At 44.8% G+C, this 72,089-nt stretch overlaps 3 long non-coding RNA genes across 3 annotated transcripts; 1 reads left to right on the forward strand and 2 right to left on the reverse strand.

The window, feature by feature from the left end:
* Positions 1-25,786: 25,786 nt before the first annotated feature.
* On the reverse strand, positions 25,787-26,583 carry LOC138498603 (uncharacterized). Its single transcript, XR_011278777.1, has 3 exons — positions 26,433-26,583; positions 26,220-26,305; positions 25,787-26,087 (listed from the first exon to the last, which is right to left on the reverse strand). It is a non-coding gene; the product is annotated as an uncharacterized lncRNA (long non-coding RNA).
* Positions 26,584-31,381: 4,798 nt separating this feature from the next.
* Positions 31,382-32,178, reverse strand: LOC138498604 (uncharacterized). The gene is made up of 3 exons (XR_011278778.1): positions 32,028-32,178; positions 31,815-31,900; positions 31,382-31,678 (listed from the first exon to the last, which is right to left on the reverse strand). It is a non-coding gene; the product is annotated as an uncharacterized lncRNA (long non-coding RNA).
* Positions 32,179-37,363: 5,185 nt separating this feature from the next.
* Positions 37,364-38,132, forward strand: LOC138498605 (uncharacterized). Its single transcript, XR_011278779.1, has 3 exons — positions 37,364-37,514; positions 37,642-37,727; positions 37,856-38,132. It is a non-coding gene; the product is annotated as an uncharacterized lncRNA (long non-coding RNA).
* The last annotated feature ends 33,957 nt before the right edge of the window (positions 38,133-72,089 follow it).

The following is a 72,089-nucleotide window of genomic DNA, read 5'->3' on the forward strand; positions in this document are numbered from 1 at the left end:
GTTAAAGGACCTCTAACTCAAAAGGAACGTGAAAGAAGACGGCAGATGCAATTATGTCTTTATTGTGGGTCCTCTGGACACTTTCTACGAGATTGCCCGGCAAAGCCGCCCAAGAAGGTGGTAGGAGCCGCTGATAAAATCCATGAAAACTCTGTATCAGGAAACGACCACGCCCGACAAGCATAGGGGTCCGCTTGCCGAGCTTGAAAACTAACTCTCAGACCTCGCATTTCATTGTGCCAATGGTCCTCGTAGATCCGGAACAGCCTAAGCGGTTGCATGCAATAAAGGCATACATCGATAGTGGGGCTATAGGAAACTATGTGGATCGTGAATTGGTCTCCAGGATTAACCTCCCTCTGCGTCCTAAAACCAGCAAAGATGTCATCACCACAGTTGATGGAACCGAAATTGCCTCTGGACCGGTAACACATTCCACAGCTGAGGTGACACTTGTAGGTCCGGACGGCCATCGGGAGGCAGGTGTGTTTGATGTAATCAAGGCTCCACAGTTTCAGGTTATTCTCGGAATCCCTTGGTTAGAGACACATAATCCTCGAATTGATTGGCGAGCGAAGAGAATAACCTTCCCGGATTGTGCACAAACCTGCTACCCAGAAAATCTGAAGATCAGTCTAGCATCAGTAACCTCTGTCTCCATGCAACTACCTCCAGAATACCAAGACTTTCAGGACGTCTTCCAAAAGGAACAGGCCAACACGTTACCTCCTCACAGATCGTACGATTGCCAAATCGATCTGGTGCCCGGTGCACAACTCCCTTGTAGCAGAATTTATGCCCTTACTGAACCGGAGAATCTGCATTTGAGACAATATTTAGATCAATACCTAGCCAATGGTTTCATTCGCCCGTCAAAGTCTCCGGCATCCTCGGCTTTGTTCTTCGTGCCAAAAAAAGAAGGCGACCTTAGAACTTGTATCGATTACAGCGCATTGAACCAGATAACTGTTAAAAATCGTTACCCTCTGCCTTTGATCCCTGAACTCCTTGACCAGGTGAAGGACACTTGCGTATACACCAAGTTAGATCTCCGGGGGGCTTATCATCTGGTATGAGTAAAAGAAGGCGACGAATGGAAAACGGCCTTCCGTACAAAATATGGACTATTCGAATACCAGGTGATGCCTTTCGGGTTGTGCAACGCGCCTGCTGCCTTCCAATTCTTCATTAACGATGTTCTTCGGGAACTCATCGATGTCTGTGTTGTTGTGTATATCGATGACATTCTGGTGTACTCCTCTTCGGAATCAGATCACAGAAAACATGTCAGGGCCGTCCTAGAGAAATTGCGCCAGCACAAACTGTTTTCAAAGCTGGAAAAATGCATTTTCCATACCACCGAGGTTGAGTTTCTTGGATTCATCCTGACACCTAAAGGGGTCCGAATGGACTCACGGAAAGTGGATGCCATCCTCAAATGGCCATCACCTAGTTCGGTGAAAGGTGTCCAAAGCATGCTTGGTTTTGCCAATTTTTATCGCAGGTTTATCCGGGAATTTTCACGTGTGGTGCAACCCATCACTGCACTCTTGCGGAAAAATAAACGTTTTGAATGGACCAAGGAAGCTGAACAGGCCTTTCAGGATTTGAAAGCTAAATTTACGTCCGCACCTATTTTGAAACACCCGCGTCCCGATCTCCCATATATAGTCGAAACCGACGCGTCCAGCTTAGCCATGGGAGCTGTCCTGTCTCAGAGAGACCCCGAAACCAACCAACTGCACCCCGTAGCATTTTGGTCCAGAAAGTTCTCGCCGCCGGAGATAAATTATGCAATCACCGATAAGGAATTATTAGCCATTAAGTCCACCTTTAAGGCTTGGCGGCATTATCTTCTTGGTGCCAGGCATACCATCACCGTGATCACTGATCACCGAAATTTACAATATTTAAAAACTGCCAAGGCTCAGTCTTCACGACAGCTCCGATGGGCTTTGTTCTTTGCTGAGTTCGATTTTGTAATCACTTACCGTCCCGGCTGTAAGAATGGCAAAGCGGACGCGCTATCTCGAATTGGAATGGGAGAAATGGACACAAACTCAGAACCTGTGCCGATAATTCCCGAACAAAGAATTTTGGGGATAACCACTTTACAAACCCTTGAAGACATTCAAGCACGGGTAAAACAATTCCTGGACTCTTCAGCCTTGCAGGATTGGATCAAAAGGGGGTCTTACTTTTCAGTCAACGATGGCTTACCTTACTTCCAAGGACGCTTATTTTTGCCAGAAAAGTAATTGCAAGAACTGGTTATTTCCCGTCATCATGATACTCTGATGGAAGGACATCCTGGCATTGCCAAAACAGAGGAAAAAATTAAACGACAATTCTGGTGGCCTTCCTGGCGAAAGGATATTAAATCTTTCGTGATGTCCTGTGGAGTTTGCGCCCAAAACAAAGGTCAAAAAACAAAACCTGCCGGTCTTCTTCAACCCTTAGACATTCCGCCAGCACCTTGGCACACTTTGTCACTAGATTTTATCACGGACCTGCCCTCTTGTAATGGATACAATACTATTCTGGTTGTGGTGGATTTATTTTCCAAGATGGCCCATTTTATTCCGTTGAAAGGATTACCTTCAGCTTTTGTTCTTGCCAAGGAATTCCTCGAAAATATCATCCGTTTGCATGGATTCCCGTCCATACTAGTCTCCGATCGGGGAAGCCAGTTTATTTCTCATTTTTGGAAAAAGTGTTGTCAACTGGCACAAATCGACGTAAGACTCTCAACCAGCCACCACCCACAGACCGATGGTCAGACGGAGAGAACGAACCAGACCCTTGAACAATATCTACGATGTATGGTGCACCAATCGGAGGGTAATTGGAAGGATATTTTATGGGTGGCTGAATATGCATACAATAACTCGATACACTCTGGAACTGGTCAGAGCCCCTTTTATACCCTATATGGACATCACCCTCGTACTTCAGACTTGGACTCACCTTTGAGCCTTGAAATGCCCGCAGTGGACCATTTGCATTCTACGATTACTCAAGCCTTCAAGGATGCAACTGCACACTTACAACATGCGAAAGGGAAATACAAAAAGAATGCGGATCTGCATCGAAGAGAGGCGCCTCCATACCAAATAGGGGATCAAGTATGGTTGGCTACCAAACACTTATCGCTCAAGGGACCTCGGACTTTTAATCCAAGGTATTTAGGCCCTTACTCGATCAAAGCTATAATTAACCCAGTGGCTGTCAAGCTAGATCTACCAGCTAACATGCGGATTCACCCCGTTTTTCATGTGTCACTTTTGAAACCAGTGCAACCAGGAACCAGATTAATAAAGCCACCAGAACCAATCCAGATAGATGGGGAGCCTGAATTCGAGGTGAAGAACATTTTGGATTCTAAGATCTCAAAATCAAAACTTTTCTATCTAATTGATTGGAAGGGGTACGGGCCTCAGGAAAGGTCTTGGCAACCCAGCGACCACGTACATGCACCTCGGCTAGTAAAAAGGTTCCATCGGAATTTCCCAAACAAACCGAAACCTCCAGAGGGAACGACCTTGGGAGGGGCCTTGGGGGGGGAGTGCTGTCATGATGCCTACCCCCGGAGCACCAGGCCAGGCCCAGCACCCCCGGGAGCAGGCATCATGCCCCCGGGTAAAAGCCCAGCGGCCCCTTATAGGGGCTCTTTGGACTCTGTCCTGGCGCCTTTGGCGCCAGGCTCATGTTGGACATCAGTCCTGGCGCCATAGGCGCCAGGCTCATAAAGGAAAGTGTTTGGTGCACCTACCTGATGCAGACCATGCTGCATACTCACCTGATGCAGACCATGCTGCATGAAGACCCAAGCCAAATGAGGCTTAGGAGGGACTATTTTACTGAAGGGACTATTTTGTTGCTTGGGTGGGGCTGTGGAAGAATACTTACCTAGGACTTCTTCCAAGGCTATTTAAGCCACGCCCGGACAGCCACACGTGCTTCGCGTTGTTCTGCATCCCAGCAGCTGAACGCTCACCGTGTCTGCTCCTGCACCTGGACTCCAGCCACGCCCGCCTCGAACCTGGAACGACTGTAAGGAAAGAAGAGAAGAGAAAGGTGAAAACCAAGAACGTATTCAAACTTCTTACCTGCATCCGGAATCTTCACGCCAGCATTCTTGAAGAAAGACTTCCATTTAAAAGCATCGCGTTGCTCGCTGCAGCGCCGCGCTTCACTCACCTGTCCTCGAGACATCTCCCGGCTCCATCGCGGCTGTCAGCACCGGTCGCCACATCTCTGCCCCTAGGGGAGAGAAGAAGAGACAAAAGGTGAGCAGAGGGAACATAGGAGAAAAGCCGAATTTTCAGCCATAATACTTACCGGCTTTTCTTGGTGAACCATTCGACATTTCGGGTCGGCGCCGCTTCGTTGGCAGGTACCGCACCCCGGCCCCTATGGGGAAAGGACAAAAGACATTACTGGGGAATTATAAAGACATTTAGAGGGGTCGCCCTCATCACTAACTCACCTGATTTTACCATCGGCAATTTAACCCATCAACGCATCGCCTTCGTTCTGCACCTGAAATAAAGGACAGATCACAGGTTAGGAAGACAACATAAAAAGAGGCTCACACTTGAACTTTTGAATCTTCATACTTACGGCGTATCGCTCAGAAAAGTCAAGTGGATTTTGCCAGCGCCATTCTGAAAACCAGTGAAGTAACTGGACGAACGCGCGCCCCTGCACCAGAAGCAGGATGGAGAGTTCATCCTTCCAAACCATAAGGTGAGCTTAAACCGGGGGTTTTGGAGGAAGTCAGAGAAGAACGAAGGGGGAAAGGGGGGAGCAAGCACACTATTCTGCAGACAGTTAATCCCCTTTCTCATCTGCAGAAGGATAATCCTACGGGCCAGACAAGCAAGATTTGGGGGTCCTGTTCAATCGGTGGTCCGAGTTCTGCGCATCACGCTTGAAGAGGCCACAGCAACCCAGACTAGACCAGCGCCTCCGTGGGAGCCAGGTGAGCGTTACAGAACGTGAAGCCTTCCTACAAATTCCCACCCAGGCGCTATGGAAACTTCTGAGACTGACCAGTTGGCCCAACTACTGGGGGAATTACGGGCTGAAGTACATGCCGCTCGTCAAGAGACTAATGCTCTCAGGAGGGAAGTGATTGTAACAAAGGAAAGAGCTGATGACCTGGCTAGACAGCTTTTGCAAGGTCAAGCTGGACAAACTCCTTTACCCGGTTCCGGAGGGAACCCCGCTCCTGTGGTTTACAGTAACCCTGTGCAGATTAATCTACCTGGAAACATGCCTCTGGCCCCACCCGAACGCTTTGCTGGGGACCCCAAACGATTCGCTGTATTCATGAATCAGTGTCGTTTGCATTTCTTATGCAGACCTGGGGCCTTCCCTAATGACCAGACCAAGGTAGCCTTTGTATTGTCATATATCAGCGGCAGTGCTGCCGATTGGTCAGAAGAATCACGTTATTTTATCGAGGTTTACGCGGAGAACTTAAAGATGTCCTGGCCCAAGTTGTAAATCCGCCCCAAGAATGCTCAGAATACATAGACTTAGTGGTCCAATTGGATCACAGACTGCAAAACAGAAAAGCAGATTGGTCCAAGTTTGAGACCCGGGTGTTGGTCAAGACCCACGCTAACCTCAAGGGGGCTGAAGCCTCTGAGCCAATGCAAATCGGAGGGGTTAAAGGACCTCTAACTCAAAAGGAACGTGAAAGAAGACGGCAGATGCAATTATGTCTTTATTGTGGGTCCTCTGGACACTTTCTACGAGATTGCCCGGCAAAGCCGCCCAAGAAGGTGGTAGGAGCCGCTGATAAAATCCATGAAAACTCTGTATCGGGAAACGACCACGCCCGACAAGCATAGGGGTCCGCTTGCCGAGCTTGAAAACTAACTCTCAGACCTCGCATTTCATTGTGCCAATGGTCCTCGTAGATCCGGAACAGCCTAAGCGGTTGCATGCAATAAAGGCATACATCGATAGTGGGGCTATAGGAAACTATGTGGATCGTGAATTGGTCTCCAGGATTAACCTCCCTCTGCGTCCTAAAACCAGCAAAGATGTCATCACCACAGTTGATGGAACCGAAATTGCCTCTGGACCGGTAACACATTCCACAGCTGAGGTGACACTTGTAGGTCCGGACGGCCATCGGGAGGCAGTTGTGTTTGATGTAATCAAGGCTCCACAGTTTCAGGTTATTCTCGGAATCCCTTGGTTAGAGACACAAAATCCTCGAATTGATTGGCGAGCGAAGAGAATAACCTTCCCGGATTGTGCACAAACCTGCTACCCATAAAATCTGAAGATCAGTCTAGCATCAGTAACCTCTGTCTCCATGCAACTACCTCCAGAATACCAAGACTTTCAGGACGTCTTCCAAAAGGAACAGGCCAACACGTTACCTCCTCACAGATCGTACGATTGCCAAATCGATCTGGTGCCCGGTGCACAACTCCCTTGTAGCAGAATTTATGCCCTTACTGAACCGGAGAATCTGCATTTGAGACAATATTTAGATCAATACCTAGCCAATGGTTTCATTCGCCCGTCAAAGTCTCCGGCATCCTCGGCTTTGTTCTTCGTGCCAAAAAAAGAAGGCGACCTTAGAACTTGTATCGATTACAGCGCATTGAACCAGATAACTGTTAAAAATCGTTACCCTCTGCCTTTGATCCCTGAACTCCTTGACCAGGTGAAGGACACTTGCGTATACACCAAGTTAGATCTCCGGGGGGCTTATCATCTGGTATGAGTAAAAGAAGGCGACGAATGGAAAACGGCCTTCCGTACAAAATATGGACTATTCGAATACCAGGTGATGCCTTTCGGGTTGTGCAACGCGCCTGCTGCCTTCCAATTCTTCATTAACGATGTTCTTCGGGAACTCATCGATGTCTGTGTTGTTGTGTATATCGATGACATTCTGGTGTACTCCTCTTCGGAATCAGATCACAGAAAACATGTCAGGGCCGTCCTAGAGAAATTGCGCCAGCACAAACTGTTTTCAAAGCTGGAAAAATGCATTTTCCATACCACCGAGGTTGAGTTTCTTGGATTCATCCTGACACCTAAAGGGGTCCGAATGGACTCACGGAAAGTGGATGCCATCCTCAAATGGCCATCACCTAGTTCGGTGAAAGGTGTCCAAAGCATGCTTGGTTTTGCCAATTTTTATCGCAGGTTTATCCGGGAATTTTCACGTGTGGTGCAACCCATCACTGCACTCTTGCGGAAAAATAAACGTTTTGAATGGACCAAGGAAGCTGAACAGGCCTTTCAGGATTTGAAAGCTAAATTTACGTCCGCACCTATTTTGAAACACCCGCGTCCCGATCTCCCATATATAGTCGAAACCGACGCGTCCAGCTTAGCCATGGGAGCTGTCCTGTCTCAGAGAGACCCCGAAACCAACCAACTGCACCCCGTAGCATTTTGGTCCAGAAAGTTCTCGCCGCCGGAGATAAATTATGCAATCACCGATAAGGAATTATTAGCCATTAAGTCCGCCTTTAAGGCTTGGCGGCATTATCTTCTTGGTGCCAGGCATACCATCACCGTGATCACTGATCACCGAAATTTACAATATTTAAAAACTGCCAAGGCTCAGTCTTCACGACAGCTCCGATGGGCTTTGTTCTTTGCTGAGTTCGATTTTGTAATCACTTACCGTCCCGGCTGTAAGAATGGCAAAGCGGACGCGCTATCTCGAATTGGAATGGGAGAAATGGACACAAACTCAGAACCTGTGCCGATAATTCCCGAACAAAGAATTTTGGGGATAACCACTTTACAAACCCTTGAAGACATTCAAGCACGGGTAAAACAATTCCTGGACTCTTCAGCCTTGCAGGATTGGATCAAAAGGGGGTCTTACTTTTCAGTCAACGATGGCTTACCTTACTTCCAAGGACGCTTATTTTTGCCAGAAAAGTAATTGCAAGAACTGGTTATTTCCCGTCATCATGATACTCTGATGGAAGGTCATCCTGGCATTGCCAAAACAGAGGAAAAAATTAAACGACAATTCTGGTGGCCTTCCTGGCGAAAGGATATTAAATCTTTCGTGATGTCCTGTGGAGTTTGCGCCCAAAACAAAGGTCAAAAAACAAAACCTGCCGGTCTTCTTCAACCCTTAGACATTCCGCCAGCACCTTGGCACACTTTGTCACTAGATTTTATCACGGACCTGCCCTCTTGTAATGGATACAATACTATTCTGGTTGTGGTGGATTTATTTTCCAAGATGGCCCATTTTATTCCGTTGAAAGGATTACCTTCAGCTTTTGTTCTTGCCAAGGAATTCCTCGAAAATATCATCCGTTTGCATGGATTCCCGTCCATACTAGTCTCCGATCGGGGAAGCCAGTTTATTTCTCATTTTTGGAAAAAGTGTTGTCAACTGGCACAAATCGACGTAAGACTCTCAACCAGCCACCACCCACAGACCGATGGTCAGACGGAGAGAACGAACCAGACCCTTGAACAATATCTACGATGTATGGTGCACCAATCGGAGGGTAATTGGAAGGATATTTTATGGGTGGCTGAATATGCATACAATAACTCGATACACTCTGGAACTGGTCAGAGCCCCTTTTATACCCTATATGGACATCACCCTCGTACTTCAGACTTGAACTCACCTTTGAGCCTTGAAATGCCCGCAGTGGACCATTTGCATTCTACGATTACTCAAGCCTTCAAGGATGCAACTGCACACTTACAACATGCGAAAGGGAAATACAAAAAGAATGCGGATCTGCATCGAAGAGAGGCGCCTCCATACCAAATAGGGGATCAAGTATGGTTGGCTACCAAACACTTATCGCTCAAGGGACCTCAGACTTTTAATCCAAGGTATTTAGGCCCTTACTCGATCAAAGCTATAATTAACCCAGTGGCTGTCAAGCTAGATCTACCAGCTAACATGCGGATTCACCCCGTTTTTCATGTGTCACTTTTGAAACCAGTGCAACCAGGCACCAGATTAATAAAGCCACCAGAACCAATCCAGATAGATGGGGAGCCTGAATTCGAGGTGAAGAACATTTTGGATTCTAAGATCTCAAAATCAAAACTTTTCTATCTAATTGATTGGAAGGGGTACGGGCCTCAGGAAAGGTCTTAGCAACCCAGCGACCACGTACATGCACCTCGGCTAGTAAAAAGGTTCCATCGGAATTTCCCAAACAAACCGAAACCTCCAGAGGGAACGACCTTGGGAGGGGCCTTGGGGGGGGAGTGCTGTCATGATGCCTACCCCCGGAGCACCAGGCCAGGCCCAGCACCCCCGGGAGCAGGCATCATGCCCCCGGGTAAAAGCCCAGCGGCCCCTTATAGGGGCTCTTTGGACTCTGTCCTGGCGCCTTTGGCGCCAGGCTCATGTTGGACATCAGTCCTGGCGCCATAGGCGCCAGGCTCATAAAGGAAAGTGTTTGGTGCACTTACCTAATGCAGACCATGCTGCATACTCACCTGATGCAGACCATGCTGCATGAAGACCCAAGCCAAATGAGGCTTAGGAGGGACTATTTTACTGAAGGGACTATTTTGTTACTTGGGTGGGGCTGTGGAAGAATACTTACCTAGGACTTCTTCCAAGGCTATTTAAGCCACGCCCGGACAGCCACACGTGCTTCGCGTTGTTCTGCATCCCAGCAGCTGAACGCTCACCGTGTCTGCTCCTGCACCTGGACTCCAGCCACGCCCGCCTCGAACCTGGAACGACTGTAAGGAAAGAAGAGAAGAGAAAGGTGAAAACCAAGAACGTATTCAAACTTCTTACCTGCATCCGGAATCTTCACGCCAGCATTCTTGAAGAAAGACTTCCATTTAAAAGCATCGCGTTGCTCGCTGCAGCGCCGCGCTTCACTCACCTGTCCTCGAGACATCTCCCGGCTCCATCGCGGCTGTCAGCACCGGTCGCCACATCTCTGCACCTAGGGGAGAGAAGAAGAGACAAAAGGTGAGCAGAGGGAACACAGGAGGAAAGACGAATTTTCAGCCATAATACTTACCGGCTTTTCTTGGTGAACCATTCCACATTTTGGGTCGGCGCCGCTTCGTTGGCAGGTACCGCACCCCGGCCCCTATGGGGAAAGGACAAAAGACATTACTGGGGAATTATAAAGACATTTAGAGGGGTCGCCCTCATCACTAACTCACCTGATTTTACCATCGGCAATTTAACCCCTCAACGCATCGCCTTCGTTCTGCACCTGAAATAAAGGACAGATCACAGGTTAGGAAGACAACATAAAAAGAGGCTCACACTTGAACTATTGAATCTTCATACTTACTGCGTATCGCTCAAAAAAGTCAAGTGGATTTTGCCAGCGCCATTCTGAAAACCAGTGAAGTAACTGGACGAACGCGCGCCCCTGCACCAGAAGCAGGATGGAGAGTTCATCCTTCCAAACCATAAGGTGAGCTTAAATCGGGGGTTTTGGAGGAAGTCAGAGAAGAACAAAGGGGGAAAGGGGGGAGCAAGCACACTATTCTGCAGACAGTTAATCCCCTTTCTCATCTGCAGAAGGATATTCCTACGGGCCAGACAAGCAAGATTTGGGGGTCCTGTTCAATCGGTGGTCCGAGTTCTGCACATCACGCTTGAAGAGGCCACAGCAACCCAGATTAGATCAGCGCCTCCGTGGGAGCCAGGTGAGCGTTACACTAACCCGGGCGGAAAGAGGGCCACACTAGAGTCGGGTTGGTGCATACAGGGTAGCGTCCATTAGTCCAATGCACAACTCTCCAAAGAAAACCAGTTGGTGGAATCAGGTGGATATAGTTCCAATTATAGGAATTCAAATGCCCTTTTTTTAGGTAGTCACAGTTTGGATTTGCGAGGTATACTACTCTCACAGTTAGCCTTAAATAACCCAGTCTAAACCATGAAGTAGGAGTATGTTCAGAGTAATGCGGCAATATTCAGGTTGGGTAATATGTAATTACTTGTTCTAAGCTGCACAAGAATGGAAGTAGATATTACAGAAAAAGAGAATTTCCACCTGAGTAGCAAAGAACCTGGAATGATAGCCAGGTGCCGCCTGGATAAGCTGCTGATGGCTCCGACAGAAGCTGGTGTTGGGAGTCGGACGCCACGTGGAAAAACAGCTGATGCCTCCGACAGAAGCTGGTGCTGGGAGTCGGACGCTGCGTGGAAAACAGCTGATGGCTCCGACAGAAACTGGCGCTGGGAGTCGGAGTCGGCTGCCGTGTGAAGAAAGCAGCTGGTACTGTGTGTACTGGAGCGGGAAGTCGGACACCGTCTGGGAACAGCTAACAGCCCCTGTTGCAGAGGAATGAGGAGACAAGAGGTTGCCTGCTGGGGAACTGGCGGCTCCGAAAGGTCGCAGCTGGTAGGACACCGCGATGGGAGGCGGTATCAGGAGCTGCTCAGAAAACTGGAGTGGGATTAGCTTTAAGCTGAAAGGAGCTGGAAAACTGAAGTCGAGGAAACACAACTTCAACTCCGGAATGAAAAACGATCAGAAGCGCTGAATGACCGGAAATGTCGTGTTATATACGCATCACATGACTAATGCGTAACACGTCCACAAGAGCTCATTAGGTACACATCACGTGATAGAAGCCGTGTGTGTTACAAACATAAACAAGGCAGGTACGCTTGTGCTAAAAAGAATGTTAACATTTGCAGGTGATACTTTTATTCAATAGTGGCGCTTACCAGGCAGCCTTCCAAACAGTCTCCAGTGCGTGTAGAATGGCCTGTCAGTTCTGAAGGCCATGTGGGTTGGTAGTGCCGGGCATTTGGAATTTAAAGCAGACGTGCCCGTTGTAGAAGGGCTGACAGGCATGACAGGGAGATAGATTTGATCAACCAACTAAGCTAGTTATTGCAATCATGTTACGCGACAAGGAGTATTTTTCGCCACACAGTTCAAAATCAGTCAACGCAAATCAATAGAGCAATGAGCAACGTGTAAGGCTGGATAAACTATCGCTAGTGCACATTCTAACTTCATACATATCCAGTAGTGTGCATTAACACTGGACACTATCAGTGCATATTATATTTTAAACATATTCAACATTGTGCATTAACAAAAATAACTAACGTATAAAACAGATTGACAGATTTCAGCATGTATACTTACACTGGTATTTTTCTATATATAAAAAATGTGATCGAAAAAACCGGATCGGAACATGTAACCTTAGTAAAAGAACGTTTTGTGCTCAATCTGAGATCGGTACTAGCCCAAAATATGGCAGCCGTAACAAACAGAGTAGTAGGGCTGTGTTGCCAGGCGACTACACAAACAAACAAAATAGACTCCCCTCTGGTGTCAGAGCTGAACGAGGATAGAAACGTATGCATCAGGAAACTGGAGGTAAGAACCTTTCTGGTTATCCGCAGTTAGGAATAACTATAATTTCAAGGAAAGCAGACACACACTCAACCACGTGCAGTCTGACAACTTCTGAGAACCTCTGCGGTACAATGCGGACCTAACGGATTCTATATGTTTAATTTCTTTCAAAGTAGAAACTTGTACACAAACTGAAACCAAACCACGTCTATCTCGCGCTCATTACGTTTTTCATAATTCGGACAGCCCCAATGCCATGAGACCTATCAAAACCAAAATTACATTTGATTAAAAATGTTTAGTTTTATTTTTTTCTTAACACACGAGCGCGCCTATAAATTGAAACCGAACCTTATTGACTACGCGCTGATTACGATTTTTCCAATTTCAGACAGCCCCATTGCTACCAGACCTATTAAAACACAATACATCTCAAATATCGGTACTCGCCCCAACTTAGACTTCATTCTATTACTTGGAACCTTCTTTGGTCAAATCCAGTACTGCGGTTCATGTAATGCCTATAAATAAGTAAAATAGTTCCTAAGAGTCAGGCGCCACTGCATATTATGAAACCCAGAACCGATATGGGTCGGATACTTACAGGTCAGGATCACAGATAACAAAATAACAAACAACACATAACTTCTCCTTGAAATAGGTTGGGATTTAACCCATGACTGGATGACAAGCTGACAAGAGAACCCAATACACAACCAAGACAGGGTAAGCATCAATTGAACCCACTTTAACACATCGGATGCAACATTTGAAGATGTTACATGTAGATCTATCAATAAGAGCAGTAATTAACATGTTTTCTCTTTATTATTTTTCTATTTTTTTGATTACCCACAAACCTCCTACCCCTTACCCCTCCCTCAATGGCCACTCTACTCTACTCTATTTCTCTGGGTTGTGCACAATTATATTTTTTTCACACAAATATATATGCAATGATTGTTATAATTGCCACATGATTTTTTTCTTCACATTCCATTCTCATGTTTAACTAAAAATGACAATGTTTCATGATCCATTTGTTACGTGACTGAACATATGGATGTTTCACCAATTCCTTTTGTTACTATCACTTGATGTATGTATATAGCCCTGATTTGAAAAAGACGAAGTGCCGTCGAAACACGTGTCATCACAGAGGGCAATTGTTACCGTTAACATTAAAACACTGATTACCGAGAATGGGGTCATTTGTCTTCCTTTTCGGTCTTTGGGCGCATGAACATACTTCAGTGTAACTGTAAACAAAGTACTTTCAAAGGGGCATTTTCCCTTTTAGCTTTCATCAACTATTAGCTTTACCCAGAAAGTTTCATTAAAAGTAACATTCAATGTGTGTAGTTTCACTTTGTTTCAAGGTTTCATTCAGTTCGGTATTCAATATGCATAAATCAGCTTTGTTTCTGCACGCGACTTGCCGGTAGATTTAATCAACTGTACAATGGACTGTTACTTTGTTTCTGCTTGCGTACATTCTGTTCACGTACAGTTTTTCCAATGATGATAGATTTAATAATGCTTTTATTCTATGTTCCACTGCTACTGTTGCATTAGAGAGAAGCGTTTGCGTGTACAGTAATCCAGTGTTTCTAGGATTGCTGAAACTCACCGGCTTTAATTAAGTGTTCTGCTGACACGCTGAACCTTAAATCTGACTTCCACTGCTTCTGGCTTCACAACAGGGATTCAGTCTGCCCCTCAGATACTCTGAAGGTTTACTACACTTCGGGGTTAAGGAGCACTCTTCAGAGTCTCTAGGAAAACAGTTCTTCGCGGCACCGCTTTCCACTGCGCAACCTCTGTCCATATGCAGCCTCCTGCTGCTCTGTCACTCTAATGATGGGCCTCTCTGCCCCTATGACACCTCAGTGTTCCTTTAGCACACGCAGCCAACAAGCCTTCTCTGAAGTCCTCAATAAAGTTAACATGGTCCGCCATGGTATTGCCTTCAAGTGCACGACCTCTGCAGTTAAGAGCATAAACCCGTAAAACAAACTCAAGACACAAATTCACTTGCACGGGATCGCTGTCTCGGCATCTCCTCCTTATTCTAACAGTGTGCTGCAGTATTCCATCTTCCTGCTATGCTTCTTCACTGGTATCCCCTTATACACCTGCAACGCCTTGACAGGTTGCAGGTGTGGATTCTCAATTCGGGTTGCTTGACTATAATTAAAGGGACATGTCTGACCTTCATATTACTCTGCCGGCATCTTCCTCGTCCCAATACTAGAGTGGTGAAATATGTTTTTAGTGTTCATTACTCTTAGTCGCCTCTTCCTCGTCTGAATACTGTTAGAGGTCAAATGTGGGGAAATGAGTGGAGAGATTTAACAGTAGCCTATAAAGCCCGGGGGAGGGTTAGGTTGGTTGTCAATAGGGAAAGCGGGATACCATGTCTCGCCTGTGGGCCCTCCACTCAGGTGATCCTCCCTCGCTTCTTCACCCCCAGGGTCAGGATCCAAAAGCGATGGTCTTTCCCTGGCCACCTGAGTAGAGGATCCAGGGGCAGTAGGAGTGAGGATACAATCAGGTTTATGTATGGATGTTCCCTTTTTGAACTCCTTTATGGACAAGAACCTCGAGATGTACTGGATATGTTGAGGGAGACTAGGGAAGAGAGAGGGGCAGCCGTTATTCCACTCTCCCAGACTGCCAGTAGGTTATGAAAGTTGTCAGATCTCTGGTACAGACCCATATGATTAAGGCACAAAAGTAACAAAAGACCTCTTATGCTAAAAAGGGTTATCTCAGATCCTTTTTGAAAAGGTCAAAAGGGCTTATCTTGTTACCAACTTCAGAAAATAACCTTGTGTCCAAATGGCATGGACCGTAGGAAATAATAGAACAAACAGGCCTGTGTAATTATAAGATCTCACAACCTGATCATCACCTTAAAACACAAATCTATCATGATAACTTTTTATAGGAATGGAAAGAACATCCCACAGAGTCTCCTGACATAATATTATCTTGTCTTTTACCTGAGGAAACATAAAGTAAGGCCCTAATTTCATCTGACCTCAATAATAATCAGAAACAGTACATATATGAACTTATAAGACAATATACAGATGTATTCCGGGAAACACCTGGAAAAGTGAAGGATGTTTATCATCATATCCGCACTCCCATAGATAAAGTTGTACATCTAAAACTGTACCGGTTACCTGAGGCCAGGAAAGAAGTCATAATTCGGGAAGTTAAAACCATGCTAGAGGCTAACATCATGTAACCTTTTATTAGCCCTTGGTCTTCCCCTATTGTATTGGTGGCTAAACTGGATGGACGTTGGAGATTCTGTATAGATTTCTGTAAATTGAATGCCATTTCTGCTTTTGATGCTTACCCCATGCATCATATTGATGATCTGATAGACTGGCTGGGTAATGCTGCATATTTGTCAACCCTCCATCTCAATGTGTGCAGGATTCAACATAATCCGCTGCAGGACCACTTCGATTTCACTGTTCAATAATTCTTCCCCCCTCAGGGGGGCGTCAAACAGAGACCTTCAAGTGAGCACCCACGTGGCACCGGACCACTTTGTATCTGGTACCTATTTCGGTTTCAAAAGTTAAATCAAATACGAGTCAACTTTCCTCATACAATGTTGCCGCTTGCAACCTTCAGTGTAACACAGTTTGGTCTGCTATCATTCTATCCAACTCACCGGCTGTGCTGAATTCATTGGCGTTGCTTTGTTGTCAGAGCCAAGGACAGTAACACAGCTGCAATCGCTTTTCCCCGCCTTGGCTATCAACGGGGGAGGGCCTGTGTACCTTCGACACGCACTGCACTGCTTTTCATCTGCAATTCCCGATCTTATGTTTTTTTTCCTCGAGGCCTCTTGAAAGTCACTGTTCTTCCCCGAAAAGGTCAAGGGTAGTTCCCTCCTTGCAGCCCTCTGTGGTCTTGGTGCCTTTCTCCTCGGTTTAAACTGCCATCTCGGAATTGCTGCTTCCTCATGCTCAGAGTGTGCTTTCATGCTCTGCCTTTTATCCATGTGGGGAAGTGTGATGGTAGTCAGGTGTCTGTAATAAGCAGCAATTGCCTGACTCTGCCTGACCCTTGTGTTGGGACATGTCAGTTATGCAGCTCTGGTGTTATTCCGTTGTCGCTCACGATGACCTGTCTGTGAGAAAGTGTGTCGGAAAAGGGAGGGGGGTTGAGCTTCTAGGTATCCTACCTGGTAGGATGGGGAAAAGGTGTTACAGGGAAGGGGATTCCCACATCACATCTTTGGTGTCCCACATCCACTCCTTGAAGACCCCTCATCCAGGTGACCCTCCTGCACTGGTCCACCGCCAGGAAATGTTTCCAATAGCGATGGACGTATCCTGGCCATATGGATGACAGATCCCCAGGTCCTAGTGGGTGAGACACTTTCAGATTTCTCACAGCTCCCACAGTAGGTATCTGGAAAGTTAATGTTCCCTCTATGTATGACCTGCGCAAAGCCAAACCAAACTGAAAAATGCACACACAGTGATGAGGAGAGGTCTATCACAGGTAATTGGTGCACTGTTGAGGTGGAAGCAGCCTTGCCGAAAGGGTATTGGATGGGGAAGATTCATGAAATATGGCATTTTGTGAAAGTCACTTAAAAACTGTTTTGCAGTTACATGAGCCTCTTCCTGCATGATAAACAGGAGGCCTGTAAGGACCCTGCCTCCTGACAGTGTTACATAGACGAGTATTACAAACATCAGGGGATATGGTTGAGACCCAAATTCATTGGAAATAACCCCTCCAGGCATCAGCTCAACTATGTTTAAATTCCATGTGGGGTAAATTAGCACAGAGAACCAATTTCCCAAACAAAATGATCATAGCCAACCCTGACAAACTGACCGCTTCATTTTTTTGACGTGGGTTAGGACATTTCAAGTTTACAGTTCATATATGAAGAAACTGTGTGCCTTATACCTGGCATGTTCCAACAAAACTAACATTTTCATTGCCTGGTTCACAACTGCCCATGCCCGTTTGGAGTTGTACAACGTAATGGATGCCCTCCCTATGATACAGACTCTGTCATCTTTGTCAGTGCACCGGGTGAGGATAACCCCCCCATTCGGTGATTATCTGGGTAATTTAACAAGTGAATTAGTTCTGGGTGAACACATTGTAAAATTTGTTTCTGCAGGTCCCAAAACCTATTCATATCTGACATCCACTGAGGCGGTCTGTGTGAAGATAAAAGACATCACTCTGAATGTTATTAACAGTATGAAAATCCGTTTTGATAGTTTGAAGGAGATGGTGCAGGGGTACTCATTAAAAAAGACAACCAAACCTATTGTGGTACAGCAGCCCTCCATAGTGTGTGAGAAAAAAGGATTGGAAATTAGTATCCAAAAGCTACAAAAAACATTGAGGGTAGTATTTGATAAGCGTGTGCACACAGATGATTACAAGACATTACCCTGTGGCTATTAAAAAGGGAGCATTGCGTACGATGGACACAAGGTTACAACACCCTTTTGCATGTGTATTAGCATGCCCTTCCAGCTGCAGTACAAGCTATTTTATTAAACAGCTTTTAGAAAATGCCCCACGGTTATGAAGAGGATGCCAAATAACATTGTGTTGTTCTACGCTTGATCGCAACCCCTGTATTATGAGTTGTCTGCTAATCTACCTCATCTGAAATTTGTGGAATGCTTACCAGATTCCCTGAATGACAATCGTTTACTACCCCGGGACCATGTACATATGATCATCGTAGATGATTTGATGATGGAGGGTGGGCATAGGGCCGAACTGGAACTGGAAAAAGCATTCACTCAGTATTTGCACCCTCGTAACAGAGCATGTATTACATTGTTCAGAATTTATTCTACAGGGGAAAGGGCAACTGCACCATAACATTAAATGCCAGTTATATAGTGCTGTTTAAGAAACATGGAGATAAACAACAGCTTGCTGTTCTAGCAAGACAGAAGTGCCTGGGTAACACCAGATATTTCATGGATTCTTTTGAAGACACTACCCTGAATCTTTATGGTTACCTATTGGTGGATTTAAAAACAAGCACCTTGGAGGACTACTGACTGCGTACCAGTCTTTTCCCACCTGATCTACCTGTGGTTTACATATAATAGACTCCCAGAAAACCCTGCTAATAAAATCTTTCCTCATTATTACCACCAATCAGCCAGCATGATGGCATGTATACGTAGAAACTTTGCTCTCCTTAAAATGCTAGTTGCAGCACCACCACAACAACGAAAGGCCATTCTCTGTTCAGCTTCTGATGATCTAGTATTGGCTACAGGTGAGATTGCCTTCAACACCATAAAAGGGAACATTCCACTGACCACCCGTCAGAAGCATTAAAAAAGAAGCAATCGCATCCTCAAGAAACTGGGTAACAAGAGGGCATCCCTAAAAGGGAAAAGAAAACTTTTAAAACAATCTGTGGGTTTCATAGGATCGCTACTAGGTTTTAGTTTGCCTCTGAGCACTAGAAATGTATGGGGTGGTTAATGGAGTACAGCCAAAAGATGCATTTTGTTGACAAACGCCAGCTGGATGGTTTGAGTACCCAGAACCACAAAGAAACTGATATTCGAAAAAATCAGCCACCCTAAGGTTCAACTCTGAAATGCAATATAGCCTAAGACGTCATGATTCATCAGACTACAACAAGATGACCCGCTATTCAACTATTCTCCAAAAATACTTAACATACTTTTGAAAGCTGTAAATGAGAAGAATAAACTAACACTGTACATGCCCCCAAAGATCCTGCCAGTCTCACCAAATCACCTACATCTGCCCGTTTTAGATCCCGTTGTAGAAGTTCTGGATACCATTGACCCTCCTTAGTGCCACCAACCAGCCAGCCTGACAGTATGTATACGTAGGAACTTTGCTCTCCTTAAAATGCTATTAGAAGCACCACCACAACAACAAAAAGCCTTTCTGTGATCAGCTTCTGATGATCTAGTGTTGGCTATAGGTGAGATTGCCTTCAATTCCATAAAGGCAAACAATTCACTGAACACCCAACAGAAGCCTTAAAAAAGAAGAAATCACATCCTCAAAAAACTGGTTAACAAGAGGGCATTCCTAAAAGTGAAAAGAAAACTTTTAAAACAATCTGTGGGTTTCAGAGGATCGCTACGAGGTTTTGCTTTGCCTTTGATCACCAGAAATGTATGGGGTGGTTAATGGAGTACAGCCAAAAGATGTATTTTGTTAACAAATGCCAGCTGGATGGTTTGAGTACCCAGAAAATTATATTTGAAAAAAGCAGCCACCCTAAAGTTCAACTCTGAAATGCAATAGATCCTTAGACGTCATGATTTATCAGATGATGACAAGATGACCAGCTATTCAACTATTCTCCAAAAATACATAACATACTTTAGAAAGCCAAAAATGAGAAGAATAAACTAATGCTGTACATGCTCTTGAAGACCTGCAAGTCTCGCCAAACCACCCAAACCGGCCCCTGTTTTAGATCCTGTTGTGGTAGAAATTCTGGACACCATTGACCCCCACTATTGTAAAAATGTGGAACTCTTGCTGAACAAAATGGGGAGTGAAAAGGGTGTGGCAACATGGAACAACACGGGGGAATTTGTTTATAAAGGAACGGTTGTCAACGGTTTAAACGTCCACGATCTAGTTCGCAGAATTACCAATCCTCAGGCCTTTGGAAGATACAAAAAAAGATAGAGGCTGGAAGCTGTTTAGGCAGGCAACTGCCGATTTAAACATACCCGCCACCTTGGTGGAAAATATGAGACATCGTGAGATGGTTGAAACCTAAGACTCTGATGTCAAAACCCTGACCGATGATGTTGATTCTCTAGACAATGCATTTAAGAAAAGAAAAAGAAAACCAGCAAATGATCAGACTGGCTGAATGTGTAAATGTGTTTTTTTTAGTTTAAGAAAATGTTTAACAGTTGTGACATATGTGTATATATATGTATATGTAATATTATGTAATATTTGTATGTATACTACAGGGCCTGTGGTAGCGGCCCTGTAGTTATGGTTAAGTTGCTCAACCCGTAGGAAGAGCACTTTTTTGGTCGGCTTATAGCTTCACCCCCCCCTCTGAACGAATCCTCAAAAAACATTGCATAGAAAGTATATGGACCCGTCAGATTGATCATGCGAAGTTTGGTGAGGTTTCGTCAAGGGGAGGCAAAGTTATAGGGGGGACCCAAAACGTATGGTTTTTCCCATAGACGTGATAGAAAAACTATTTTTCTCACGTCTACAGCCCAAACCGCTAGATGGATTTTCACAAAATTTGCAGCAGGAACAGTTGCTTAATCCCTAAAAGCGTGCTTTTGTAAATTTGGTGTAAATCCGTCCAGATGTTTTTTTTTTAAACGACCAAAAAGTAGGTAAAAAAAATGTGTGATATCTGGATTCGGTCCGTGGACTCATTTCCCTGTTCAGTCTGCGAACGGGCCTCCGATTGGTCTAAAGGGTGACATGATGTGCGCGGACATCGGACGCTCCCGCTGATTGGTCAATAGAAAATGTGAGGTGCGTCAGATTTTTGGAAACGCCCAGCGTGTCGGATTAGCAGACATCCGCTGGTGTCCGCGGACATCACAGTAAAAACATATTAAAAAACACAACATTGCACTTGTCAAACTAATGAAACAATCTCTGGGGAGGTGAGGGGTGATGAGGATGGGATAGAATAGTGCCTTAAAAAGCCAAAAAACTGGCGTTTTTATTCTCCGATGTCCACGAACAGTCAGAGGCAGTCCTGTGACATTCGCAAACATTTTAGATGTTCAGGGGTATCTATGCTTATTTGTGCATTACAATGTTGGTGAAAAGCAATTTTTGGATGCCTTATAACTTTGGCGCCACTCAATGAAACTGAATGAAATTTTGGAATTACATTCTAGACCTGATTCTGAATGGTTGTGAAGAGTATGGTGCTGTTTTGACAAGAGGGAACAAAATTATATGGGGGGTCCCAGAATATTGTGAAGGCTCATAGCTTGTAACCATAACGTCCCTTTAACAACGTTTTTTCACTGAATTCATGGGTTGTACTGCAACTTAACCATAACATCCCTTTAACAACATTTCTGAGTGAATTTAATGAGTTTTTGTTAGTGCACCTTAACATCTCTTTAACAAAGTTTTTCAGTAAATTTCATATGTTTTTACTAGTGCCCTTTAATCTGCTACAAGTTCCTAATATTCTACTCCCTCCCCGCCCCAATATGGCAGATATGGATTCCACAGACAGATGTCGGAACAGCATTTACAAAGCTCAGAATCCTAGGGGAAACCCAAAAAACATGTACCCAACAACCAAAAAAGGCTATATGCTTATTGAGAAGCTTATTACATGGTAAGTCCTCAATAAGCATATTCACTTTTTTAACCACTCTAGCAAATTCCATGCATTGAAGCACTCATCACCTGCTCACATAAAGCAGCAAACAATTAGAATGCTCTGTACTTCAAAATGTTTCTTTTTGCAAGCAATGTGATGAAAATTAAAAAAGGCATTTGTGCATGCATATCAGCACTGTGTCACTGTTTCATAAAAATAGAGGATATGTTGATAAAATAGATCTTCAGACCATTTTACGTAGCACTTAGTGTCTGCCAGCTTAATATGTTGGCAGCACATGCATACATCCCAACATCACCCACTCCAATCTATGGTGCTTATTAAGTCTTTATTTTTTCCTTTGCATTCTGTCATTTCGAATTGACTTCGCCCATTCTAAAACTCAAACTACAAGTCCCAGAATGCAATGAAAAAATCACGACAGAACTTCAAGATTCAAAACTGTGACATGTACATCAAATAAAAACATAAAATACTGTGCTTTTCAAAATATATTTTTGGAAGCATTTTGAAAATAGTAAAAAAATGCTTATCTGCATTTGCAGTCACTTTTTAATTAAAGAAAATAAAAGCAGATAAAGTAGATTTGTACACAATTTGTAATTGCCACACAGTGTGTGCCAGTTTAATATATTTACAGTACATGTATAATTCCTAACATAACCCATTCCAATCTTCAGCTGCTTATGCAGTCCTACTTTTCTCTCTACATTCTGTGACTTGTACTCCAACTTTCATAATGGGAAAAGTGAAACTACAAGTCCCAGAACGCGCAAACAATAAATATATGACTACATAAACACCTACAGATTAGAATACATCATGTTGGCAAGTATGCATATACACCTGACATATTAAACTTCCACACACCAATTGCCATTTAAAAGTGTACTACAAATCTTTTCCATCAACTTTTCTTCTCTTTTATAAAACATTACAGAGCTTCTATAAATGCACATAGGCATTTCTTCACTTTCATGAAAATGCTCCTAAACACAACCATTTTTTATCCGTGCACCAATTTTTTTACTGTTTTTCCCCACCACTCCTCCTTCCTTCATACATATCAGCCTTGCTTGCTAAAAGTTCTTCGCCATTACCACAAATCCCCACTAACTTTATTTTACAATTACAAGAAAGAAGCATATTACCAGAGACAACAACCGAAAAAAGAATACCCTTCACATCCAACTTAGTACATTAATGTACCATGTATATGTATGTAATTACCGCAGCACAGTTCCACTATATATTACCACAGACTACTGTTTTCAAACCAACATTTCTTTCACTCTAGCCCATTATATTCCACCATTCAAACTCGTACTATTCCCATGTCCACACCAACATTTCAACACCCACTCTGTTGCTCAAAACAACACAATCACCCTACAGATTCTATCACACCACCACTCCCTTATTCACTAACCCAACACCATCATACCTCTGTAGACTCTTACTCTCATAACCTTCCCAACCACACCTAATATACCACCTCACAATCAAATGGCACTCTGTTCATCTCTATAATCACACCCACAAACCCATGCACCATACATGTATGTACATTACACATCTTTCCAACGCAAACTTTCTCTTTTCCCAACAGACACAACAACATGTCTACTAAAAAGCCACTCTGTAGAAAAGAAAGAAAAAATAGAGCAGATAAAAACAAAACTACACCATATAGTCATCCACCTCTAAGACAATTTATAGAAAACATTAAAACAAAAGATCTAGTAACCGCAATCAACAAACCGAAACCAGCCATGACTAAAAAAGGTAAGGCCCTCTTGCAAAAACTAAAAGTAAAGAATGATGTACAAAGAAAAGCAGACCTACTAATGAACCTAATCCTCTATCTACCAGTGTTAACGTAGTCACGGTAAAGCAATCCAAAAATGTATGTCACAGAAAATGTTCCACCGTAGAGTTCTTCACAATCTTATAAAAACAGCTGAAAAGTCACAATCTACCCTTAAAAACAACCACAGGAGACTAATCCTGCACAATCTAATCAACAGCACTTTTCTACTAAAGAGAACATTTTGAATATTGATTTTGAACAGAATGAAACCACTAACTAAATTAATAAATAAATTACAAAAACTACATCTAAACATGTGCAGTGTCAATATACAAACCTTTTCAAACTTCTGTAATAGTGAATGGATTCACACGAACAGACAGAACCATATTTCAATGAAGCTTATGAACAAGAACAACAAAAAACAATTGCCATAGACAATAGTGGGTGAGGGTATGAAATAGTGGAATACACCATTATGGCAAAAGAAACCCTCAGAGAAAAAGAGTCCCCAACAAACTTTTAACCAAATGCTCCTTTCACCCAAACAAACCATCCAGTGTACAAATGGAAATACAGCTCAATGTGTAATGCACGCCAACAATCCTTTAAATCTTTTCAACAATTCCTCAATCACTATATGAAACTAAAAGATAAAAGTAGAATGAAAACTTTACAAACTATAGACTACTGTCCAGTGCACAGCCACACTGGTCTTCAAGGACATTCATTAGTCTGCATTTTAGGAACTGCTTGCAAAAGCACTTTCCACCACATCAAAATGTTAGCAACACACCATTCTGCCATACTTAATCTTGTGCATCAACTATAGTATGCAAAAAGTCCTGCTCTAGAACTGCAAAATTTAAATAACATTCTCCTACATGGAACCGCCAAACAACTGCTTCAAGAAATAGAGCACATTCAACGTAAGTACTTTGGAACTGAAGTTGACTTAGAAAATTCTGTACCTTCAGAATACATAATTTTTTTTATTTTTTTTATTTGTGACACAGTTTATTCACCTTTACAAAATAGAAAAACATCAAACATTTCCATAAAAAAAAGACTTCCATACTAGACAGTATGGCTATCACAATACAAGTTTAAAAATGTCCTCAACTCTCCTCCAAAACGAGGTAAAATAAATAATACAGCCGTGATTATTCCCATTTATGAATTTGGACCAGAGTTAATTTCCTGATATGTCTACCACCATCCCAGCTGCTCGCCTAGCTTCCACCCTTAGCTTATTAAGAGAATTGCACTCACAAAGCAGGTGTCTACCTGTTTCTAGTAGCTGAGACCCACATAGTCTACAGTCCCTGCTAGCTCTGCTATCTCTAATGGGTTGATGCCAAGCACCTGCAATCTCCCTGGTTTTAGCTGTGTTAAATTTTAGGAATTTTCCCAAATCAAGTAGTTACCAAGGAACTGTTTTACATAGGTGGGGGTCTCGCCTCTATTGGAAATGTAAAACACAAATTCCTTAGCAGTGTTTTTGGTATGCAAATTGACCATAGATCGTGCCAAATCATGTCTTGCTAATATACCCTTCATGGTCTTTTTGAATAGTGGAAGAGACATGTTTAGTGTGTGTATTGGTGCCCCTATGAACCACTTCTTGGCCAAATAACAGATTTTTCCCACTGTGCTGGTTTTCATAGAGGTTCTACGAGAGAAATAGGCATCAGCCATCAAAGCCAACAGGGAGTCTGCCGGTGCGTTATTACATTTCCATAGAGTGGCCAGACAGCACATTGTTACCCTGGATATTAAGGGGGAAATGTTAAATTCCAGGTGAATCATCCCGATCACTGTGTGTCTAGGTAACCTGAGCAGACTTTTCAATAGGCATCTCTCCAATTTGCAAAAAAAGATCCCGAAGGGAAAAAGGGAGTTCACATGGAGGAGTACTGTATTAATTTGAGTACTCAATTATGGAAATAGAGGCGAGGAAGAAAAGGAGAGCCCAGTCATAAATATTCACATTATCATTTTTAATTAGTAATTTATTACCATTATAAAATTGCATAATATATAAACATCAAATCAACAATAAAATCGATGAATTGATTATAAAATACTTGTCAAATCTAATGCCTCAAGCCATTCAATAGCAGTTTAGTTGCCACAATTCGTAACCTCATGTTACTCAAGGTAAAGCATCGCTGTCTCATTTTAAATTCCATCCAAATAGTCAAAGTGCTATGGAGAGTGGAGAGGGCAAATAGTTAACAATTGAATAAAGTGCTAAGTGCAACCAAGTGCTAAGTGCCAAGTTGTTAACAAAGAAATAAAGTACTAAATGCAAAAAAAGTGCTACGTGCCTACTGTGCATACATGATCTTAAAATATCATAACAGTTTCGGCGAATTCAACCTATCTGGCTCCATTGAGCGAGTCAGTAGTCGCCTTCCTCAGGGCGCACTAAATATTGCAAATAAAAACCTGGAACGAACTAATGCTTAAATTTTTTGTCTATCATTCAGTAGTTCTTGCAGGTAAAACTTTGTACAATTCATAAGAGCTTGATTGTAGATCTGAAAGTCTGTGGGAGACGTTGACCCTTAATGAAACACATTAAAACAGACAAAATAGAAAAAACTTTGTTAAAATACAGAGTATAATGAGTGAGCCTCCTAATTTTCGATGCCTCTAGCCATGGAAATAAAACCTGGGGATATATATATATATTCACCTAAGTTGGTCCAGAAGTGGTGCCGAAAAATGTGTTTGTTTCGATCCGCCACCCAAACAGGACTGGTGATGCAAATAAATTTACATCTACAAAAGACAAAAATAAGAAGCTAAAAGAGATATCACTAGATTATCTCAGACTTCGATTGCTAAAACACAGTGTCCCCTGTCTCCACAGAGAACAGATCAATATGTTACCCCTTCTATTACCAACCTTAAATTGTAGAATGTTTTAGCCTCTAATCGTGTCTGCAATCGACTCTATAATAGATAAGGATAGGGAATATTCCAAATCTTCGAGTCTTCGACGGTGTGGGATCAAGTTGGAAGGAGAGGCCAACAAATGCTAACCCGTAGGTGAAAAAACCCTAAGAAAAAGGTATAGAACAAGGTTTGCATATTAAAGGTTGTAAGCCATTAGGTGCAGCAATTAAAGAAGCGTTTTGAGTTGAAAAAGTAAACTGCATCAAATTAAATGGGTTCAGACAGGGTGGGAGGATGAACTAATGCTTGGATCAGACAAATGCCACTTGCACAAGCCTGTCCTAGTTTGTCATGTTGAAACTGACAATTCTGGACCTCTAGTGCACCCGTTTCAAGCCACTGTAATAGTGTCAAAGTTCTAATCTAGGAAAGTCTTTTATCTAGATTATTAAATAGCGGGCTCAGGTTCGCGCCGTCCAATATAGTCTCCTCCACAAGATGTATAAATATGCACAAAACTCGAGACATTAAATCAAGCTAAATATATGTCCTATGTCCTGTCGGTAACATACAAGGAGACTAAATGCGGCTCGCGGAGAGGAGAGCCTACAGATATATATAAAATAGCAAAGTATTCTCACCCGGTACAAGCCTTCTCTTTCGTCTCTGAATGCAGCTGCCTGAAATGCACACCATCCGATGTGGCCTCCGCGGCTGTGTTTATAAACACACGCGGTACTAGAGACAGAAACAAGACTGCGTATGTGCCCTTTGGCCTATAGAGACTAAAAAAGGACTAAAGTACGGTCTCGCCACACAGAAAACCTACAAATGTATAAATGTATGTTAGCAAATGTAGCATGAATGGATGTGCCAACAATATTACCTACTCAGGCTATATTTAAATAACTGGCGTAAAAAAACGCTGTTGAGTGTTGTATTCAACATTGTACGCGAAATAGCACCCTAATCAAATAGGGACTATATGCGTCAATTTTAAGTCCCATAAATGCTCAAAGGGGACATAATTTCTAAAATACAGGGACCAAGGCATAAGTTGCCAAAATGGATGTGTTAAACAATCATCAGCGGACCTGGGTGAGGATCCACTTGCAGTGATCTAGTAAAAAAGTATATATATGTGTGTGTAGCATGTTAAGGTATACAATGGAGCCATTCCTCTTGGCGATTAAGTCCTGTCTCATAACTATTAGTGTTATACATCCACCATTGTTCCCTTTGCGCCAAGCGGGATGCTGTGTTGTTAACATCAGTGCCATAGACTTTTTCCAAAACGCACCATTTCAAGTTATTCAGATCATGATTGTTTTCGACAAAATGAGACACTAAGGGAGCAGACACAATTTTGTTTCGAATTTTAGATTTATGTTCGCCAATTCTAGTTTTGATAGGCCTAGATGTTCTACCAATGTACGTTAAGGCACAGGGACAGATAATTACGTAAATCACGTTTTTGGTGTTACACGTGGTATGATGATTAAGGTTCCAATTTTTACCATTAATCCCTACAACGGATCCAGTGATTGTAGAAGCACATTGGTTGCAAAAACCACATGGAAAGTGTCCTTGGATGGATTTGCCACCCCACAATCCTGTCACCGTATTCAATTTAGGTCCAGTACTCGACCTGTCGGCTTTAGTGAGCCAACTTTTGAGGTTCTTGCCTTTCTTGAATGCAAAAATAGGTTTTGCAAGTCCTGGATTATTTAGTTGAAGCAGATGCCAATGTTTCATAATGCTTTGTTTGATCTTGTGATGAAAGGTGTTGAAAGTCATAGCGCAAACTAGCCGCTCCTTAGTAATATCTTCCCGGGAATGTTTCTCGAGGAGAATATCTCGATGCTGGGATCTGGCTCTTTTGCGAGCTTGATGAAGTAGGTATTTAGGGTAGCCTCGCTGATGCAGTCTATCTTCAATAATGTTCGCCTGAGTCTTATAGTCTTCCAATTTAGTACAGTTTCGTCTAGCCCTGAGAAACTGACTATAAGGAATGCTCTTGCGCAATGATTCAGGATGAAAACTGTTGAATCTTAAAATAGTGTTCCGATCAGTTTCTTTTCGGTACAGGTCAACAATAATGCAGCCCTCAAAGTTCTTGATTAACAAATCCAAGAACGGCAAAGAGGTGTTATTGGCTGTCATAGTAAATTTGAGGTTCGTATCCATCGCATTTAGCCATGGAAGAAATGCAAGGTGATCTGCCTTTGTTTTGTCCCAGATTATAATTATGTCATCAATATAGCGTTTATACAATTTAATGGCATCTCTGTAGGGATTAATGTCTGACAAGGTACACCTGTTTTCAAAATTCCACATAAAAAGTGTGGCGTAATTGGGGGCAAATGCTGCCCCCATCGCTGTTCCCTTCACTTGTAGATAATAAGAAGACTTGAAACGAAAATAATTGCGTGAAAGAGCTATCTCAAGTAAATCTATTAGTATTTCAGTGGGAACTACTTGAATGCCTGGCCGTGAGTCCAAAAAGTCTTTCATTATTTTTAAAGATTCCATTTGTGGTATATTGGAGTATAATGACTCCACATCTAAGGTCATAAGTATGTCGGAATCATGATTAAAAGGAAAACCCTCAAGATGTTTAATGGCATCAGTGGTATCAGCCAGGTATGTTTCAGTAGAGGCCGCCAATGGCTTCAGGAAATAATCTAAAAATTGACCAATGGGTTCTAATATAGATCCACATAATGACACAATAGGGCGTCCTGGCGGATTGAGGAGGTCCTTGTGTATTTTGGGAAGTACATATATGAGCGGAGTCCTAGTTCCCTTAATAGTAAGGAAACGAAATTCCTTATCATTAATGGCTCCACTTTCTAGTGCTCGTTGAGCAATCGCTGCAATTTGAGCTCTGATGCTTTCCGTAGGGTCACTCGGAAGTTTCCTGTATATAGCTGAATTGTCAAGCTGGCGCAAAATTTCATTGTCATATTGATGAGAGTCCATGACAACAATTCCACCTCCCTTGTCTGCCTGCTTTATGATTATCGAGGTGTCTGACTTAAGTTCCTGAAGGCTGGCCCAATCCTGTCTACCAAAATTGAAGCAGGAACCCCTGCTATAATTGTTAGATGTATTATAGCAGGAGTTAAAGTCTTTGAGGACCGCCTTTTCAAATACCGCTGTCTCGTCAGAAACCATTTGTAAGGTCGGAGTGAAGGTAGATTTACATTTTAAAGTAGTATGAAGGCCGTCGTCACCATTAACATGGGCTTGATTCCCAAAGAAGTCACGCAAACGTATTTTGCGAAATAAACCACGTAATTCAATCTCTACCTCCATTTTGGAGGGGTTTCTCATAGGAACAAACGAGAAACCCTTCTCCAAAATTCGAGTCTCATATTCACTAAGTTGTCTCTTAGAAATGTTGTATACTGCCGATGGTAGGGCTACCTGCGGTATGACCTTCTCCTGGTTTCGAAATAATTTTGTAATGGGGGGGCCCCTTGATCGGGGGGCGGAAAAGGGAGGTTAGGTGGAGGAAAGGGAGTATGTGGGCCTTGAGGAACAAAATTAGCTGGACGGTTATAATTTTGATACTGCCAATATGGACGTCCTCGGCCTCGATTATAACCTCTGTTCCAATTCCTACCCCTATCCCTATTACCTCGAGAGTTTCTAGTAGGATATGATCCATTGCCATCGGATGATGTATCCGAAAAAGTAACTTTCTTTTGAAAGGGGGTAGTGCCCTGTTGAGGATTATTGGGATCTCTCCAATGTCCTGGGCCCTGGTAGTCTGCGGACAAATAAGGATAGGCCGCCTCCTTAGAAAAGGCTAGGATATCCTTTTTAAGTTTGTCCATCTTTTTGTTAGTAGTGATTTTAACAAAATCCTTGGTATGTTTTTCTATAAGCTCTAATTTCTCCTTTATGTTAATGATGGTGGTATCCAAGGCAAATACTGTCTCTGCCTTATCTATTTCATCCCCAATGATGGAACTTTTCTTGAGGGCAGTATTAATTGTTAACAACATCCTGTCCCGACTGCATTTAGTTGCGACTCCTGAGAATAGTGTTTTATATTCTTCATCGTCTATGAATAAGCATGGCTCATTTCTAACCAAAAGGCCCTGGGGAATAATATTCTTTTTTAAATATTCTGTCAACAAGTGACTATGCATTTCTGTTCGAAATTTTTTCTTTTTCAATTTAATAATGCTGTCACTAGTGATCGAAGAACCATCATTGGGGCCCATAGTCCCCTCAATGTTGTCAAAAAATGATGGAACGTTAATGGCATCTGCCAACTGTTCTTCACTGAACGAGACCACATCAGTGGCTGCCATAGTCAGAGAATAATGATAAAGCAGAATTAATCTGCACTAGAAGTAGGGGAACAAAGGGTCTGTAGTGCAGAGAAAGGGTCACTGTGTAAAGCAACACGGGAAAAAATTCCCAAAATATTCCCAAAATATTGTCTCTAATTTCGAACAACCCATGCAACACGAAGTTGCACCAATAATATATCACAACGGATGGGTAACCCCTATACCATGGAACTGGGGAACAACAAAATTACAAAAAAAGATCCCGAAGGGAAAAAGGGAGTTCACATGGAGGAGTACTGTATTAATTTGAGTACTCAATTATGGAAATAGAGGCGAGGAAGAAAAGGAGAGCCCAGTCATAAATATTCACATTATCATTTTTAATTAGTAATTTATTACCATTATAAAATTGCATAATATATAAACATCAAATCAACAATAAAATCGATGAATTGATTATAAAATACTTGTCAAATCTAATGCCTCAAGCCATTCAATAGCAGTTTAGTTGCCACAATTCGTAACCTCATGTTACTCAAGGTAAAGCATCGCTGTCTCATTTTAAATTCCATCCAAATAGTCAAAGTGCTATGGAGAGTGGAGAGGGCAAATAGTTAACAATTGAATAAAGTGCTAAGTGCAACCAAGTGCTAAGTGCCAAGTTGTTAACAAAGAAATAAAGTACTAAATGCAAAAAAAGTGCTACGTGCCTACTGTGCATACATGATCTTAAAATATCATAACAGTTTCGGCGAATTCAACCTATCTGGCTCCATTGAGCGAGTCAGTAGTCGCCTTCCTCAGGGCGCACTAAATATTGCAAATAAAAACCTGGAACGAACTAATGCTTACATTTTTTGTCTATCATTCAGTAGTTCTTGCAGGTAAAACTTTGTACAATTCATAAGAGCTTGATTGTAGATCTGAAAGTCTGTGGGAGACGTTGACCCTTAATGAAACACATTAAAACAGACAAAATAGAAAAAACTTTGTTAAAATACAGAGTATAATGAGTGAGCCTCCTAATTTTCGATGCCTCTAGCCATGGAAATAAAACCTGGGGATATATATATATATATATTCACCTAAGTTGGTCCAGAAGTGGTGCCGAAAAATGTGTTTGTTTCGATCCGCCACCCAAACAGGACTGGTGATGCAAATAAATTTACATCTACAAAAGACAAAAATAAGAAGCTAAAAGAGATATCACTAGATTATCTCAGACTTCGATTGCTAAAACACAGTGTCCCCTGTCTCCACAGAGAACAGATCAATATGTTACCCCTTCTATTACCAACCTTAAATTGTAGAATGTTTTAGCCTCTAATCGTGTCTGCAATCGACTCTATAATAGATAAGGATAGGGAATATTCCAAATCTTCGAGTCTTCGACGGTGTGGGATCAAGTTGGAAGGAGAGGCCAACAAATGCTAACCCGTAGGTGAAAAAACCCTAAGAAAAAGGTATAGAACAAGGTTTGCATATTAAAGGTTGTAAGCCATTAGGTGCAGCAATTAAAGAAGCGTTTTGAGTTGAAAAAGTAAACTGCATCAAATTAAATGGGTTCAGACAGGGTGGGAGGATGAACTAATGCTTGGATCAGACAAATGCCACTTGCACAAGCCTGTCCTAGTTTGTCATGTTGAAACTGACAATTCTGGACCTCTAGTGCACCCGTTTCAAGCCACTGTAATAGTGTCAAAGTTCTAATCTAGGAAAGTCTTTTATCTAGATTATTAAATAGCGGGCTCAGGTTCGCGCCGTCCAATATAGTCTCCTCCACAAGATGTATAAATATGCACAAAACTCGAGACATTAAATCAAGCTAAATATATGTCCTATGTCCTGTCGGTAACATACAAGGAGACTAAATGCGGCTCGCGGAGAGGAGAGCCTACAGATATATATAAAATAGCAAAGTATTCTCACCCGGTACAAGCCTTCTCTTTCGTCTCTGAATGCAGCTGCCTGAAATGCACACCATCCGATGTGGCCTCCGCGGCTGTGTTTATAAACACACGCGGTACTAGAGACAGAAACAAGACTGCGTATGTGCCCTTTGGCCTATAGAGACTAAAAAAGGACTAAAGTACGGTCTCGCCACACAGAAAACCTACAAATGTATAAATGTATGTTAGCAAATGTAGCATGAATGAATGTGCCAACAATATTACCTACTCAGGCTATATTTAAATAACTGGCGTAAAAAAACGCTGTTGAGTGTTGTATTCAACATTGTACGCGAAATAGCACCCTAATCAAATAGGGACTATATGCGTCAATTTTAAGTCCCATAAATGCTCAAAGGGGACATAATTTCTAAAATACAGGGACCAAGGCATAAGTTGCCAAAATGGATGTGTTAAACAATCATCAGCGGACCTGGGTGAGGATCCACTTGCAGTGATCTAGTAAAAAAGTATATATATGTGTGTGTAGCATGTTAAGGTATACAATGGAGCCATTCCTCTTGGCGATTAAGTCCTGTCTCATAACTATTAGTGTTATACATCCACCATTGTTCCCTTTGCGCCAAGCGGGATGCTGTGTTGTTAACATCAGTGCAATAGACTTTTTCCAAAACGCACCATTTCAAGTTATTCAGATCATGATTGTTTTCGACAAAATGAGACACTAAGGGAGCAGACACAATTTTGTTTCGAATTTTAGATTTATGTTCGCCAATTCTAGTTTTGATAGGCCTAGATGTTCTACCAATGTACGTTAAGGCACAGGGACAGATAATTACGTAAATCACGTTTTTGGTGTTACACGTGGTATGATGATTAAGGTTCCAATTTTTACCATTAATCCCTACAACGGATCCAGTGATTGTAGAAGCACATTGGTTGCAAAAACCACATGGAAAGTGTCCTTGGATGGATTTGCCACCCCACAATCCTGTCACCGTATTCAATTTAGGTCCAGTACTCGACCTGTCGGCTTTAGTGAGCCAACTTTTGAGGTTCTTGCCTTTCTTGAATGCAAAAATAGGTTTTGCAAGTCCTGGATTATTTAGTTGAAGCAGATGCCAATGTTTCATAATGCTTTGTTTGATCTTGTGATGAAAGGTGTTGAAAGTCATAGCGCAAACTAGCCGCTCCTTAGTAATATCTTCCCGGGAATGTTTCTCGAGGAGAATATCTCGATGCTGGGATCTGGCTCTTTTGCGAGCTTGACGAAGTAGGTATTTAGGGTAGCCTCGCTGATGCAGTCTATCTTCAATAATGTTCGCCTGAGTCTTATAGTCTTCCAATTTAGTACAGTTTCGTCTAGCCCTGAGAAACTGACTATAAGGAATGCTCTTGCGCAATGATTCAGGATGAAAACTGTCGAATCTTAAAATAGTGTTCCGATCAGTTTCTTTTCGGTACAGGTCAACAATAATACAGCCCTCAAAGTTCTTGATTAACAAATCCAAGAACGGCAAAGAGGTGCTATTGGCTGTCATAGTAAATTTGAGGTTCGTATCCATCGCATTTAGCCATGGAAGAAATGCAAGGTGATCTGCCTTTGTTTTGTCCCAGATTATAATTATGTCATCAATATAGCGTTTATACAATTTAATGGCATCTCTGTGGGGATTAATGTCTGACAAGATACACCTGTTTTCAAAATTCCACATAAAAAGTGTGGCGTAATTGGGGGCAAATGCTGCCCCCATCGCTGTTCCCTTCACTTGTAGATAATAAGAAGACTTGAAACGAAAATAATTGCGTGAAAGAGCTATCTCAAGTAAATCTATTAGTATTTCAGTGGGAACTACTTGAATGCCTGGCCGTGAGTCCAAAAAGTCTTTCATTATTTTTAAAGATTCCATTTGTGGTATATTGGAGTATAATGACTCCACATCTAAGGTCATAAGTATGTCGGAATCATGATTAAAAGGAAAACCCTCAAGCATCAGAGCTCAAATTGCAGCGATTGCTCAACGAGCACTAGAAAGTGGAGCCATTAATGATTAAGGAATTTCGTTTCCTTACTATTAAGGGAACTAGGACTCCGCTCATATATGTACTTCCCAAAATACACAAGGACCTCCTCAATCCGCCAGGACGCCCTATTGTGTCATTATGTGGATCTATATTAGAACCCATTGGTCAATTTTTAGATTATTTCCTGAAGCCATTGGCGGCCTCTACTGAAACATACCTGGCTGATACCACTGATGCCATTAAACATCTTGAGGGTTTTCCTTTTAATCATGATTCCGACATGCTTATGACCTTAGATGTGGAGTCATTATACTCCAATATACCACAAATGGAATCTTTAAAAATAATGAAAGACTTTTTGGACTCACGGCCAGGCATTCAAGTAGTTCCCACTGAAATACTAATAGATTTACTTGAGATAGCTCTTTCACGCAATTATTTTCGTTTCAAGTCTTCTTATTATCTACAAGTGAAGGGAACAGCGATGGGGGCAGCATTTGCCCCCAATTACGCCACACTTTTTATGTGGAATTTTGAAAACAGGTGTATCTTGTCAGACATTAATCCCTACAGAGATGCCATTAAATTGTATAAACGCTATATTGATGACATAATTATAATCTGGGACAAAACAAAGGCAGATCACCTTGCATTTCTTCCATGGCTAAATGCGATGGATACGAACCTCAAATTTACTATGACAGCCAATAGCACCTCTTTGCCGTTCTTGGATTTGTTAATCAAGAACTTTGAGGGCTGCATTATTGTTGACCTGTACCGAAAAGAAACTGATCGGAACACTATTTTAAGATTCGACAGTTTTCATCCTGAATCATTGCGCAAGAGCATTCCTTATAGTCAGTTTCTCAGGGCTAGACGAAACTGTACTAAATTGGAAGACTATAAGACTCAGGCGAACATTATTGAAGATAGACTGCATCAGCGAGGCTACCCTAAATACCTACTTCGTCAAGCTCGCAAAAGAGCCAGATCCCAGCATCGAGATATTCTCCTCGAGAAACATTCCCGGGAAGATATTACTAAGGAGCGGCTAGTTTGCGCTATGACTTTCAACACCTTTCATCACAAGATCAAACAAAGCATTATGAAACATTGGCATCTGCTTCAACTAAATAATCCAGGACTTGCAAAACCTATTTTTGCATTCAAGAAAGGCAAGAACCTCAAAAGTTGGCTCACTAAAGCCGACAGGTCGAGTACTGGACTTAAATTGAATACGGTGACAGGATTGTGGGGTGGCAAATCCATCCAAGGACACTTTCCATGTGGTTTTTGCAACCAATGTGCTTCTACAATCACTGGATCCGTTGTAGGGATTAATGGTAAAAATTGGAACCTTAATCATCATACCACGTGTAACACCAAAAACGTGATTTACGTAATTATCTGTCCCTGTGCCTTAACGTACATTGGTAGAACATCTAGGCCTATCAAAACTAGAATTGGCGAACATAAATCTAAAATTCGAAACAAAATTGTGTCTGCTCCCTTAGTGTCTCATTTTGTCGAAAACAATCATGATCTGAATAACTTGAAATGGTGCGTTTTGGAAAAAGTCTATGGCACTGATGTTAACAACACAGCATCCCGCTTGGCGCAAAGGGAACAATGGTGGATGTATAACACTAATAGTTATGAGACAGGACTTAATCGCCAAGAGGAATGGCTCCATTGTATACCTTAACATGCTACACACACATATATATACTTTTTTACTAGATCACTGCAAGTGGATCCTCACCCAGGTCCGCTGATGATTGTTTAACACATCCATTTTGGCAACTTATGCCTTGGTCCCTGTATTTTAGAAATTATGTCCCCTTTGAGCATTTATGGGACTTAAAATTGACGCATATAGTCCCTATTTGATTAGGGTGCTATTTCGCGTACAATGTTGAATACAACACTCAACAGCGTTTTTTTACGCCAGTTATTTAAATATAGCCTGAGTAGGTAATATTGTTGGCACATTCATTCATGCTACATTTGCTAACATACATTTATACATTTGTAGGTTTTCTGTGTGGCGAGACCGTACTTTAGTCCTTTTTTAGTCTCTATAGGCCAAAGGGCACATACGCAGTCTTGTTTCTGTCTCTAGTACCGCGTGTGTTTATAAACACAGCCGCGGAGGCCACATCGGATGGTGTGCATTTCAGGCAGCTGCATTCAGAGACGAAAGAGAAGGCTTGTACCGGGTGAGAATACTTTGCTATTTTATATATATCTGTAGGCTCTCCTCTCCGCGAGCCGCATTTAGTCTCCTTGTATGTTACCGACAGGACATAGGACATATATTTAGCTTGATTTAATGTCTCGAGTTTTGTGCATATTTATACATCTTGTGGAGGAGACTATATTGGACGGCGCGAACCTGAGCCCGCTATTTAATAATCTAGATAAAAGACTTTCCTAGATTAGAACTTTGACACTATTACAGTGGCTTGAAACGGGTGCACTAGAGGTCCAGAATTGTCAGTTTCAACATGACAAACTAGGACAGGCTTGTGCAAGTGGCATTTGTCTGATCCAAGCATTAGTTCATCCTCCCACCCTGTCTGAACCCATTTAATTTGATGCAGTTTACTTTTTCAACTCAAAACGCTTCTTTAATTGCTGCACCTAATGGCTTACAACCTTTAATATGCAAACCTTGTTCTATACCTTTTTCTTAGGGTTTTTTCACCTACGGGTTAGCATTTGTTGGCCTCTCCTTCCAACTTGATCCCACACCGTCGAAGACTCGAAGATTTGGAATATTCCCTATCCTTATCTATTATAGAGTCGATTGCAGACACGATTAGAGGCTAAAACATTCTACAATTTAAGGTTGGTAATAGAAGGGGTAACATATTGATCTGTTCTCTGTGGAGACAGGGGACACTGTGTTTTAGCAATCGAAGTCTGAGATAATCTAGTGATATCTCTTTTAGCTTCTTATTTTTGTCTTTTGTAGATGTAAATTTATTTGCATCACCAGTCCTGTTTGGGTGGCGGATCGAAACAAACACATTTTTCGGCACCACTTCTGGACCAACTTAGGTGAATATATATATCCCCAGGTTTTATTTCCATGGCTAGAGGCATCGAAAATTAGGAGGCTCACTCATTATACTCTGTATTTTAACAAAGTTTTTTCTATTTTGTCTGTTTTAATGTGTTTCATTAAGGGTCAACGTCTCCCACAGACTTTCAGATCTACAATCAAGCTCTTATGAATTGTACAAAGTTTTACCTGCAAGAACTACTGAATGATAGACAAAAAATTTAAGCATTAGTTCGTTCCAGGTTTTTATTTGCAATATTTAGTGCGCCCTGAGGAAGGCGACTACTGACTCGCTCAATGGAGCCAGATAGGTTGAATTCGCCGAAACTGTTATGATATTTTAAGATCATGTATGCACAGTAGGCACGTAGCACTTTTTTTGCATTTAGTACTTTATTTCTTTGTTAACAACTTGGCACTTAGCACTTGGTTGCACTTAGCACTTTATTCAATTGTTAACTATTTGCCCTCTCCACTCTCCATAGCACTTTGACTATTTGGATGGAATTTAAAATGAGACAGCGATGCTTTACCTTGAGTAACATGAGGTTACGAATTGTGGCAACAAAACTGCTATTGAATGGCTTGAGGCATTAGATTTGACAAGTATTTTATAATCAATTCATCGATTTTATTGTTGATTTGATGTTTATATATTATGCAATTTTATAATGGTAATAAATTACTAATTAAAAATGATAATGTGAATATTTATGACTGGGCTCTCCTTTTCTTCCTCGCCTCTATTTCCATAATTGAGTACTCAAATTAATACAGTACTCCTCCATGTGAACTCCCTTTTTCCCTTCGGGATCTTTTTTTGTAATTTTGTTGTTCCCCAGTTCCATGGTATAGGGGTTACCCATCCGTTGTGATATATCTCTCCAATTTGGCCAGATCTTCTAGCATTGAAGTTGCCCAGACTTTGGCACCATAGAGAACCATCATTGTGATCTTAGACTGGTAGAGTTGAAGCAGTGTACCAATCGAATGCCCCCACCCTTCTACGCAAATCAACAAAGTCCCCCTAATGTGGCATTAGTTCTTAGGCTGTCTTCAAAATGAGTTGCACTCTTCAGTCTGCTGTTCAGATGTATTCCTAGATACTTATAGGAATAAACCACATCTAATGGTTTTACATAAACCTCCCATTTCTGTGTTTTCCTTTTCCCTGAATCAAATATCATAATTTTGGTTTTAGTTATATTTATAACCAGGGGGTTTGTCTCTGCATACACCACAAGTGTATTCAATGTGGCGTGTAGGCCCCCAGGAGTTAGATCTAAAATAACCAGATTGTCTGCATATCCCAACCACTGCATCGGTACTGATCCTAACTTGGGTGGGATAGCGAACGGATTCTTCAAGGCCTCACCTAGGTCGGCCAGGTATAAAACCATGGGTGCCAATGTACACCCCTGTTTCAAACCCTTGGATGTGGCTATCCAGGCCGTAGTGCTACCATGGCTATCCAGCCTGACTTTAACTCTAGTCTGTGAATATAATAGGGTAAGCATTTTTAATAGCCCTGATGGTATATTTTTGCTTTCCAATTTGTACCACAACCTTATTCGATCCACCGTATTGAAAGCAGCGCTAAAATCGATAAATGCTGCATACACCGGACGTTTCCTAATTTCTACCTGCTGTATTATGGTGGTTAAGTCGAGGATGCGAATATTCGTACTTGAATTTTTTCGGAAGCCGGTTTGGTTTAGAGGAATAATATTGGCCTCATTCATCCATGCCGCAACAGTGTCCTTGCAAATATTTTTGCCAGCACATCCTGCATTGCAAGGAGGTGATAGTAGGATCCTCAGGTCTTCCCTTTTTTAATATGGGCATGACTATGCTATCCCGCCAAGAGCTGGGTATCATCTGCAGCTTCTGTATACACCTGAACTGGTGATGTAGTGTCAATGACCACATCAACGGTTCAGATATTACCAAGGTGCTACATATCCCGTCCAGGCCTGGTGCTCTAGAGAGGCCTTGCTGTTCCCAATTCCTTATCTGCCCACTCTCCACCCAATACACAACTAATATGCCCCCCTCCAGATCTGTTCTGGCACAGCATTTAGTACCTCCCCACTATGGACCTTTGCATTAACAATGCACCAAAAGTTTTTTGTGTCATTAGTTAGTGAGGAGTGCACTAATTCCCTCCATGATTGACATTTCCTTAGAGTATTTGTGGCTTTTTAGCCTTTTTGTTTATCTTAATTTAGCAGCTTTGGTCTCTTCGCTATGGGAGGCCGCAGTAATTGGCTTTTTTGCAATAAGTCGCATTTCTTCTCTCAGCTGCCTTTTTCTCTCATGAATGGCACTGTCGTAGTTGTAGGAATGAAAGTTTATCCTCCCTACACGTTCCCTCCCCTGTTGACTGATTTTAGTTATGGAACACTCCTGAATTTCCCACATGGTGTTCTCAAAGTGAGCCAGCAGCACTGAGGGGTTTTCTTCTACCACATTAATGTATGCCAGCAGAGCATTGTGTGCCACAGGTATTGCCGTGCTTAGGCTGGTATCTTTCCAGGAAATACGGCTCATAGCCTTATTGATCTGTAACTGGCCTGTGTTTGCCTAAGCATTTTAAATTCATATCTTGCCAACAGGCTAGTCCATTTATGACCCCAGCAGTGAGTTCTTAACCTGGATTCCCTGCCAGCAGTGTCCCCTGGATGTCTCCCACTAGGAAGACATCGTGACATGGTATGCTGGCATTGAAATCGCTGCAAGGGAAAATGGACCCGGTGGTCTTCAGCCTGATCAAAATGTCTTCCATTTCCTGAAGCATCTTGGCAACATCTGCCTCATAAGGGGGAACATATTGGGGGATCTCCCACAAGTCATGCATCCAATAGGATGTTAGGTGAAGTGCAGCTGTGTTCCTTTAGTCCCATGATGTTTTTTGCCCTTAGGGCAAGCCCTCCTTTAGGCCGTCCCCTAGGCCCCTCTTCCGCTTTTCGTGTTATAAAGTTCCACCCATTCACAATGAGAGGGGCCGTTAACCAGGTTTCCTGGAGCATTACAATACCCAGTCCATCCAAACATTAAAATAAACCTTCTTTTAAGAACAAATGTGTATGCCCCCTAGTGTTCTAAGATAGAGACAATACTGGGTCATCACTATTAGGGTCACAAATCTTGTGACCCCCCCTTTTTTCCACTAGGTTGGCCCATGATTTCCAGTGGGTCTCTTCACCCCTCATGTCCTGCTTCCTATTGCCCAGCTCCTTAGAACTGACCATAGTTTGACACCCATACACAGGAGGAGGGGCCCTAGATTTACGGGCCTGCACCCTTCTCCCTATCGGGCTAAGGAGCAGCTCTTCCCCTTACAGCATGGACATTTGTTCATGATTTTTGTGCGAGTACACAGTAGTCACATTGCAATCATAACCTAGTTTAAATAATGCTTCTTCTTGTTGTAGGACAAATGTGACAGAGTCCTCAGATTGAAAATGAATACAGGAGGAAGCAAACTCTGCTTGCTCACATATGTCCACTATCTTTAGGTCTCTGCTATAAATGAACCTGAGTGGAATGATGACATATAACAGATTCAGGAATCGGGCGCGGTATATATAAGAGTCCTGGGGCTTTTGGAATACAATTTTTATCCTCATGACCCTATAGGACTGTGGGGTAGGAGGTCCCCATGTTTCTCCACATTGGCAGATGAACTGGCTACCGGTTTGTCAGTTGGATGAGCACTGCCAGTAGTCAAGTTCGCAGCAGGCTCGATATGCGTAGCAATGCAGATTTTCTGTCCTGTCTTCTCAGAATTTATTTTAGAGACATGGTCCTTGTTGACTTTAGCTTTGCTGCTAATATTTGTCCGCTGCTTCGGGCTGCTAGCTGTGTTTTCCTCATCATCTTCCACCTCCAGATATACAAAGAACACACAGTTAGTAGGAGGGGTGCTGCCATCAGCCGTCGGCTGGTCACCTTCTACTAGTCTCCCAACTTCCAATAAGTTTATCAAGGGTAATTTTGTTTTAGTGATTTTAGCCTTCAACCTTTTCTTAGTGGAGAGGTCCACATACATGGCAGCATGCTTAATTGCCTTCTTTCACCTTTGATACCAAGAATTGGGGTCGGGGGAGGTAGCAGTATCCATCATGTATCAAATTGTTGTCCCCATCTCTTTCCTTGGCAGAGAGTGTATATTCCTTAAGGCTTCAGAAGTGGTTGTCAGCCCACTCATAAGTTTGTCAAAATTCCCTGTATGTATATATGAGGTTTTCAAAAGTCCATTAACCGGATTAGCTATTTTTTCAATCCTGTTATCAAGTGCGTTGGGCTTAGATTCATTTGTTATCATTTTCAGCAGCAGTTGTCTCAACAGGGATTCGAGTATGTTAAAGATTGCAGTAGGGAAGTCACTGTCGACCAATGCTACAGAATGATCTCTTGCCTCATCAAGAGCTTTTGTGCTTAGGTCTGCCTCCATCTCACTAAAAACCCCAGAGTTGGTAGATCTAAATAGTTCACGGATGGAGTGGAACAAAGAATTAAGAGGCAGGGATGCAGTACTTGCCACACCGGTTTGATACCGTGGTTCATGCTCTTCTTCAATACTCAGATCTGATGAGTTAATTGTGACCGGAGCAGAGGCCTCATTTGACCATAATGTTTCATAAGGTTCAGCCTCATTAATTACAGACATGGATCAAAGGAAGCAGGAGTGTTCGAAGCTGTAACGTTTGAGCTGAGTAGGTTGTTGAATGATACGTTTAATAGAGAAGGGAGCGGGGTAGTTAAGGCTTGCACTACCGCCTCAATGGTCTTAGTCCCCAAGCAAGGAACGGAGCTCAATAGATCTTTCGTGAGGTCTGTGGCCAGGTCGATTAGCAGGCTCTTGCCCTCCTGTACTAAGGGGGAAAGTAATCAGTCATTTTTTAAACCAGAGAGGATGTCCCCACTGTATCCTCAGGTATCACTGTGCGTTGAGGACATTTGCGTCCTGAATTCCGCTTCTTTTTCTTTACCTCCGAGGGCACCACTGGATTAAACTACAGAGATATCACAACTGCCTCCATGTTTTCAGGTGTTTCCTTAACTATTATTCCCTGAGGTGAGGTTGTGGGTAAATTACAGCGTAAGCGCCTCTTGAACATAGCGAGGTGCTTCGCAGTGACTGCAGTGATAGTGGTCGTGGGATAGCACTTTGGCATATTTAGTGCTGTTCAGTATAAACTGATCGTGACACAGATCTGGGCAAAGACACAATTCAAACCATAGCACTTACACTTTTCGGGCTGCTATCACGTAACCAACCGTCCAGATGAATGAAAAGAAGGATCTGTTACCCTTACTCCATGGTTATCAGTGCAGTTGCTTCTCTCACTCTCCACTCCTCAACTTCCGGACACCAGGACACTCTACGACACTCCGCTATGCTTTGCTGGAGTGGCAGCATATGCAGGGTTAGCAAGGTCTGCCTCCAGCAAAATAATTAAATGATAGAAAGACTTCTGCCGGGTATCGCTGCTAATTGCTTGTGTGGACACACCAGGGCACTCTACCACACTCTGCTATTCTTCGCTGGAGTGGGAGAGTATGAAGGGTAGGCAAGGTCCACCTCCAGCAACAACAAAAAAACAAAGAAAATGGTAGAAAGACTTCCACCGGGTATCGCTGCAAATTGCTTGTGTGGACACAACAGCACATTCTACCACACTCCAGTACGCTTCCCTGGAGTGGGAGAGTATGTACGGTTAGCAAAGTCCGCCTCCAGCAAAAAAAAAAAAATGGTAGAAAGACTTCCGCCGGGTATCACTGCAAATTGCTTGTGTAGACACACCAGGACACTCTAGCACACATAGAAAACATTACAGAAAACCTCAAACACCAACATCCTAATAAAGACATACAAAAAAGAAATAGCTAAGTTTCAAAACACATCTGCTGAAATGCCAGACCAAATATGTGTCTGTCGTTGCAGAGCGTTTTATCAAAAGAGCACAAAAATAGATATAGCTTACAAAATAGAAGACAATGAAGACTCCCAATGGTTCTAACTAGCTTTATATCTAAGAGCAGAAACTAAATACAAATAACAGACTCCTCAAAAGTTTGCACGTACTGCAACACAAAGCTTGACAATCATCAAATGCAATCACGTGCTATAACTAATAACTTGTACAAGAGCATTATAATCCAAACAGTGAACCCATTTCATGCTATAATACGCCTTCAACCGAAATCAGCCATACTACCTACAACCGAGTTACTAAAGGGCATCTGTGGCAAAGTAGTATATTTGCCATTAGATCTTAAAGAAAATGTACAAACTCTATGAGTACAACGACCAAAAGATCAATCTCAAAGTGAACTACTTAATGGTGTGCCAGCAAAAGACAAAAAATTTGCAACACCTAGTCGACTTAAACTAAGTTAGACATTCCTAAAATATGTAAAAGAAAACAATGAATACTACAAAGATATAAACATAGAGGAAAACTTAAGAGAAAGCACCCAAATTATTTAAGACTCACCAGCAACTGGCCAACGTATAGATCCTGTTACTTCAGCCAATATTTTAGACCAGCATACAATTCACCCACTACACTCCGAAGACACCATTGACAATGCATTAGACACATACCAAATGCATCAAGCAAAAGGATCCCCAATAAGCATATGGGAAAAAAAATTAGAGACATGTTCTTTTCCTCTACTCTTACCTACAGGAAAAGGAGGAAGATGTGATGAAAGGTCCATGCAAATTAGTGCATCAGACGATCGCTCTTTAAGAATGTATTCTGAAGACCCCAGATTCAGACTAAATGTCAAATACATTATCCACCTCCTCTTTGAAAGTGAACTAGCAACTCTACCTTATGGAGTTGCACACACATTAAAAACAGGCTCTAACTTTTTAAACATATCCGCTACTGTAAGGAAGGCATGGTATCAAGGTAAGACTAGTGACCACAGTTCAAGGGTGTTCATTGAACTCTCACAAGGGTGTGATAAACGTCTCTCTAAACCTAAATCTAAAGATGGGAGCAAGCTGCAACCATCGAAATATTAAAGAAGGTAGTGGTAGTCTTGTCAACATGAAAATGGCCTATACTAAGAATAACCTATTGCCAAATCTTACCGCTAATTACAAAATAGTGCGGGATAATGTTCATGAAAAATAAAGAAGTGTTCACAAAATGATAAGTCAGGATGTTCAGGCCATTGGCCTCCCTTCCCCACGTTTTCAGCACGGGGCAAGGTGGTTCATTCAAGCAAAGCACACTCTGGCTTCTTCGGCACAAGGACACAGTTCCAGTACCAACATCCGGGCCTTCTGTGCCCAGGCTCTTATGTTATCAAAGTCTCTTGATTCAGAGGGCCTGATGTACCAAAACAAACGGAAAATTCCTTTACAAAGATTCAGATCAGGTGAGGTACTCTTCACCCCGTATCTCCTTCAGCCGGGTTCAGACACCTTTTTCAGAATTAGTCTCGGACCTATTTCAGCTTGTTGGCATCCCTCAGCTGGGTTCCCATTTGCCACAACAATATCTTTTCTCGGGTGACTCACATTCACCCTGGATACCCCTCAGCCAGGCTCTGATCCCTTTTACACAATTAGTCTCCCTCAGCCGGGCTCGGACCTATTTCAGTTTGTTGGCATCCCTCAGCCGGGTTCACATTTGCCAGAACAATATCTTTTCTCGGGCGACTCAAGGTTCACCCCGTATCCCCCTCAGCCAGGCTCAGATCCCTCCTCCACAATTAGTCTCCCTTAGCCGGGCTCAGACCAATTTCAGTTCATATTAGCTATCAAAGTGTTTCAAATGTGCACAGGGCTTAGCTTGACCCACTGCAGGACTCCTTCGATGTCAAAGTTCGACAATTTTACACTCTCAGCTGGATACCTAACAGAGACCTTGAAATGAACACCCACGTGTTGCCGGACAACTCTGTATATGGTATCTATCTTGGTTTCAAAAGTTCAGTCACTCTTTGAATATTCAATTATGTTTGCATCGTTCATCACATATGCCTCATACTCTTGACAGCTCCTCATACAATGTTGCCGCTTGCAACCATGTGTCTAACACAGACAGTTCTGCCATCAGTCTCCCCGACTCACCGGCTGTGCTGATGTTACTGGCGCTGCTTTCTTGTGGGAGCCAAGGACAGCACCACAGTGACAATCGCTCGTTCTCTGCTTTGTCTATCAATGTAATAGGGCCCCGTTTACCTTCGATATACACTGCAATGTTCTTCAGATTTCATTCCTGGTTTTATGTTTCTTTCCTCGAGAGCTCTTAAAAGTTGTGGTTCTTCTCAGAAAAGGTCAAGGGTTGTTCCCTCCTTGCAACCCTCTCTGGTCTTGCCGTCTTTCTCCTTGTATTAAACTGCCATCTCGGAACTGCTGCTTCCTCGTGTGTTTTGCCTTGCTCAGGGTGTGCTTTTGTGCTCCGCCTTATATCCATGTGGGGAAGTGTGATGGAGGTCAGGTGTGTGTGATTTTCAGCAATTGCCTGACTCTGCCTGACCCTTGTGTTGGGACATGTCAGGTATATGGCTCGAGTGTTAGTCCATCTTATCTCATAGTGAGCTGTCCGTGAGAAAGTGTTTGTGTTGGTAAAGGGGGGAGGGGTTGAGTTCCTAAGTATCCTACCTGGTAGGATGGGGAAAAGGTGTTAGAGGAAAGGGAATAGGGTGAATCACTGTCCGGTGTCCCACTCCCACTCCCCGAAGACCCCCCCATCCAGATGATCCTACCACACTGGTCCACCCCCAGGAACTGGATCCAAAAGCAATGGCCATGTCCTGGGCCACCTGGATGGCAGATCCCTGAGGACTAGCTGGTGAGACACCTTCAGGTTTCTCAAACTACCCAACTGCTTCAAAAAATAAAAGACAAAGATGAAGTTGTGCAGTCAAGTATCACAAATCTCTTGGCAAACATGAGTGGTACAAAAGAATACTGGTTCTGACGTCACGCTGATGTACGTTGTATTATAAGGAACCTAGGCCCAACCAAATGGTTGGTTACTTTAAGTTGTGCAGAGTACGCATGGGATACCTGCACGACTTCTTATGCACTGCAAACCAAAATAAAGACGCAATAGATATAAAAACACCAGAAGAACTCTGTTCTCTTGACCCTGTCATTATTTAAAGGTACTTTCACCATCACTTCATTGTCATGCTGCACTTTATCTGCAATAAAACTAACCCTCTTCTTTTGGAGGAAAGAAAATCAATCCAGAGGAGCACCACACCACCACATGCTTTTGTGGATAAAAGATGCTCCTAAATTTGCCATTGATAGTGACGCCACTGTATTTACAGTTTATTGAAAAATACATTACCTGTGACATCCCTTCAGAAACCACAGAAAGTGACCTACATAAACAAGTCTTACGCTTCCAAAAACATAAGTGTGGCAAATACCGCCGACATAGATATAAAAACAAAGGCAAATACTATACCAAATGTCATTATGGCTTCCCTAGACCATTTTTCAAAAAGGACAAGTAAATAGCTTGATGTCTTCTGTTAAACACAGCGTAAAAGGCAAATCCCCTAAAAATACATACGCCATTAAAAGGAACAAAGCATCCAAGTACATTAATGATTACAATGCAATCATTGCCCTCTTGTGGAATGCAAACAAAGACATGTGATACACTGCAAACCATTCCACTGCAGTTGCAAGAAAGGTCACAGCCTCAAAAAAGCTGAGGAAACAGAGTTAAAAGACATCTGGGATGACATATCATATGACAAAACACTACCACAAAAATTGTACAGCTTCCGTATAAAAATGCTCCACCATAGAGAATGCAGGTGCTACGAAGCTGCTGACCATTTAACAGGTACAGCCTTAGGGGGCGTGGCCTGAGCGCATGGAGTGAGGAGGTATAGAAAAGGAGCTCCCGTCTGCAATGATTCCATAACTAGACGGAGAGGAGGTACCTGGACGGTGGAGAAGCAACCCACTTGCGTGGGAAGGGGTCACCTACACCCCTGTGGTGATTTCACCTGAAATTGGTGTTTCCCTGTGGCTGGAGGGGCCACAGAAGTCAGGGTCCCCCAGCGTCCAAAGATGGCAGAGGGTGCTGCAAGGGAGGAGCCTGGCCTACCCCGCGGCCGCCAGTGCCTGGATCCTAGTGACGCACAAGAGTGAAAGGAGACCGACGGGAGATACACTGGTGAAAGCAGGGGACCAGTACAGATCTGATCGGCTGCCCAAAACGGATGGCCTGGCACGGTGCATCCCAGACCCACTAGCGACTGGAGGAGCGAGATGAATGCCGTAAACACACACGCAGACACACTCTGTGATACGACTGAAGCCCGCCACAGCGTACTACGACTGATGCAGGTAGTTGGAAGAGCTCTGGGGACATTGGGTCTTGGAGCACCTAACCCGAGCATATGTCGGTAGAGCGCTGCCCAGAGTGATAGTGTATGGGACTGTGTGAGCCCTCCTGGCTGGGAGTGATCAGGACAACGCCACTACCTGGGTAGTCTCACCACGCAAGGGTGAGACTGACAATATACGGCTGTGAAGCCTCTCTCGCAGAGAACTCAGTGTGAGAGACCGCGGGGAGCACAACGGAGGAGACACAAACTGAAATGAACCGTGCGTGACGTGGCCCCATTGTATTGCATGCAGTCATAGGCGGTAAGTGCTGGCCAGAGACAAGGGATCACTCGGGCAGGGTGGAATCGCTGCACTAGTGCGTAGCACTGCTGGTCTGGTGCGGCTTGGAAGAACAATGGCTGGGACAATCAGGGTGAAGTACGGCATATGGACCTGGCAAGTCAACAGTATCGGCGCAGTGCACATTCTGCGGTCAATAGATAGATGTCACATAACGTCCTGAAGTGGCCACAACACTGAACGGACGAGTAGCTAGGTGGGCTGCTGTATCTGCGGGTAGGAGAGGTCCACCAGCAGACCCAGCAATGGAGCGCGGGCACGAAATGAATGGGGATGCCGCCCCCTTCAGTACATAGTCTAGCGTGATACAAGAAAGACACTGCGTAAGAAGACTTCCAGATCCTTTGATGGGGACACGGCGGTGGCAGGCTGAGAACCAACAGAGGGGACTACTGGCTGGGAAGTGCAGTAGGAGCGAGGTGCCTGCTGCCGTGATCCCCTACCCCCCGGTTGAGAGTCTTATCAGGCAGTGGCAGTGCAACCCCAGGGGCGCTCAGGAAGGCGGCATTGACTGGCACACATGAGCACTGTTGGCGACATAGCGGGGAAACCTGACATTCTGCAGCCATGGGCACTGCTAAGAGCTGGTAGCACCTATTAGTACTGTGAATATACAAAATATACAAAGGGGGGAAAAAAAGAGGAACATGTAGTTGCGCAACAACATAAGAGACAAGTACTTAGCGACTGCTGGTGGCAAAACCAAACGCGAGCAGGCAAGGACATGTCCCCATCTAAAGGGAAGAACAAGGCCTCAATTATGGACTCCTTCAATAATGCAGCCAGGTCTCGTGACTCGGTGCAGGGCAACGCCGTGGCACAGAAGGAGGCGGAGGCACTGGAGATTGGCAACAAAGATTGTAAGGATGAGGCAGGCAGGCAGAGATTTGGGAAAATAAAAAATCAGCCTTTTATTCAGGTATGCAAAGAATAATTTGGAAAAAATTGAAAAACAGAACTTCAATTCAGTCTTCTGCTTCGTCCTTGGTAGGGATGAACCTGTTGCCTTCTTAGGTTAACCCTCATACGCCCAGAGCATCTCCGGTGTGGCTCTCTCTCGGGTGTTCTGAAAGAAATCAGATGAAACACACACAGTCCGTTGTCAAGCTCTTCTTTAAATACGGAACAGAGGGTTTTTGACCAATCAGAAGGGACTTGTTTGTTGAGTCTATAAATACCCCCATAAGCCCGCCCCCTTCCTCTCTGTATGAAGGTTGTCATGATGTCTCATCCACCGTTCCAAATGAACCACACCTGGTTGTTTTACCTGGTCCCTCTGGGGTTTTTCCCTCCCAAGGGTTGCTGCCGAGCTGACGAACAGGTGAGTTTCGTGTTTGTATGCAGGAGCGGGGAGCGGGTATTGTCAAATCTTTGACACGTACTCCGTCTCGCTCGGCGTCCGTTTCTGTTTGCTCCTCACAGTTAATCAACGGACGCCAGAGACGCCGTTCACTTTCCTCGTGGTCCTGTCCCATGTCCATGCTCTCACCAGCCTTCGCAACCCCCTCTCACCCGAGCTGAAACCTCGGTTCACTGGCCGCAGCCCCTCAGTTGAGCTCCACCCCGTCTGCTTGGCGACCTGACCAGAAACCTCCCTCTGCCTGTGTCTCCCTCTTCAATGCATGGCCAGCCCCTGCTTCCAACACGGCAACCCCCCCTCGAAGAATCAAACCGTTCGGGTCGATCAACACTCCTGTACAAGTAATCAAGTACCACCTGAAAGGCAGCGGGCTTATGAAGGGTTTTGAAACAAAAAGCCTGTAGGGTGAGAAACCATTGCAGAATTCACTGGTTTGAATCTTTTTGAATCGCCAGCCACTGTAAAGAGGCGTGGTCTGTGAACACTGTAAATGTCCACCCCAAGAGGTAATATCTTAGTGTTTCCACTGCCCATTTAATATCAAGGCATTCTTTTTCTATTGTCGAATAAGCTTCTTCATGTGCCAAGAGTTTTTGACTGATAAAACCAACTGGGTATAAGTTCTCCTCAACCCCTTGTGAAAGCACTGCACCTAGGCCAGAACTGGAGGCATCTGTCTGTAGAAAGAACTCTTCATTGAAATTGGGACAACGGAGAACAGGTAGAGCTGAAATGGCTTTTTTTAACTGGTGGAATGCTTGAAGAGCCTCAGGATCGGAGCGTAAATCTTGTTTGTAGGTAGTTTTCAAGGCTTCAAGGCTTCAGTTAATGGAGCTGCTACTGAAGAACATAAAGGAATGAATCCCCTGTAGTAACCTACAAACCCTAAAAAGGCTCTTATTTGTTTGCCGTTACTTGGCATAGGAAGCCTTAGTTTGGCACCCACCTTATCCAACAGAGGTCTGATTTTCCCTCCTCCAACCAGATATCCTAAATATCGAGTTTGTTGTGCTCCTATGGTCGTCTTCTTTGGGTTGATTTTTAAACCTGCTGTGTCTAGTTCAGTAATTACTTTCTGCAGATGCATGAGATGGTCGCTCCAACAGTTGCTAAACACTATAATATCATCCAAGTAAGCCGAACAATACTCCCCATGTGGAGCTAATATCCAGTTCATTATTGGCTGAAAAGTAGCTGGGGCACCATGTAGTCCGAATGGTAATACTGTGAGCTGGTATAACCCGGATGGTGTCGCAAAAGCTGTCGTGACCTTGTCTTCTTGCCTTAAAGGAATTTGCCAGTAACCTTTGGTAAGGTCTATTGTAGTCAAATACTGTGCCGCCCCTAGCTTTTCCAACAATTCATCTATGCGAGGTATAGAACATGCTTGGTAGGTCGAAATGCCATTTAGTTTCCTGTAATCCATACAAAACCGGGGGGAAACGTCCGGTTTTGGTACTAGCATGATTGGGGATGACCAATGGCTTGTAGAACATTTGATGACTCCCAGTTTCAACATTTCCTCTACTTCCTGCTGAACTGCAGCCCTTTTGCTTTCGGGCAACCTGTATGGCTTTATTCTAACAAATTGATTCGGGAGAGTCTCTATGTTATGCTCTATCAGGTAAAAAGGAAAATACGTTCCTTAAAGGGGTAAGGAATTCCAACAGTTCCTTCTTCTTCCCATCTGTTAACTCAGACCCCCATTGAACCGACTGAAGTGCAGTTGGCTCTGCCTCTTTCTTGGTCGTTCATATGTTCATGACATGGACTCCCACGGTTTGAATAGTCCGGTTTTCCACTCCTTTAATAGATTTATATGATAATTCTTAGTTTTTTCTTTTCTGTCTGGTTGTTCTACTAAGTAATTGACTGGCCCTAACACAGCCAATACCGTGTATGGGTCTCTCCATTGGGCCAGCATCTTGTTGTAGAAGGTGGGCAACAAAACCAGTACCTTATGCCCTTTCTGGAATGAACGTAGCCGGGAGTTGCAGTTGTGATATTTCTCTTGGGTTGCCTGGGCTCTGCCTAGGTTCTCTTGTGCCAACTCTCTTAGTTTTGTTAGATTTTCTCATAGTTCTATAACATAGTCAGTGAGAGGGGTTTCCTCTTCTTGGTTTTCCCATTCACTTTTTGTGATGTCCAGGACTGTTCTAGGTTTGTGTCCAAATAACAGCTCGAATGGGGAGAATGCCGTGGATGACTGAGGAGTATCTCTTAGCACCATAAGGATCCATGGTAGTACTCTGTCCCAGTTTGCTTCTGATGGTTCAGTGATTTTTTTAACATCTGCTTAATGGTCTTGTTATACCTTTCTACAAGACCATCCGTTTGTGGATGATAAACCGACGTTCGAAGTTGCCTTATTTTTAGTTGTTGGCATACTTTCTGCATGACCCCGGAAACAAAATTCCTTCCCTGGTCGGTAATTATTTCAGCTGGTAAACCTACCCGGGCAAAAAAAGGTACCAAGAGATTGCATACATTAGTGGCACTGGTTCCCCTCATGGTGAAGGCTTCAGGGTATCTGGTGGCATAGTCCACAATGACTAGGGTATACTGATGACCGTGACTGTTAGGTTCCAGTGGTCCCACGATATCCATCCCAATCCTGAAAAAAGGTTCTTTTATCAGAGGCATTGGTTGTAATGGAGCCTTAGGGGGTATACAGGGATTTGTCATCTGACAGACCACACACTCTTCACAGTATCGACTCACATCTCGATACACCCCTGGCCAGTGAAACCTTTTTAGCAACTTCTCTTGTTTTTTTTTCCTGGCTAGATGACCACCAGTTGTTTCGCCGTATGCTCGTTTTATCACGGTCGTTCTGAAACTTAGGGGTACTAACAATTGTTCTACCTCTCTGTTGGATTGACCCTTAGTCACTCGATATAGAAGACCTCTTGATGATTTGAACCATGGATATGTTGATCCTTTCACGGGAGGAACAATAGACTGTTCCCATGCCATTTTCAATGTAGGGTCCGTCCCTAGTTCACTGCGATAGGTAGGGTGCTTGGCCTCTGGTAACCAGGTAACCAGTCTATTAACCCTGCAAATGTGTTACCTTCAGCCCACTTCCTTTTCCCTCTTCTGACCTCATTCCTGCTTTTCTTGTGATGTTTTAGGGGTGTACCCCCTAAGTCCATCTGGGAAAATGGGGCAGTTTGTAGCCATTCTGCATCTCTTACACAATCTTGAAATGATGGAAAATCTGTCCCTAATAACACCGGGGTTGGCAAATGAGTCATAATGGTGACCTTCATCTTAGATTCAACCCCTTTTAACACTATGGTAACTTCCTTTGAGGTATATGACTTAGTATCACTATGAACACATTTGATAGGTATCAGAGACATAGTCCCACCCCCAGGCCCACTTACTTCTGGTCTGACTGCCGTCTGTTCACTTCCGCTATCAAGTAGGGCTTGTCTAGATGTTCTGTTCACTCTCACGTCTAGGAAGTACGACGTCTCGACTCGCCTGAACTCCTTTCCTTGAAGAACCCAATTTCAATTGGTTCAGCCGGTTTAGATTTCTTGGGGCAGAACCTTGCGATATGTCCCCAGTCCACACAATCGAAACACTGCGGCTGTCGGTTTATGCTGGGCCAGGTTACAGTCTTTGGTTCCATCCTTACGGGTCTTGGTTCCCATGTTCCAGGTCCTTTCATAGTAGTTGTTCTTGGTAACTCGGTGGTAATTCCCCTTGCTGAACCTGCCTTATGTAAGGCGGAAGCGATGTCAATGGCTTCTGCCAACGTGGGTCGATGGTGTTGTCTTACCCGCCATTGCATGGGTGGGGGAACAGCCTCTGTAAACTGCTCCAGTTTTATTTTGTCCACCACATCTTGAACGCTACTATTAGCTGGCTTTAACCATTTGTCAGTTATATCCTGGATGTGATAGTACAACTGCCGGGGTGTTTCCCCAGGCTTCGGCTTGGTCTCCCTGAGTCTGATTCAGTAAGCTTCCTCGTCCATTCCCATACGCTCTAGTATTGTCCTTTTAATATCGGCATACAAGGTATCCCCGGCTGGATTAGCCGCTTGATAAGCCCCTTGCATGGTTTCTGTTAATAGAGGGGCTATGAAGTGGCCCCATTTCTCCACTGGCCACTGAGTGTTTCGGGCTACCCTTTCAAAATTGGTAAAGAAATAGCACAGATCTTCACCGGGTTGGAATTTCTGTAGGAGCACCATTGGAGCTATGGGGTTTCCTCTAGCCACCACAGCCTCAGTCACCTTCTTCAAAGCGTCTTGACTGGCGGCTTGTAGTTGTAAGGCCTGCTGCAGGGTTTGTCGATCCCTCTGGGCCTGGTGAGGTTGCACTTGGATCGCTTGTTGAAGTTATTGTTGTCCTTCAGCCAGGGCTTTTATTATGGCCTCCATTGCGTGCTGCCAGATCCCACTGCTGCCACCAAATTTGTAAGGATGAGGCGGGCAGGCAGAGATTTGGGAAGATAAAAAATCAGCCTTTTATTCAGGTATGCAAAGAATAATTTGGAAAAAATAGAAAAACAGAACTTCAATTCAGTCTTCTGCTTCATCCTTGGTCTGATGAACCTGTTGCCTTCTTAGGTTAATCCTCATATGCCCAGAGCGTCTCCGGTGTGGCTCTCTCTCTGTCAGCTCGGGTGTTCTGAAAGAAATCAGATGAAATACACACATTCCGTTGTCAGTCTCTTCTTTAAATACAGAACAGAGGGCTTTTGACCAATCAGAAGGGACTTGTTTGTTGAGTCTATAAATACCCCCATAAGCCCTGCCACCTTCCTCTCTGTACGAAGGTTGCCATGATGTCTCATCCACTGTTCTGAATGAACCGCACCTGGTTGTTTTCCCTGGTCCCTCTGGGGTTTTTCCCTTCCAAGGGTCGCTGCCAAACCGACAAACAGGTGAGTTCCATGTTTGTATGCAGGAGCGGGGAGCGGGTATTGTCAAATCTGTGACACATACTTTGTATCGCTCAGCGTCCGTTTCTGTTTGCTCCTCACTGTTAATAAATGGACACCAGAGACGCTGTTCTCTTTCCTCGTGGTCCTGTCCCATGTCCATGCTCCCACCAGCCTCTGCAACCCCCTCCCACTCGCGCCCGAACTGAAACCCCGGTTCACTGACCGCGGCCCCTTGTTTGAGCTCCACCCCGTCTGCTCGGCAACCCGGCCAGAAACCTCCCTCTGCCTGTGTCTCCCTCTTCGACCCGTGGCCGGCCCCTGATTCCGACACAGCAGGCCGTCCTGCCTCCACATGTTCACAAAGATGATCAAAGATTTCCCTCGAGATGAAAATTGACGAGGTTAAAGTTGACATGCAACTGATGAGACAGGATGTACGCAATCTAGCGGATAGAGTAACGACTGCGGAGACCAGCCTGAAGGAGACTAGCGAGACCATGAAGGATCTGGAAATGAGACTGAAGGACTTGGAGAGGAGAAATGCTGTGTTGGAATCACAGGTAGAAGACCCCGAGGGGCGGGCCGAGCATAACAATGTAAGGCTGCTAGGAGTTCCTGAGGGGCTGGAGGGCCCGAACCCCACTGGATTTTGTGGAGACCTTGTTGCTACAAGAGGTTGGTGCAGGTAATCGCTCGCAAGGATTTGTGGTAGAGACGGCCCACAGGTCCTTGCAGAAAGAGCCTCACCAATGATCGCCAAAATTCTAAACTTTCAAGACAGGGAAGTCCTACTAAAATATTCCACGGGAAAGAGGTGAGATATGACGAGACAACTCTAAAATAGCCGTATCCCAAGATTATATGCCAGCAGTCCAGAGAGCTAAAAACTCCTTTGTACCGATTAAAGCCAGACTTCGACAACATGCTTATGTATCCGTCTAGGCTCAAGGTGATCTACAAAAATTGTGCAATCTTTCTTGAAACCCGCGCTGTGGCCACTATGTGGCTTGAACATAACAACTTGGACAGAGGAGAAGAAGCTGTCACATGAGCAGAAGTCGGCCTCAAGGGGGAGGTGGGGAAACTCTGATGCTTACCAAATGTGTTGCTACTGGTTGCTGACACTGCACAGACATTAAATGAAACCACTCCAGTGAAATACAGCTTAGACGGGGTGCCGTCTGGCCAACTACCTTGGGCTCATTGGTCTAACCCACGCTAAAGTTGGCGTTGGCCAGTTACTGACACTGGTCTGCTCGCACACAGGGGCCACAGCGCTGTGGGTCACAGCGGTGCAGGGGCATCCGAGCGCTGCACGATGGGAGCAGCTGCTGGGTGCAAATATTTTGTTCTGTTTGTTGTTTGGACAGTTTTGTGTTCTTTGCAATGGTTATTCGACACGGCAGATGAATGGGGGCGGTTGAGGGGGCTAAGGTGGGATGAGGGGGCGGATCTGAGGGCAGTGTGTGGTTGGGCGGCAAATGCAGGGGAACGGGAGGGAGCAGCTTTTCATGACCATGGCAGCTAACATTAAAGTATTAACGTGGAATATACGGGGGAGGGGCACATACTTGCGCAGGAATCGTGTGAAATACTTTCTTAGCAGAAAGAAGGTGTCCATTGCACTACTGCAGGAAACCCATCTAACGGAGGGGGAACTAGCAAAGGTTTCAGAACGCTGGGGGGGACAGGGGTATGCGGTGGCAGACTCAAAATACGCTTGTGGGGTATTCAAATGGATAAATCCCACTGTACCCTTCCGGTTGTTGGGGATAGAGGCAGGTGCGGATGGGAGGTACTTGATACTAACGGCCACATAGAACAAGTAGAGGCATGCATAATTAACTCCTATCTCCCCAACCACGGAATTCCATCTCACCTCAGTATGCTATGTGGTAAGATAGCATCATACCAAGATTGCTTTTTTTGTGGGGGGGGGGACTTCAATTGTGTTAGAGACTTGAGCTTGGATAGGTCACTCCCACCTGTGAACCACTCTGGGCCGGCTCCCACAGCAATAAATGCATTTCTACACAATCTCTTGTGGATGTGTGAAGGGAACTACATCCTACTGATAGGTCCAACTCCTTTTTCTCATCACCCCATTGCCTGTAGACTAGAACAGACTACCTCTTTGTAGGTAGGACCCAACTGGCGGAAATGGAATTGGCACAATATCTAGGCAAAACGATCTCAGACCACTCACCACTACTGCTGGAGTGGAAGATGCAGGGTCCGAGGCCCCCTATACCCCTTTGGCGTATGCCCACAGATGCCCTGGCGGATCAAATCTTCTGGGATGAGTGAAATATAGGTAGTGTGAAGGACTGGGGCACACAGTGGGAGGCAATGAATGTAGTGGTAAGGCGGGACGTCATTGCCAGTGCGGGTGATATCTGGAAAACACTAAGGGTTGAACTAGAGAAGTGGGAGGAAGACATCCAGCGAATGGAGGCCTGAACGTCAGGGAACCGGGTTAAGGAGTTACACCTGTCGGAAGCCCGGGGGAGCTCTCAGGATGCCTGGTGGAGACTTTCCAAATTTGACTACATGGTTAGAAGTACTAGGCACACACGGAGAGGGACAAACCGAGCAGACTGCTATCATGGCTATGCAGTAGGGAACACCCGAGACACTTAACCACAGACCTTGCAGATGGTGAGGGCAATGTACACAAGTCGCAGCAGGCAATTAATGACACTTTTGCCAAGTTCTACTCCCAATTGTATAGGCATAAAACTCTGGTACCCCAGGGTGAAATAATATGCAGCCTAGAAGAAATAGAGCTGCCTAGGCTGGGCAAAACACAGTGCGACGCACTGGAACAAGACATATCGCTGAGGAAATAGGCAAAGGTATTAAATCACTGGCCACTAGTAGGACTACTGGGAGTGATGGACTCCCCCCTGAGTTCTACAAAACATATACGTCGGTTCTGACCACAGTGTTACACGAGGTGTTTAAGGAGGCCTATGCAAATGGGGTGCCCCCGGCAAGTATGAGAGAAAACCTAATGATCCCAATCCCCAAACCAAGGAATGTCTAAGACAAATGTGACTCATATCAGCCACTGGCAATGTTAAACTATGACATAAAGATATTGACGATAATATTAGCCGGGCGGCTACGGAGGGTGATCGGAGGTCTGATACATGGGGACCAAAATGGTTTCATACCTTGTCGCAGTACGGCCATGAACTTGCGTCGACTACAACACGTCATAGCACAGACCGCTGACTGGCAAGAGCACTATGCAATAATATTGGTAGACGTGATAAATTTGATTCATTATATTGGGAATGGCTACTAGCAGTGTTGTAGGAGTTTGGGTTTGATGAGCAGTTTGTTAAATGGATAAAGATATTATACGCAGCAACGGTGGCGAGGGTAAAATCTGGAAGGTTAGTGTCGATGGCCTGGCATATACAAAGGGGAACTAGGCAGGGCTGCCCGCTGTCACCCATGCTGTATGTGTTGGTGCTAGAGCCAATGGCAATTTATCTTCGCAAGGAGTTCCTGGAAGCGGGCATATGGGTGGGAGGTGTTGGACATCTGGTTTCGCTTTATGCGGACAATGCATTGCTGTACCTAAGAGACCCGCAGCACAATGCACCGTTGATACTGGAGGTATTAGACAACCATGCAAGGGTATCTGGGATTTGCTTTAGCAGAGAGAAGTCCTGTATATTCCCGCTAGCAGGTCCGAGAGGCAAGAGTGTGGATGATTTACCGAGTGTGGGGCTCTCATGGCAGCTGGAGACTTTCCGATATCTAGGGGTGAATATATGCCACACACCGAAAAGAATGCATGATTGTAACACAGTGAACGTGGTGAAGGGTTTAAGAAAGTCCATGACATTCTGGTCCAGACTATCGCTAGCTCTGATGGGCAGGATTGCTATAATCAAAAGGATAGTTTTGCAGAGATTCTTGTATTTCTTTAACAATGTGCATTATTATATTAAGGCCCCCTTCTTTCACTTGTTAGAGGTACTGCTAAGAGACTTCCTATGGGGTACGGCCCGGCACAAACTGGCACTTACAATGCTCTACCTACGCTACAGGAAAGGGGAAACACAGTTGGCAGACTTGGAAAGATATTATTTGGCAGCACAATTTAGCTATGTTCCTAGTTGGCTCTCAGATGAGGCTACCTCACAGTCAGTGCTGCTGCAACAATTGGTGGCTCCAGCATGCCTGAAGGAAATATTATGGTTACTACTGGGTTGCCTGGGTGGCACGCCTAGGATAGTGTCGCTGGGGAGGCAGATTTGGCATAAGACCCTGATGCTGCTGAAGCTGGAGCAACCCTACTCCGATAGCAGCAGAAGTTTGCAGGGACGGAGATGACTTGGCTGTGGTGAGACACTGGGAGAGATGGGGTATCTATACCTGGGGTGACATGTATGCAGAAGGAGTGTTCAGGGAGTTTGGGTCTTTACTTGAGCAGGAAGGGCTGCCCAGAGGCCCAGGGGCAGTTTCTGTGGTGTCACAAAGTTAGAAGGGTGGCTAAAAGGAGGTGGACGGAATGGCCTGAGGAACTGGTAATGACCCCCCTATTGGCCCTGATGCACGGCCTAAGCGATGGCTGGAAGCCAGTATCTAGAGTATACGGTCTCCTGACGGATAGACCCAACCCCAAGTGTGCTATGCTGAAGGAACGCTTAATTGAGTTTTACTAGGCTTCCTTCACAAGTTGAGACTGAATATTTGCCAGTTGTGTAATTTGGTGTGACATTGGTTTATAGGTGTAGTTTTGGGCAATGTCATACAGACTCATGTTTTTCCAAAGCAGTACTTCTGTTTGGGTAATATTTGTCAGTTAAATTGCTTATTAAAATGTCCTGGCTGTTGGGATCATTTGTGGCTATGTTTTCTATCTCTTGGTAGGATTTTAGCACTATTTTTCAGGATGAAAGCTGGTCCATGTTTCAGCCAGAAAATTAGTTCAGATTTTCCATATAAGGCTGTACCTGTTAATTTATTTTGAAATGTTTTTATTGGCATTTGTATATAAGCAATTATACATATAGCAATCACGTCTTATTCGCCAGCACAGTTTACACACATATATAGTAATTGCATGCCTTTGTACAACAACAGAACATATTAACTAATACAAACTTTCTTCACTTATCGGGTAAAATAGACTACATTGCATTACATCTTTCACTGCAGACGGTCAGGGCTATTATGTGAGAGACTTGTATGTCACCAGGGCTCCGCACTAGGAACAGTGTCATTGGTTTATTGTCCATTCTCAATGTCAGATTTCTGCTGACCTGCCAGTATCTAACAGGCGTTCACGGGTGTTTGTCATCCCAGGTGTGGAAACTACCCAAAACCAGTGTTTTTCCAAGCTTCATAAGTAACACTTGCATTTGCCTCTGCTCTAGCACCAACCCCACTCCTCACTCTGGTCTCTACTTCCGCCCAGTGCTCAAATTCCTTCTGCCAGCGTGCATACTGCAGGCCCCTAGCAGTTTTCCAAGCCATCGCTATGCATCTTTTGGCTATTATGCATGCCATGTCCATACATTTCACCACATGTTTGAACTTGCTGTCACTAGGGTATGCTCCCAGCAGACATTCCTTCAGGTTCCAGACATATCGTGTAATCCCAGCTCTTCTACAGGCCTGTTCTATTCGTGCCCAAAACCCTTGTATGTGCGCACATCCCCAAAACATGTGTATTAAATCTGCTTTTGCAGTGCCGCACCAGGGGCACATAGGTTGTACATTGCTGTTGAATTTAGCTACCTTATGTGGTGTCATGTAGGTGCAATATAATTCCTTCAGATGGATTAGTCTGAAGCGGATGTTCCTGGACACTTCCCGTGGGTACAGCAATATTTGTTCCCATTCTCTTTCTTCTATGTCTTCCCCCAATTCTACCTTCCAGCGTTGGAATCGTGTGCATCGTTGTGACGGTGGCTAATGCTGGTAATGTCTGTTTCGTGCGGCATATGGTAAGTTCCTCCTCCTGGCCCCCACACATCCCTCCCCTCGCCAGCCCACCCACCCCATACCTTTTGGAATTTCTGTGGGCAACCCCAGGACCTATATATACGTCGTTCGAGAGACATGCATCTGTCAATTTCGGCTGTCCATTGCTGAGTTGCAGCATTCCGCCGATCCCCACATCATAGCTATTTTCTTTGACAGTCCTAATGCAGTGGATAGGAAAACATTTTCATATCTTGTAAACACAGTCCCCCCAGATTCCAATTATTGCTGACTATTCCGTATGCATTTCTCACAGAACCCTTGTACTTGTGCACATTCCCATAAGGTGTGGAAGAAGGTGCCACCAGTTCCTCCGCATCGCAAACAGTTGTCTCGGTCTGCCGCCCCCATTGTGCAAGTGACATTCATGAGTAGTAAACCCTGTGGAATATTTTGTACTGAATCAGGTTCAGCCTAGCCACCCTTCCCAATTTCTCTATGAAACATGAGTGCTTCGACCCACTCTTCCGGGTTCAGCTTCCCCACATCACTCTCCCATTTGCCCCATTGTTGGGATAGTTTGAGGGAACCAAAGGCTGTCAGTGCCCGATATAGCGGTGAAGTGACCTTCTTGTTCATGCGCTTCAGAAAGACATTTGCTTCTAGTGGCGAGCATGCAGGTATCTCTTCCAGGGCAGGAAATTGGGATCTTATCATATGGGAAAGCTGTATGTATTGATAAAAGCTCCCCCCCCCCCCGGAATCCCAAATAAGTCTTGCAATTTCGCGAATGGGAGGAGGGCCCCCTCCTGTACCACATCAGTGAGGTCTCTTACACCCAGGTCTTCCCATTGTTTGAAATTCCCTATTTTCTTGAGTTCCGGGAGAAGTCTGTTATTCCACACAGGCTGGTCTAAGGTAGGCCTCTTCTCCCACCCCATGTCTTGGTGTGCCTCCATCCATGCCTGTCTGGTATGTTTGGTATGTTTGGTCATCTGGGGGAGGGCCGGGTCTGTTGTCCCATCCCCGTATAGTATCTGTTTGGGTGGTTTCCCTCCCATCTATCCCCTCTCTATCACTACATTCAGGAGTCTCGGTCCCCAATCGTTAACCATTCCTGTTTGTGCCACTCAGTAATACCGCTGGAGCAAGGGGATCCCCAGACCACCTTCCCACACCAAGTGCTGGAGTGTCTTAAGCGCTATGCGTGGTTGCTGTCCCCTCACAATAGCCCCTCAGAGTGGTCTCAATCGTGTCAAAGTAAGTTCTGGGAATTGCCACAGGGGCGTTTTGTATTACATCTTGAAGAGTGCTGCCTTTCCCATCAGTGACAGCGGGAGTGTTTGACAGTGAGCCACATCGGATGAGATTGAGTCAAATATAATCCTCCGGGGAGGAACTCAGATGTATGCCCAAGTATTTGAATCCTGAGACCGAGACTGGGAAGGGGCAGTCCAGGGGGCTAGCCCCTGCTCTTCCAACAAGCGGGAAGAGTACAGATTTCTGCTAGTTCACTTTGAGCCCACTATAGGCCTGGTATTCCTCCAGTGTATTAATTACCGCTTTACAGGATATAGCCAGTTCACACATATAACCAAGAGATTGTCCGTGTATAACACAGGCCAGCGGAAGACTACCCAGCTCGTGTCATTACGGAGCCTGATCGCCAATGGCTCCATGACCAAGATGAACAGCAGGGGGATAGGGGCATCCCTGCCTCATGCTGCATTCAAGGGCGAACCCTCCAATAGGACCCCATTAACCTTGACTGAAGCCTCGGGGGCTGCGTACAACAGGCAAACCCACACAAGGAAGCCCTCCCTGAACCCCATGCATCCCATAATATCCCAAAGCACCTCCCATCTTACTGCAATGAAAGCTTTTTCAAAGTCAATGGCCAGGAGTGCTGCCAGTGTTTGTAGCTGTGCTCTCTGGTCTATCGTCATCTGCGCTCTGCGGATGTTCATTTGTGTGGACTTGGTGGGCATGAACATACACTGGTCCAGGTGTACTAAAGAATCCATGACCCCTATAAGGCGGTTGGCCAAGACCCGTGCCAGCACTTTGGCCTCGCGTTAATCAGTGTAATTGACCGATATGAGGTGCACTGTTTGGGGGGCTTCCCTGCATTCGGCAGGACCATTATACATGCCTTTGTCAGTTCCAGGGAGAGGATCCTATCGACTTTTGTCACCTCCAGACAATTCAGTGTCAGTTTCATACTCATTCTCACCTGAAGAGCTGGAGCTTGGTGCTGATACATTCTGCTATCTTCAGCTGCTGTAGTCTTTCTATTTGTGTAGGTATGGCCTACCACGAGAGGAAGCCACAGTGAGTGCTATAGAATAAGCAGGCCAGTGACCTTGCTTCCGGGATAGCCGAATATAAAGGGAAAAAGCCTATCACGGCACAAAAAAACCCTGGTCTTGTGAAGAACCGCAGGAAGCAATCCAGGTAGAAGGGTGTCTTGAGATCCGAGCAACAGAGGTTCCAGTTGGTAAGTAGGATCCAGGTATACAAATCAGTGGTGAAGTAATGCACAAATAGCCCCTGAAGGACAGATGAAAGGAGTAAGTGCAGAAACCACCAGGACAGAATGGTAACTGTACCCAAAGGACAGCAGAGGAATAGCAATGCTGAGAAGAGAGACCTGGGAAATGCACAGGAGACGCCAATAGTCTCAGAGTTATGAGATGCTCACCAGAAGAGAGGGAGAGGGAGAAAAGAGAATGCCTCGAGCAGGGAAAGGCCAGCGCGAGAAAGCCAGAGAGCATAGATGAAAACCATGCGCAGGGAGAGCCTGTCGCTTGAGGAGGCGAGAGAGAAATGCGGGCAGTAGCTGGAAGTAGACCGCACAGGAGAACCGCCAAAGCAGGCACAGAAAAACCTGCCGGAGAGAGAGAGCAGGGAGCAGGAAGAGCGGCAGGTCTCGAGCAGACCTGCTGCAGAAAGAAAGAATCCGTAGCCCCAAAGGGGGAAGAAGGGGCATAGGACAAATCAAGTGGGTGAACTGAATCACCAAGAGGAGACTTGCGTGGTGAACCCAAAGGAGGAAACCAAACACTGGGTTGCAATGCACCGGCCAGCTGGGAGAGGAATAGCTAAGTACCTCACAGCAGTGGCCTTGTTGCAAACAAGTAGACCGTTAAACAGGAGAACGGTATACAGTGTGATGGCCAGCTAATGGAGGTGAGTCCTCCAGGTACTCCACACACGCCAGCCGCCCGGGCGCATGACAACTTTACACTGCCTGAAAAGACGATGCATGGGTCCTGTGACTTTATCTCCTAGATGCTTCCAGATCTCAGCTGGGAAGCTGTTAGACCCCAGCGTTTTGCCTGACTGTAGCTGCAGGAGCGCAGCCGCAACCTTTTCCATTATGTCCGCCTCTAACCCGACCTTCTGGTGTGCCGTTAGACAAGGATGTTTTGTGGAATCGATTAACCCTTAGACCGTTGGTCCAGTCTGATCGCTCAGGATGCTGTATAGCTCCTTATAGAAGGATGCAAATGCCCCTGCAATCCCCCCATCCTCTGTCAATGTCGTACCATTTGGGTCCTGTATTGCCCGTACCTGCCCTTTCGCACCTTCCCTCCTCTCCAGCCATGCCAGTGTATTCCTTGCCTTGTCCCCAGATTCATGGATTTGGCTCCACATGCGCAGTATGCCTGCCTTGCATTATCCATGGCTACATGGATAATGGATTAGCGCCTCCTGTGCCATGACCAGGGCCTCCCGTGAGGCACGGGTGGCAGAAGCGAGAAACTCTTCCTCCAGTTGCAGCGCTCATGTTTCTGCCTCCTCAACTTCCCAGGTATGTTTCTTTTGTGTGGCTGCTGTCAGTGACATTGCCTTGAAATCTGCCCAGAGCATGACTGACCTGTCCACAGATCCCTCATTTTCAGTGAAGTACTCGGAGGTCTTCCGAGCCAACCCCTCCTTTACTTCTGGGTCCCCAAAGTGGTACGTGTTCCCACATTGGCGCTGGTTTGGTGTGGCTGTTTTTAATTACTATGAGGAGGGGAGAGTGGTCCGAGATCCCTCTTGCCAGGTATCTGGCGCAGACAAGCCTATGTGAGGTCCCGTGGGGGAGAAGGAAGTAGTCAATGCATGACATGGAGCCATGAGCGTTTGAGAAAAAGGAGTAGCCTGCCCCTGATCCGTGTAGCTGCCGCCAGGCATCTACCAGGCCTAGAGCTGAAGTGAAGGATCATAGTTTGGTGATGAGGGTTGGGTTCCAATGTCCCAGGTGTGTGCAATCTTCCCTCAGGTCCATGACCTCATTAAAATCCCCCCTGACCCCCCAAGTGTCGGCCGAATTCAGGAGTAGCAGGTCCTGCAGGTCATTCAGGAGTTCTAGTGTTAGTGGGGTGGGCCGTAGACAGCCACCAACCCCCATATGGCTCCCCACAGCTCCCCTTTCATTAATACATATCTACCCCTGGGGTCAGATCTAACTTCTGTGAGACGAAAGCGGGGATTCTCTTGTGGATCAGAATCATCGCCCCTCTCACTCCCATTGAGAAGCCAGAGTGGTACGTCTTATTGTAGTACGTCGTTGTGTTTACATTCCCCGCCCACTAGGTGTGTTTCGGTCAGGAGCACTATGTTCGGGGAGTGTCTGTTCAAAAACGGCAGCACCAGGCGATGCTTGATGCTGGAGCCCAGCCCATTGATATTCCATTTCAACATGGAGATTTTCCCTTCAGCCATTATCCTGCCAAGAACCTTCGGGGGCATACCTGAACAGAGGGCACTTCACCACCTTGTTCCCTGTCCGTCCCCCTGCTGCATTGCCTTCCTGCATTTCTGAACTTACCTGCATTTCACTGCCATCCAGCTGAACCTTATATACTGTCCACCATCCCCCAACATAGTGATAACCTGCCCAACTCACCCCAAAAATCCCTCAATCCCCCACCCTGTACTTCACCCCAACTTGAAGCGCCTGTCGCCAAGAATCGCACCGTCGGGTGACAAATGCAACAAAAAACATCTACAAGGGTTCAGCTGGACCTGCCACCACATCGCACACGCCGGTCCTGTGGCTGCCTATGCCCGATAATCATGTCCTTCAGCTCTCCGTCGCTCTTGTTCTGCTGCATCTTCAGCCGTTGCCCCCGTCTCAGAACAGGCCTCAGTCTGAGTCAACTGTTCTGGGGTTTGAATGTCATCAGTGCACAGCGGGCGGTTTTGTAGTGGCTCATGTCGCTGTTTCTCGCTTGTCATTTGAGTTTCTGGTCCTGATAAGCCCTGGGTCTCTAGCCAGGGCCATGCCTCCTTCAGGTTGTGGAAGAGATGGATGGACCCTCCATACTGGACCTTGAGCTGGGCCAGAAAAAAGAGGGCATATTTGATGCCCATCGAATTTAGCTTTCTTTTGAGTGAGTTAGATGATTCACATGCCTTCTGGACTTCTCTGGTGTAATCCAGGAAAAAGCCCACCTGATGGCCATTGTATGTGATAGGACCCTTGGCCTGTGCCATTTGTAGTAAGGGATCTCTTTCTCGGTAGTTCAATAGCCTCGCTGTAATTTTCTGGAGAGGCGCCCCAGCGGTGTGCCGGCCCGATGAGATCCTTTACTTTACTTTATGCTTATAACGCGCCGTAAGCCCGTGGGCATCAATGCGCGGGGAGCACAGAGAAGTACCATTTACAGTTTGAATCTCATATTGGTTAACTGGATCTATTCTACCCTGGGGTAAGGCGCTGAGATGTGTCTAAGTTATTGGAATAAGAAGTTTTTCAAAGCTTTCCTGAAGCTAAAATAGTTTTCTTGTTGTCTTAGGTTAGCTGGTAACTCATTCCAATAATTAGCCGCCTTGACAGGAAAAGAACTACCCTTTCCCATTGCCCGTTTAGCCTCTGGTATATTTAAAAGACCCTGTGTGCTCTTTCCATGGAGAAGAATTTATAGAATTTCTTAGGGGCAAACAGGTCCGCCAGCCAATCTTGCAAGAAGAGCTCCATGCTAGGGCCTTCCTCCTTCTCGGGCACCCCTAGGATGCAGAGGTTCTTAGTGAAGGCAGGGCCCGCCGTGTCATCTGCCCTGTTTTCTGGATGCGTGACCTTCTGGGTGACCATTGTGAGCTGCTTCTACAGCCTTTTGATAGCATCTTCGGCATCCGAAATGCGTTGTTCCGCTTCGACTACCCTTGTTACCAGGTTCTGTAGGTCCTGACGCAGGAAGGACACTTATGCTGCGAGGCTGTCCACTTTGCTTTCTATGGTTGCCCCCGAGTCCCTTACAACCTTCATTACATCCCAGAGGGAGATCTGGGGGTCCCCGGCTTCCTCCTCTACCTCCTTGGCCTCCTGTGTTGAGACTGTGGGCAGCTGGGCCGCCCCCACTGTCAATTGGTCCATTTTGCTTTGTAGCCCACATTTTTTACATTTGTATTTGACCATGGTTCTCTTGAGCTTGGCTGCCTGAGCAGCCATCACTGGCACTGCAGGTGTACATCTCTATGCAGCCACGGTGGGTACACACCAACTGGCCCCAGACCAACCGGGTGGCACTATGCCTGCTTACGTGCACTGGCTAATGTGGCCCCCCAGAATTATGGTACTGGAGCACTGCCCGTACGTTGCCTGTTTCAGTAGGAGCCGCACCTGTGAGACCAGGCCTGCAAGCGTTGTATGCGTGAGGAAGGGTTAGAGTTACAGGTTATGTTGAAGAAAGTGGTGTAATCCACCCGCACTGCGATCTTAATGGATGAAATGATTCCCTAGATATTTAGCATGGAGCACACACAGAGTGTTAGCAGCAATTACGCCCAACAGATGGGGACTAGGGATCTTAGGATGGCCACAGGATACGTATAGGGGTCCGCAGGAGCTGCTGACAGAGGTGTTTGGAGAAAAGCCTAATTTCCCTGGCCAGGGTTGAGGGTGATGGTCCGTGCCCTCCACTTTTACTGTACTGCCTGAGGGTTGCTGTCTCCTCACTTCCTTCTGTGTCCTCTGACTGGACAGTAGTCCTGTCTGTCCATTGTTCTTCGCCCTGCAAGCTGGGACTTTGACCTCAGAATGCGGCACATGCACCGTTCTTATCCAGTCTTTTGACCAGGGACCAGGTTCCCCAGTACTCAGAGATCTTAGAGCTACTGCCAGGGTGCAGATACCAGTAGATTCTGGCAGTGCAGGGACAGTCAGTATGGCCTTCCCCAATGCCACTCCTCCATGCATGGAGCCAGTCCAGGATTCAATGCAATACAGCGCACTCTCACACCACTCCCTACCATGCGTTTATATTTCTGGCTCCTCCCTGGGGCTCCCACCACATTCAGTGGGATGATGGTCACTGCCACAGCTCCATTCCCTGCGCACAGCTTTATTCTGCACAGCTTTATCCTGCCCTCGCCTGTAGCATTACTCTGTTGTGCATGCACCGCTTCCGAGGCTCCCGCCTCCTCCATGGTGTAATGAACGCTTCTGCAGGCCCAGTCCTCATGCCCCTGGTTATCCAGTGGGGTAAGCAGGCCCCACTGTGGAGGCCGATCCCTTCCACACCAAGGTACTCAATGGCGGCGATCTCTCTCAGTGCCCGCTGGCAGGATTAAACTTGTCTTGCTGGCCTCCGTCGCCACTTGCCGCACCTGCAGGCCACCAGCCTGCCACAATAGTCACCACACAAGGTGCCGCCGGCCCCCAACCCGCTCAGATCGAGTGGCCAGATGGGAGAATCCCTGAACCGATTTCGCTCGGGAACAGAGTGACTTGTAGTGGCGATGTTCTGCTTGCAGCAGATGCGAAAAGCTCAGCCAACTTCAACCGGGAACAGGATTTAAAATACAGGATTCCGGCAGCCACAGCAGAGCAATGGCGGATCTCATCCTCATCCACTCGCCGCTAAACAGTGTCCTTGCAAAACATTCTCAATGAAAATAATCCGCAAATTTCTCAAATATTTAACAAACAGCAACCTTTCGGCTGTAGTAACAGCCCCCATAAGTTTAGCTGCCTAAAACATAGGAGGTGTAACTTTCCACCGACTACTGCGCCTCCCTGTAGAACACCAAAACAAATTAGAATGCTACAAATTATCAGCAGAAGCTGCTACTGAAGTGTGCAGAATTCTAAAACAAATTAAAGTGCTCCTGATAGATGAAGTAAGCATGGTGTCCAACCTCATGTTGGCTTTAATTCATCTCACAATGCAAGACATCCTAAAAACCAACTACAAAGAACTGTTTGGAGGAAAACATGTTATTGTTTTTGGAGACCTCCTACAGTTGACACTAGAGAAAGGTGAGTCTATTTTCAAACCATTAGGACACAAACAATGCTGCAATACTCTCGGCAGCATTGGAAATGAAAATCTCTGGCAACATTTTCACTACAGAGAACTAACTCAAAACATGCATCAGTCTGCAGGCCTCACCTATCCTAACATTTTAAAAAGCATTAGAACTTGTCTGCTTACAAAATATGCGAAATCTATCTTAAATAGTAGATGAATCCATGAGCTATATGGACGAAACATATCTGATCCTCCTGATGTCATGGAAAAATTAACTCAACAAAATCTAAAATGCATGTTCTTAATGCCAACCCTTGCAAGCTGTAGTCAATTCAATGGGACAATGTTGAAAAAAGAAATGCAACCTATACTTCATATCAGCTCCACAGGCAAACTAGAAGTGCACGGCATGGCACTTTCTATCTATGTGTCAACAAGCAACAGCACAACTAAATAGCTTAGAAAAATGTATCTCCAACGCAGCTGGATTGGAGAAAATGTTGACTTTGTGTCTAAACTGCAGAGTAATTCGAAAGCGTAACCTGGAAGTAGAACAAGGTTTAGTCAATGGAGCAATTGGCACAGTTGTTGGCTTCCAAACATATCCACATGACAACAACATCCAGTTTGTCAACCTCCACTTTGACAATTTTGCAGACGGTAAAAGAATTGGCTGGCCAATAGCATGTTTTCTTCTTTTCAAAGACATGTATATATGCAGAGAGCAATTTTCTCTATCTCTTGCATATGCTGTCACTATTCACAAATCACAAGGTCTAACCCTAGATCAAGCATTGATTCACATTGGCAGCACAGTCTTTAAAGAAGGTATGAGTTATGTAGCACTTTCAGGTATGTGTATACTCAATGGTCTATTCTGAATTAACTTTGATGCAAACAAAGTCAACGCTGACATTCCTTGAATCCTGGAATACAACAGGCTATGAGCACTATACACCACCCATCCAGTTATGTACCCTGTACCTCAAAAAACAAAACCTTTAAAAAGACAAGTAATACAAACAGAAGCTATAGCAGATCTCACAACAATGCCGCTAAATAAACAACCAACTACTTCTGCATCAAACAATACAACTACAAAACTGTCTAGTACAAAGTCAACTGCACGTCCATCAGAAAAGAAAGACACAAATGTCTCTTCTCCAGAAAGATCTGCAGACCCATCAAACGATCCACAAACAGAACTCTCTGATCCATTTAAATTCAGCAACACAGCTGGAGTTAATTTGTTATACTAATGTGACAATGATTCTTCTCTTTCAATTGCCACAATTTTTTCACAACATTTACTTAAACGGCTCAGACCAGATGTGTTTGCAAATGGTCTTCTTGACAAAGACGACCATTAGTTTTTATGACTGAATTCGATCATGTATGTCGTTGAAACTACGCTTATGATGATACTTTATAAAGATGTACTCGTAGTAGGCACTTGGCACATTTTGATAGCACCTTTATACTGATTATTGCACACTGCTTCAGATATATTACTGGTTATGAATTACACTTAGCAGTGTTCTACAAGTTGCTCTTAGATTCTTCCTAGATCTTTTTGATGATTATATACATTTATAGATATTTAACAATGTTATTGTGTGAATGAAGACATTTTTTATTCTATTGTGATTTTTGTATAATTAACCCTTTAAGTGCCACCGACGAGCCGGCTCGTCAGTGGAAAGCGCTCCAGGTTGCCACCGACGAGCTGGCTTGTTGGTTTTGGCACTCTGCTTTGCTCGATCCCTGCTTATCGAGCAAAGCTGTAATCCAACCCCCGGGCTATGTGAGGGGGAGGTCCCCCCTCACTGCCAGGGGGCTGGATTACCTTCAGTTTTACGTCGTTGTGCGTAAACCACATCGGCGTGTAACAAAGTAAAATCACTGCAGCAGCCATTTTCGGCTGTTGCTTTGAAGAGAGAAGGTAAGAGACCTTCTTGCTCCGCCTCGATCTCCGGCTGTATTTCAAGCCGGAGATCGAGGCGGGTATCGTTGGAAAGGGGAGATTCTCCCCTTTACAACGATACCCATTGTGTAGCATTGCTGCCCGCGGATCGGGCGCAGGGCGCGCGATCCATGGGCAGCAATGCCACCGGATCAATACAGATCCGTTTGTGACGCAGGGGGATGGGGGGCTGCTTACTAGGTAAGCAGACCCCTTCCCCCCGTGGCCCCAAAGCATGGGGCCACAGCACCAGAGACCCCTGGGGGCAGATGATCACTGCGCCCAGGGGTGAAAATATTTTTTTTTTCTCGAGGGAATGGGGGAGATGGGCAGGGCTTTGGGGCCCTGGGGCCCACTAGACCACCAGGGATATGGCAAAAAGTGGTGTCCTTGGAAAGGGGAGGTTCTCCCCTTTCCAAGGACACCATCTACATGAGGCATTGCTGGTCACGGATCAGCGCGAAGCGCTGATCCTTGACCAGCAACCCACTTGGACCACCATGGATCCGTTTGTGAGTTGGGGGGAGGGGGGCTGCTTCAAGTAAGCAGCCCTCTCCCCCTCCCAGCCCCCAAAGCATGGGGGCACATGCATGTGAACTCTGGGGCAGATGGCTGACCATCTGCCCCCAGGGAATGTAAAAGAAAAAAGAAATGATGGGAAAAGGGGGTGGGTTAGGGGTGGGGGTGGGGTGCCACTTGCCACCATGGATTTTTTACTGAATGAAAGGGGGTGGCCCTCCCCCCAACCAAACTAGAAAGGGGGGCACCCCTTGTAACCCTCCCTGGGGGCAGAGATCTGCTCCTAGGAAAGGGCATCTGACCCCTGGGAGGGATGCATGAGGTGGGGCCTCCCCTATCTTACGCCAGGGAGGGATGCATGAGGTGGGGCCCTCCATTTGGGGTGGGGGGGTGAGGGCCACCCCCCGTTGCAGTACATCATTCGCTGCCAATTTAGGGTGGCCCTCAGCCCCCCCCTAAAAAGCAGCCTACGATTTTGTATTATTTTCTTTGTTTACCTAACTTTGCTTGGCGCAGATGGGCAGATAAGTGTGTGAATCTGCCCCCAGGGTGCCCACACCCTACTGCCCCAGGCATTGGGGGTCCTGCCCCACCTTTTGTGGTGACCCTCTCCCCCCACCCCAAATGGCTGGGGGCCCCACCTCATGCATCCCTCCCTGGGGTCAGATGCCCCTTCCTAGGAGCAGATATCTGCCCCCAGGGAGTGTTGCATGAGGTGAGGCCCTCCATTTGGGGTGG

This window comes from Ambystoma mexicanum, chromosome 5q (genome assembly GCF_040938575.1).
Source record: "Ambystoma mexicanum isolate Mex_15411 chromosome 5q, UKY_AmexF1_1, whole genome shotgun sequence".
In the NCBI taxonomy this organism is placed as follows: Eukaryota; Metazoa; Chordata; class Amphibia; order Caudata; family Ambystomatidae; genus Ambystoma; species Ambystoma mexicanum.